Here is a 72,089-nt window from a genome sequence, read left to right as displayed (position 1 = left end):
ACCAGTTGTGTGGCCACACCAGCAATTAAATTAAAGCCAGCTGCCCTCCCAAAGTTTTCTGGCATCCGCCGAGAGTTTCATCGGTGGAAAAAAGATTGGGAAGCGCTTCAGATGCAGGGAGAACCTACTGGATCCAAAGAGGTTAAAAAGTTCCAACTTCTCGATAGTGTGGATGAGAAGACAATACGAGACCTCCGCCTTACAACTTACACAACTGCTGAGGAGGTTTTCCGGGTCTTGGAGAACCGCTTTGGAAATAAGACAACTATAGCCCTTGAGATAGTAGAAGAGCTCCAAGGACTCCAAGCAGTTAAAAGTAACCAGCCCAGGAGGATTGTTGAGCTCATCCAATCTGTAGGGAAAGCCCTGGTCGATCTGAACGAGCTTGGCAAGACTGGTGCTATAAAGAACCCTCTTGTAACAAAAACAATAGAGAGTAAACTTCCTGATGGCCTGAAGAAGGAATGGCTTCTTCATGTAGCTGGCAAAGGTGATGAAGCTGAAGAAGACAAGCGATTTGACTACCTCCTCAAGTTTCTTCAAGGTCAAGAAGCCATCTATGAGAAGCTGGACCAACTGAGAGAGGAGGAACCAAAACCAAAATCTGAACCTCGGCAAGCTCGAACCAGAACCTCTACCCAACTAAGCAACCAGGCTCAAGGATGTGTGGTCTGCGGGGATGGCAAGCATAAGAAAAGGCTATACTTCTGCCAAAAGTTTCGCACGCTTAAGCTAGCAGAGAAAAGAGATGCTGTCAGGAAGCTGGGAGCCTGCAAGAAATGCCTGGAGATTCACAATGAAGGTGACTACTGTAAATCAGAGTTTCTGTGCAGGAGGCCAGACTGCATAGAACAGCGTGCTGCAGAACACCACTATTACCTTTGCCCGAGAGCTGATACGTCCAAAGGGAATGTCGTCCAGAGGTCCAACAACAACAGCAAAGTGGGAGGTGATGCAAGAGAGCGTTACACCCAAGCCCAAGAAGAGTTCATTAAAAGCCTCTCACCTGAACTTGCAGAGAAGTGTCGCAATGCCTTTTGCAACACTATAGCCAGAACCTCTCTTGTGTCCAACCAACCCAGTCTTTTAGCAGAGAATAGAATAGTGGAGTGGCCAGTCATCATGATGCTCTTAGAGGTCACGGCCAATGCAGGACAAAAAGTTGGGACATTGATCGACCTAGCATCGGATACAAACTACATAACTCATGATGCAGCTGATCATTTGAACCTTAGAAGTGAAGCCATAACCCTTGTTGTCCATGGTGTGGGAGGAATGAAAGTTCAAGTTACCACAAAACGGTACCTCCTAAAGATCCGGGTCCGCACAGAGCAAGGCAACTTCAGATCCCACCAACTTCTCTGCTATGGTTTGGACAGCATTGCAAGGATCCACAAACATGTGACGGCCAAAAGACTCCAAAAGTTCTTTCCAGATGTCCCCCAAAATGAACTTGTGAGACCAAGACAGATACAGCTTTTGATAAGCCATAAGGAAGGGCGACTGGTCCCACAGAAAATACGCACTGTTGGGGACCTTGTACTATGGGATGGGCCATTGGGAAAGACAATTGCAGGGACACACCCTGGTCTGTTTGAAGAGGCTACAGTTACAGCACACCAGTCCAGAGCGCACTTCGCCAGATCCATGAGAACAGCAGCATTGATGTATGAAGAACATATCTGCACCAAACCTACCATCAAGTCTTCTTATTCTGCTATTACCACTCGGGATTTTATTGAGTGGTGGAGATGGGATAGCATTGGTGCCCCCTGCACTCCAAAATGTGGAGGATGTCGCTGCGGCAGGTGTCAACCTGGTGGCAAAGAAATGACTCTGGCTGAAGAAAGGGAGCTGGAAGTTGTAAAGGGTGGCTTGACTTATGTTGGTGCTGATGACCACAGTGATAGTCCACACTGGCATGCAAGATATCCATGGCTCATGGACCCATCTACATTGCCAAATAATAGAAAAGCAGTGGAGGCAACCTTCCTCAGAACAGAGAGACAGCTCGCAAAAGAACCGCAGTGGGGAAAAGCCTATGGTGCTCAAGTCCATGAAATGGTTGACCGCCGGGCTGCAAAAAAGCTGACCAAAGAGGATCTGACCAACTGGAATGGACCTGTCTGGTATGTAAGTCATCTTATCGCACCCAACCCCCACTCTGTTACAACTCCGGTAAGACTTGTCTGGAACAGCAGTCAGAAGTACAGAGGCCAAAGTCTCAATGATCTTCTGATGAAAGGCCCTGACGTTCTAAACCCGATTCGAGCTGTCCTCCTCAAGTTCCGGCAAGGCTCCTTCGCCGCTCTAGGAGACATTAGAAAAATGTACAATTCTGTGTGGCTCGAGGAGAGGGAAGTCCATCTACACCGGTTCTTGTGGCGTGATTCAGAGGGCGATGAACTAGAACAATACGCCATAACCAGAGTGAATATCGGGGACAAGCCAGCAGGTTGCATAGCACAACTTGCCATGAGGGAAACGGCCAACCTGCCTCAATTCAGCCACCTCACAGATGAATGCCAAGTATTACATGAGCACAGCTACGTCGATGACATCTTGACATCCCACAACTGTCGTGAAAGACTCGAAGTCATCACAAAGAATGTGGAGCTGATTTTAAAAGCAGGAGGGTTTGCACTGAAGCCTTGGGTCTTCTCAGGCCAAGGGAGAGGAGAAAGAGAAAAGGCATCACCAAATATTGTTGTCCTGCCGAACCAGCTTAAGGAGGAAGACAACAAGGCGCTCGGTCTCGGCTACATTGTGGATGAAGACATGTTGCATGTCATGGTGAGGGTCAACTTCTCCAGGCGGAAGAAAAAGATGAGGCTTGGGCAAGACTTGCTGCTAGAAGAAGTACGAGCACAGACACCAGACCCGCTGACAAGACGTGAACTGCTGAGTCAAGTTGCTGGTTTATACGACCCAGTTGGCCTGACAACGCCATCAAAGCAAAAAGGGGCTATCTTGGTCCGAAAGGCATTCCAAGAGGCAAAACCAAAGTGCAGCATGGTCAAGGACACATGGGACCTTCCTCTGTCGGATGAGCTCCGCAAAGATGCAATTGGAATTTTTGAGGAGTACGTCCAGCTAAGCAAAGTAAGGTTCCCAAGAGCCCTTACTCCACCAAAGGCAACAACTGAACCAGTCGCTGTCACTTTTTCAGATGGCAGTGAAAGCTCCTATGGTGCTGTCCTCTACCTGCGGTGGAACTGCAACAAACAATTAACAATTCGACTAGTGGAGTCAAAAGCAAAGCTGACACCTCTAGACCAGAAGGGGGATGCAGTCAAAGCAGAACTTTGCGGTGCAGTCTTTGCAAGCCGCCTGAAAAAGTACTTTGAACAGCATACCCAGATCCAGATAAAAAGGTGGTACCATTTGTTAGACAGTCAGACTGTTCTTGGAGCTATCCAGCGTGAAAGCTATGGATTTCAGACTTTCTTCGCTAATAGAATTGGAGAGATCCAAGAGAGTACACGGCTACAGGACTGGTGGTGGATCCCTGGACCACTCAACATAGCCGACATTATCACTCGAGGAGCTGGGCCAAAGGAACTTGACGCCCATTCAGAGTGGCAGCAAGGGCCAGAGTTTCTACATCTTCCAGAAAGTGAGTGGCCAATTATGTCGTCAAAAGATGTGTCTGTGACAGCTCAAGAAAGCATTAACAATATGCAGAAGAAGTCATTCGTGGCAGCACTCACCAGAGCCCAAGCGAAAAGAATTCTTCCAAGTCTTGTGGGACGACTTCCTGCTGGTGCAGCTGTCCTAAACTTGGTGGATGAGAGGCGCTTTAGTAGCCTAAAGTGTCTAATCAAGACTGTTGCTTTCATCTGGAGAGCCGCCAAAAAGTTTACATCTGCAACAAAGTCCATCGAGACCCCAAAGTGGGAGGCGATTCCCACAAAAGGAGTTATTACTGCCACAGAACGTCAAGAGGCAATAAGAGACATCTATCTTGCTGCTCAAGAAGGGGTGACGTTCCCAGCTACCACTACGGACCGCTTGGTTGTGTACAGAGAGCCAGAATCTGGGTTACTAGTTTGCGGTGGGAGAATCCATGGCTTTAGGGAGGATGGCGCTGCAGTTCCCCTTCTGCCTTTCAACGCATGGGTCTCTACTTTATTGGCACGGGAGGCGCACGATGAGGGTCATGAAGGTGTGGCTGCAACCCTGCTGAAAATGAGGAGGAAAGCCTGGGTCATCCAAGGGAGGAAAATTGCCCAAAAAGTAGTGGAGAACTGCTTTTTCTGCAAAAAGTCAAGAGCAAGAAGGTGCAAACAGGTAATGGCTGACCTACCTCCTGAAAGAACCACACCTGCAGCTCCGTTCGAGTTCACTACAGTCGACCTCTTCGGACCGTACCTTGTCAAAGATGACATCAAGAAACGGGTCTCAATGAAAGTGTGGGGTATCGTCTTCAGCTGTATGGCCAGCAGAGCAATTCATGCAGACCTGGTCAACACAATGTCGACAGAGAGTTTCTTGATGGCTTACCAACGTTTTACTGCAATTAGGGGGCATCCAAGAAAGATCTGGTCCGACCCGGGGACAAACTTTATCGGCGCCAAACCTGTCCTAAGAGAGCTGTACCAGTTCCTGGATTCTCAAAATAGAACTTCAATAGAAGAGATGTCGGCTCAAAAAGGTACCAAATGGGAGTGGACAATTCACCCTGCTGACTCACCTCACCGCAATGGGGCTGCTGAAGCCGCTGTCCGCATTCTCAAGAAGGCACTGCAGAGCCTGGGCAACAACACTGGCCTCAGCTACAGCGAGTTTCAGACAACACTACAACTTGCTGCAAATCTTGCCAACGAATGCCCAATAGATGCCAGGGTGCAGAGCCATGATGAATGCGTGCAGTATGTGTCACCCAACACACTTCTCCTGGGCCGAGCCTCTCCAAGCGGTGAGATCAGAACATTTGACTTTGCGAACTACCCTTACAAGAGACTCAGAGAGATGCAGAACCAGGTCAACAAGTTCTGGAGGTCTTGGAGCCAGCTTGCCGGCCCAAACTTATTTCTGAGAAGTAAATGGCACACTTTGCATCGCAACGTTGCTGTCGGAGATATTGTCTGGTTGTGCGACCAAAATGCAGTGAGGGGCCAATTTAAGCTAGGACGGGTGGTGAGCGTCAATCCAGATGCTAAGGGCATTGTTCGAGACGTGAACGTCGAAGTGGTCCAAAGCTCCTGCCTTCCTGTTACAAAACCCGCACTAAACCGGCCATCGGCCAAAGTCCTGAAAGACGCTACCCAAACCACGGTCCTGCACAGAGATGTTCGACGCCTGGTTGTGTTGCTACCAGTTGAGGATCAAACTCGGAGCTGACCGGCAGTAAGAAGGTGCTGATTTGCGATCTTTCCATCGGTTCCCGTGGGAAGATCGAGTGGGAGGTGACAAACCGCCTGGGAGCTCCTCAGTGGTGAAACTCCTCCTCCTTCAATTAGTGGAGAACCAGGTGGAACAAATCTGAGGCAATCTGAGCGTGCCAGTACCTGGCTCTGTTGTTGTCTTTAGACCACAGTGAAAGGAGCATTTATAGCACCACTAGACCAAGGAAACTTCATCTTTGTCATCAAGGTGACTGTGCAAAACCAAGCCCTCCACAAAACAGTGAAGGACAGCCGGTAAGTGCCATATTGGCCATGTTTGGCTAGACTGAATTAAGCAGTGCAGTGCTAATGATACTCTGGAAAACACAGACTCTGAACTCCTTTTGACTTTGGGAGGACTTTTGCAGTGGTGTTTGTAACTTCAAATGTTGTTTGTAGGGTAAAAAGGGAAAGTAAGAAAAGCCAAATTTATTGTTTGACAAAGAATGTGTTTGAGATGGTTAAAAGTAATTTAAACTTTGTAGAAATCTCAATAAACCAAGTTCTTAACTCAGTTAAAATTGTAAGATCTACTAACTTGGCTAAAAAGTATGGAAACGCAGTTTGGCTAAAAATATAATGAGACCTATTAATTAACCTAAATATTAAACCAATGGAAGGTAAAACTATTGATTAGAATAAAAAATGGAACCCTTGTAATAGCAGTAATGTGTTTATCTGAGGTGAATGTGAATAATTTTGTTTATTTGATTTGGCTGTCAACTCAAATAATGATCTTGTATTTGTCATCTCTCTTTTGAGGTTTTTCACCTGTTTACTGCCCATCAAAGAATGGTAAATAAAAGACAAACAACTGGTCCCATGGCTGTTTATTGAGTGAAATCCAGTTAAGATCTTCACGTGGAGGGACTGTCCTTTTCAAGTGGGGAATTGCACAAGAAATAAATCACAACTTGACACACATACACCAGAGACTTAAAAAAAATCCTTTCCGATTTATACCATTGATTCATTACATAAGGTATTTATGTATTTGTAAAGCTGGCTGTCATTTACATTTAACATTTCTGCATTCAAAATATTATTTTTAAAGCATTAATTCTCGTTTAATTTGTAAATTTACATTTACATTTAGTCATTTGGCAGACGCTTTTATCCAAAGCGACTTACAATTGGGGAATACAGAAAGCGATTAATCTTGAAGAGGCAATCAGACAGAGGAAGTGCTCATAACACCAAGTCTCAGTCATTGTTCAAATAAGTACAAGCTAGTAAGGGAAGGAGAGAAAGATAGAGGGAAAGATTAAGTTTTTTTTTTTTTCACATGCGTGTCCATGTATAACGCTTCTCATAGCTATGTGAAAATAAGTGTATAAATGGAACAGTTTGAGCTGAGCTAATCTGAATGAGAGAGAGAGAGAGAGAGAGAGATGCAGAGCAGAGCATGTGGAGAGCAGGGAGACACGAGGAACAGGAGTAGAACATTGATTTTGAAACTTGTGACTCCATTAGAATCGTTAGAAGACAGAATCATGGTTCAAACAGTATATGAATAGATTTTTACATGCACCCCTAGTTTGCTTCCTCTTCTCTAAAGCAGCACAGCATGGCAGTATTTTGCTGTAGTCCTTTACCAGCCGTTCTCTGTAGACGATGCTATGCTCAAGATTCAAGATTCAAGAGTTTTTATTTGTCACATACACAATTATACAGGGTATAACCAGCAGTGAAATGTAGGTCAGGTCCGCTCCAAGGACAGTGCAATTATAAAGTATACAAATATTAAGAAAGAGAAAAGTAGAACAAATAAAATAAAAGGATAAAATAAAATAAAAGATAAGATAAAAAATATAAATATAAATGTGCAGGTCCGTATGTTGTTGACTTAAATAGTACTAAGAGGAATGTGCAAAAAATAATGTGCAAAAGTTGTACAGGGTATTTAAATAGCAGCAATATGAGGTAGAGAAAAATTATGAATAGCTTATGATATGGTGATATTTACATGGAGTCAAGTGATGTTATGACACAGAGTTAGAGTTTAGGAGCCTGATGGCCTGGGGAAGAAGCTCCTCCTAAGTCTCTCAGTTTTTCCTATCAGGCTACGGAAGCGCTTACCAGATGGAAGCAAAGTGAATAGACGGTTAGCAGGGTGATTTGAGTCCTTGAAGATTTTAACAGCTCTATTTTTGCGTGTAGAGAGAGTAGAGCAGGGGACTTAGGACACAGCCCTGTGGGGCTCCTATGTTCAGAGTGATGGAGTTTGAGGTGAACTGGCCAACTTTCACCACTTGAGGTCTGCCGGTGAGGAAGTCTTGAATCCAGTCACAGAGTGAGGAGTTTAGGCCGAGGTTTGTGAGTTTAGATGCCAGCTTGATGGGGACTATAGTGTTGAAAGCTGAGCTATAGTCAATGAATAGCAGCCTTACATAATTCCCATTGTTGCTGTCCATGTGTGTGAGGGAAGAGTGGAGAACGTGAGAAATGGCATCGTCCGTGGATCTGTTTGGGCGAAAGGCAAACTGAAGAGGGTCCAGAGTATCAGGGATGGAGGAGCAGATGTGGCTCTTTACAAGTCTCTCAAAAACCTTCATGACTATAGATGTGAGGGCAACTGGGCGATAGTCATTCAGGCAAGAGGGTTTATTGTTCTTTGGCACAGGGATAATAATGGATTTTTTGAATGAAGTGGGAACCACGGAGGTAGCAAGGGACTCATTAAAGATAGACGTGAACAAACCAGCGAGTTGATCAGCGCAGGACCTCAGAACACGGCCGGTTATTCCATCAGGTCCGGCTGCTTTCCTGACGTTCACTCTCTTTAGCGCCCTCCGAACCTCATCCTCCGACACGGTGATTACAGGATCATCGCTGCTCTGCCTGCTGCTTCCTGACACGCTGGTCGGCAGAAACGCGCCGCCGCCGTTGCCATCGAAGCGGCCGTAGAAGATGTTTAACTCGTCGGCCAGCAACGGATCTGCTCTCACCTCCGCGGAGGATTTGTTTCCGAAGTCACAGATCGTCCTCAGTCCCTGCCACATCCGTCGAGAGTCGTTGAGCTGGAAATGAGACTCAATTCTCTCTCTGTATCTGTGTTTGGTGGCTCTTACTGCGCGTCGGAGAGCATAGCACGATGCTTTGTACTCGCTCGTATTCCCAGACAGAAGAGCCTCATTGTAAGCGGCAGTGCGTGTGTTAACCGCGGCACGGATTGTTCTGTCCACCCACGGTTTCTGATTGGAGAATGTCCTTATCGTTATTGTTTCTGTAGCTTGCTCAGTTAGCGTGTTTACAAAGCTTAATGCTACATCTGTGAACTCGTTGACGTCAGAAGAACTCGCCCGGAACATGTCCCAGTCGACGTCATCAAGCGCCGCCTGCAGCATAGTCTCTGAGTGGGAGGACCAGCGCGTCACTACTCTCTGCACCGGAGGTTCCTGAACGAGCCTTTGTTTGTATCCCGGTGTTAGAAAAATGGTGGCATGGTCCGATTTGCCAAAAGCAGGTAGTGAGCGGGCTTTGTAGGCATCCTTGAACTGAATGTAGCAATGATCCAGTGTGTTTGGTCCTCTAGTTGGACAGGATACATGTTGATAAAAGTTCGGCATGACCTGCTTGAGGTTGGCTTTGTTAAAGTCCCCCGCGATGATGAAGGCAGCGTCAGGATGTTTGTTAATGTAGCCGCTGAGCACATCGTGAAGCTTAGACAAAGCCAAGCCGGTGTCCGCCTGTGGTGGAATGTACACAGCAGTAACAATGATCGATGAAAACTCCTGGGGCAGATAAAATGGGCGGCAAGTAATGGAAAGATGTTCCAGATGAGGCGAGCAGGAACGTGACAGAATGGAGATATTACTGGGATCACACCATTTCTTGTTGATCATGAAACATACTCCTCCACCCCTGGATTTACCGGCCTCTGCTGTTCTGTCCGTCCGAAAGACAGAGAAGTTATCACTCGGCATTACAGCAGTGTCCAGGACCGATGACAAAAGCCACGTTTCTGACAAACAAAGGATGATACAGTCCCTTATGTCCCGTTGGAAACTAATCCTGGCTCTAAGATCATCCATCTTATTCTCCAAGGATTGGACATTAGCGAGGAGAATGCTTGGAAGAGGAGGACTGTGAGCCCTTTTCCTGAGTCTGACTCGAATTCCAGTGCGCTTCCCGCTGTGTTTCTTGATCCGTCGCCTCGGGGGGGTATTGTTCGTCTCCGCGTTCCGAAGTATCTCCAGAGGCCATGCTGGGTTCGTGGATAAAGTGTCCTGAAGCAGGTTGGTGTAGCGGTTTCCAATGTCCAAAAGTGTTTCTAGGTTGTAAGTAAAAGTAAGTAAAAAAGAAAGTTAAAGCAAAATCTCAGCGGAGCGACCCGAACGGCGTCCGAACACATCGGCGCCATCTTGAAAGACCAAGTTCTGTGAAATTCTGTAAAAGACAATTTCTCCCTTTGCATTGAACTTTGAGCTTCGTAACTTTGCAGATATTGTTTATGCTCACACAGCTACATTACACACTAACAAAAGTTAAAAAGGTGAAATTGTATTATATGACCCCTTTAAACACAAACATGCCCCTTTTTAGGTGATTTCACGCTGGCTGAGAATCTCCCAGAGTTCACGCAGAAGACATGATACACATATGCGTAGCCCAATTCACATGCACAAAACAAGAATTCTATTCTATTCTTACAGACGCAAAACACAATTCACAGATGTATAACTGTGTACTTTTTTTGTTAATGTTTTACATTACTGTTTTCCAATTTCACCTCATAATACAAAACACACACAAATGCATTACACAATGATTTAGGGGTTGTTTTCTTAGTTAATTATACAGATTTAGTCTGAAGAACACTCTCTTGCTTTACAGAGAATTCTCTCCAAATGCTAAACATATATTTACTCCTCAGGCCTGTTTTTAACGTGATAAACTCATCGTTATAACATTTACTTTGTTCTCTATCCCTGCATATCAAAGAATAAAGTGAAGAATTGTCTTGATTTCTCTCTGGATGTTTTGGGAAGTACCTGATAAGACTACGAGCCTGAGCACTCAAGCATGAAGAATATTCTGTATGTGGGTATCTGTGTTCACAGAACTAGGCTTCTCTCCCAACTCTCCCCAGAAGGAATGGACATCTTCAGACGACCTGCCGCTACATGGGCTGATATACGTCCTTGGTGGGCCACTTCACGCGTGAAACCCAATCCCTGTTGTCATCTTATAACCTTCAGAGAAATGCTTTGATGTCCATATGGGTTTCAACCAACCAGAATCATCCAATCTAAAGTGATGGCATAGGTAGTGTTTTCAGCCTACAAACTCTGGATCAGCTGCAGGCTGACATCGACCCTCAGCACTGGGAAAATACAGTAAAACAGTAATATTGTGAAAACTATTTAACATATCCGTTTTCTGAATATCTGTTCAAATATAATCTGTTCATCATTACTCCAGTCTTCATGTGATCCTTCAGAAATCATTCTAGTATGCTGATTTACTGCTGAAGAAACGTTTCTAACTATAATCGCTTTGAGTATCCAAAAAAGCGCTATATAAATGTAACAAATTTGTCACAAATCTGGTCCATGCTCTCCCGATTAACCACCACTAGAGGTCACCCGTTCACCACTATGACTTTTTCACTCACAACACATTGGACTCCATTTCCCACAATCCATTGCACTGACGACATGCACAGCTGTTCACTATCTCGCCCACACCTGATTATCATTTCACAATCACCATCACTCACTATTTAAGCCTGGGACTTGCTCTTGCTCACGGCCGAGTATTATTTGCATTTATCACTCTCCTAGCGATAGCAAATTTACAGAGCCATTGTCTTAGTCTTAAGTCATAGTCTTAGTCTTGCCTTGTTTTCCTGCCGTGTTTGACCCTGCCCGTGTTTCCTGGATTTACCCTTCGCCTCTGCCGTTTGGACTCTGTTCGCTCCCCGTTTGGACTATTGCTCTCGCTACTGGATTATCTCTCTGCCTTGCCCCTTTGGAAACTGTTCGCTGATCGTCGACCCACGCTTGCTCCACGGATTGCTGTGTCTTGCCTCCACCACACCTGTCTGCTGTTGTTTGACCCTGCCTGCCTTAACTATGTTTTATAATAAAGCTCTCCATATGGATTCGCACGTCTCATGTCTCGTCAGCCCTGTTACAAAATTATTATTATTATTATTAATTATTAGCAATGCTGCAAGAAAACAGTTGTGCTGATCGTTTATTTTTTAAGATCTGCTGCTTAATAGACTCCAGACCTTTAAATGGTCATGTACACTACTGTTCAAAGGTCTGCAGTCAGTGAGATTTTTTAAATAATTCATATTTTTATTTAGCAAGGATGCATTATATTGATCAAAAGTGAGAGTAAAGATTTGTTTCAAATAAATGCTGTTCGTTTGAACTTTCTATTCATCTTGTGAATCCTGAAATATAAAATGTGTCATGGTATCATATTATTATGATTTCTGAAGATCATGTGATACTGAAGACTGGAGTAATGATGCTGAAAATACAGCTGCAGATCACAGAAATAAATTACAGTTTAACACATATTCACCCAGAAATTTTAAATTGTAATAATATTTCACAATATTACTGTTTTTATTTTAGTCAAATAAGTGCAGAAAAGGTGACTAGAAGAGACTTCTTTCCAAAACATAAAAAAAAATCATAACCTAAACTTGTCACGTGACGCTGCGAGAGCACCCTGGAAATACGAGGTCTGGGTCCAAGTGCAGGTAAGGACTACTTTAATAAACAAAAAGGCAAAAAGCAAAGCAGTAAAAGAATGGGATACACGTCGGCACACAGTGCATGTATCCCCAGAGATGAACATAACACTACACACAAATACATTTAATCTAACCAGACAGAGTAGCGGGAGTGTGGTGCATAAATAGTCCATGCCAATGGGAACAGCTGGGAGTGTAATATGTTACAGGTGTGTGTAATGTGACAGGTGTGTGGAGTTAGGGGAATGGAGTCCGGGAGGAAGGGAGATGGTGACCTCTGGTGGAGAAAGGAAGAACTGCCGGGCCCGGACTCATGACAAAATTTAGTAGTGCATGTCTGAGATTTGACTAACTAGTCCAATGGTTCATAGCATCTTGGGGATGTTGTCTGACAGGAGGTTCACTCCAACACATGGAAGAATCTAGGAACATAAGCCACCTGTCACAGACAAATTATTCCTACTTCTGTCAGCAGCTCCTTTCAGAAATATTGAAAGCTTGGAGCTTCTCCTCTGTTGAAGAGGGGTCTCTGTTGCTTCTTAAATCACAGAATAATTTTTAGCAATATTTGTTTACCATGAAAGATCTAAACACCTTTGAACTTATTTCAGCCAACTTTTGTGCACAGACACTAAACCATTTCTATAAAGTAAATAATCACCAGAAGCAAGTCAAACACAAGAGAAGCGTCACAAACAGTTGTATGTAATATTTATGTGATTTTCGGGACTAAACTTACCTGAAAGCAGTGAGAGACTGAGATGCTTGTCAGTTGTTCCTGCCTTCCTGTGGCTCGAATGTTCAACGCACACTCGTTAAAACAGGCCAACCCAGACAGCAAGCAGTGTCAGCCCAGATCCGGCCCACATCTGGCCTGCATGGATTTCACACGGGCCAGATGTAGGCCGGATCTGGGCCAAAGCTATGTTGCTGTCTGGGAAAGTCACGCAGCATTACTTAACACATTACATTAATAACTTAACATTTCTACAGCACAAATTTAAAACACATTTTGTAGTTTTGTTGCGTTTATGAACACTCATCCTTTCTGTGTAATTTAAAAGCATGATTGCTTGCTGTATTTTTATACTTTGCTTTTAGTCTCAATATTTTAATTTTTAAATTTAGTGTTTTCAGATTCATTTAAAAAATAAATTCAGAAATAGCCTATATATAGAAACACTGTCGGCCTGCTGGTGTCCTCCAAAACTGAATACCAGCAGCAAACTGAATATCAGATCTGGCAGACCCGCACACATCAAAGCCACAACTCAACCTAAAACTGTTTTGTCACATACGGGCCATACACACACACAAACAAGGCAGAACACACACTAAAACCAGCTTGATGTGTGTGGGCCAGATCTGGCCCATATATGTCCTCTGCCATTGCTGGAACTGAGCTTGGCACACAGTTGGCCCAGATGGGGACTGATCTGGGTAAGCTGATTACGAATTGCTTTGACAATATAAACCTGTTAGACATAAAAACAGTTAACGGTCAAACTCTATCACATTTCATACCTGGATCAGATCCTTTCTTTGAGCTGAATGACACTCCTCACCACACCGTACATTTTAGATACGATATTGCTCAATTTTGCCAACAAAAATAGTTCCAAACAAAGATCGCAGCAGTGTTTTGCATCTCTGAGCAATGGACGGTGTTTACTTATTGAATGAATCAGCTTTTCGAACAAATCAACAAATGTTTAATTTTAATTTCACTCAGGTCACTTGCTGCCACCTACTGGCGGTTTTCATTTCACTTTTCGACTTTTTAAAAAATATTTAAAAACATTTCAAATATCAGTATTAAGGCTGGGCGGTATATCGAGTTTGTATGATATATCAATATATTTTTTATAAGCGATATTGTATGAAGCAATACCGTTAATATCCATATACAGTAGTTTGATAGGAGCATATCTGAAAAAATATCTAGGGAGGACAGACTGAACTGCTGCGGAGAAAGTGCATAATACAATTTGTTCTAAACATGTGCCAAGCTTTACATGAAGGGCTTTAAAAACATGGTAAGATATAGCAGCCTATAGTTTATAGTTTCAGTTTAAAGCGACTCTGACAGAAAGGCTGCGTGCAGGGATCGATTGGGACAAAAGAATCGGGCCTGGCATATTTTGGTCCAGGCATCCCACCACCACCATCTCTCTCTCTTTCTCTCTCTCTCTCTCTCTATGATATACACGACCAGTCAAAAGTTGTTTTTTTTATTTTTAACAGTAAGATTTTTTTATGTTTTTTGAAGAAGTCTCTTCTGCTCACTGAGCCTTCGTTTATTTGATCCAAAATACAGCAAAAGCATTAATTGTGAAATATTTTTAATATTTAACATAACTGTTTTCTATATGAATATATTTTAAAATGTAATTTATTCCTGTGATTTCAAAGCTGAATTGTCAGCATCATTACACCAGTCACATGATCCCTCAGAAATCATTCAAATATTCTGATTTGCTGCTAAAAAAACATCATACATCATAAACATGCATCTTTTGTAACATTATAAATGTCTTCATCATCATTTTTGATCTATTTAAAGCATCCTTGCTTTAAAAAATAAATAAATTATACAGACTCCAAGCTTTTGAATGGTATAGTGTATAATGTTACAAAAGCTTTTTATTTCAGATTTAATTGTGATTAATCATTTGACAGCACTAATTTAATTGAATCCTCTAGGGCAGCGGTTCCCAGTCCCAGTCCTCGTTTGTGTGTGTGGCACTGAAAGCACACAGTCATGCTGAAATACTTGGGTAAAGGTGGTTTTATATTGGCACATTCGGACTTCTGCATTCAATGACTTTGTTAATCACACTACATTGGACATTCAGCGGACATTCGCAAGTAAATATGACATTAAAACAATACTTGCCCAATTTGATCGATTGTGAATTTTTTTTTTTAGTAGGTTGACAATGATGTAACTGATTAGAATTTGCAAAAAATTACTTTATTGCACATATAATTAGAAATTTATTAAACGCAGAAATGTGTGAATGTTGTGAATGTGCGAATATAAAACCAACTTTACCCAAATTGCTGAAATCAGCACCTTCTGGCGAGGAAACGGCCATCACACTGGCGCTTTTACTTGTTCATGACAAACGAGACATTCAGCTCAATAAATCAAGAATCAAAATTAACCGCATGAGCTGAAAACACAACACACACATGAGAAACACAAATACAAAGAAGCGTTTGAATAAACATCATACTGTCATAATAATCTTCACTGATTCTGCACAGCTTTATTCCAGTAATATTCACATGAACAGATTGATAAATCGTCTCATCGCTCCCTACATAGGTAGCTCAGCTCTGACTCCTATATTAATATGAGAGACAGCATCTGTGATCCACTCACACATACAACCTTCATTCACTAAATACAACTCAACAAATCAGACTGAATGAACCGCTCAGTTTTATCTGGAAGCAAGGGACAGTGTGGGTAAGTCAAGTCAGCTTTATTTATATAGAAGCTTCACAGTAATTAACAACAAAAATAAGTAAAGTAACAATGCATAGCTTTTCCTTTAAAGAGAAAATATGATAAATACCTTTACGTCATGCAGAGTTGTATATAAATATATAACTCTTAAATATATATTTAAGAATGATGCACTGATATTTCAAACAGCAGTGAAAACACCATGAGGAAGAAAGAGAAAATAGACAGCAGGTTTCTTTTTTTAATGTATCAGTGCAGAAAAGATACTTTAGGGTTGAATATTTATCCTGTAATGCGTGTAGCATGTGCAAATAGCTAATGCATACAGAAGCGTAACAATCACCGCTCTCTGACCCTGAGTTTGAGTCCATAACAAAATGTCCTGAGATATTGATTCAATCCATCAGATGAAGATCATCCTCTAAACATGGAGCCGTTTATCTGCTCAGATTCAGATTCATTCACTGAACGAGGATCATCTGATTTGAGCCTCATCTGGACACCAGATTCAGGATCCCTGAGAGAATCAGATTCATTTGAACATGAAGAATCATAGAGCTTGTGTCTAGTCTGTATGTTCAAACATCATCCATCCGTCTGTTTCAGCTCTTAATCATGATTCAGTGAAACTCAGTTCAAGTCTTTCTTTCTCTCAGTTTGATTCACTCACCTGTTTCCTGAATCAGTTCGCTGACAGATGGAGGACACTACCCTCCTAAAACAACTGAGCACAGATCGACACTTAGTTAGTATTATATTCATCAGCATATTTATTTGTATACAGAGAGATTTTATAGTTTAGGTCAGGGGTTCTTAAAGTGGGGTGCCCAAAATAATTTACTATACCAGTAAATCATAAAATAGTGATGTATAAACAAACAGTGTATATTTACAGATGGGGACCATATTTGTGCAAATAAAGCAAGCATATTGTGTTCATTACTTTCACCACATTAACTTCAGATTTAATCATATTTTAGTTTTTTACGAATCTTTCTGACAAAATTAAACCTTCATGACTCACCAGAAGATCCTTTTACGCAGCAAGAAACAGATCAAGATGATGATGATGATGATGATGATGAGGAGGAGAGCAAACAGCCACCACAACTGATCTATACAAGTGATCAAATATCAGATCAGCTGATCTATAACAATTAATCAATAAAGAAGTTTAAAGCTGTGAATGTTGTACCCATCGTCTTTAAAAACACACGGTGATGATAAATATGAGAGAATATGAGAGAAGAGAGTGAAAGTGGATTGAGTGTGAATCAGATCTGCAGTGTTTTATCAGATGTTTATCAGCTGAAACTCACCTGGGTTTGGAGTCGCTGCAGTTTGATTCCTCGCTGAAAAACACATTCACAATCATCATGATTCACTTGAAGATTCACAGAAGATTCAGTTCAACACAGAGTTTGATCTCAATCAGGACACACTGATGAGTTTCACTGTTTCTCTCACCTCTGAATGCGGTCTCCAGTCTGAAATGAGACTGAAATGAAGGAAAGCGGCATTAGAGCAACATTTATAATAATAAATTAATAAAACATAAATAATGCGAGAGTCTGAGATTATTTACTCCTGGAGCATCACAGATGATCTCATGATTCAGATTCACACAGCGAGACGTGACGAGACGATCAGAGTTTACAGTCATCGCAGGATCTATCAGTGTTTGAGGATCTGATGGATCTGCTATCATAACTCCGTCCTGATCAAATGAAACAGACTAGAATCATATAATGTGAGTGAATAATGGTGTAGTTTGAGGACAGAAACACACTCACCTGTAGATACCAGCTCTGCTCACAGTCTCCTCTGAGTGTTTGATTCAGTGAATCAGAGGGAAGTTTGAACTCAAACCCTCCGTCAGTCTGAATCTATCCACACGTCACACTTATATTATACATCCTACAAGGCTGACAAAAAATAAGCATATTTTAAACCACAGAACAAATGATTGCATGAACTTACTATGACAAATTTCATAGAAACAAACATGCATACAATATTGATGAGCATTTAAAGCAGTGAAAATGTCAATAGCCTGTTCTTTAATTTAGAATTTCATAATCAAAAGAATTGTGATGTTATAAGTCTGAGTTTTCAACAAATAGTGACTTCAATTTCAGCCAACACTCAGCTCTAGTGCTTCAGGAGCTGTTATTAAATATACCAGCAGAGGGCGCTACTGTCGATACAATACAGTAGATATAATACTGACTTGTGCTGGCAAATCTGCTCAAATTAAAATAAAATATTAAATAAAAATGCATTTACAAATTACTATTTGTGTTACAAGAAAGCCAAGCTTTATAAATTATTATAAACAATACATTCCTAAAAAAAAGAAAATATAAAATAGTTCAACATAAATGTTTCTTTCGAATGCAGCGTTTTAATTGGACAACACATAAAGTAAAATACAACAAACATAGACCAAATATTAATTTTCCTCATTTTGTAACATCTAATCAGTATATATGTGTGTGTGTGTGTGTGTGTGTGTGTGTGTGTGTGTGTCCCTGTTACACTTAATGTTGTCACATTTTCCTGGGTAAATAAATATTACTTAAGAGAACAAATATAATTATATTTTGTATTTTATTAATATTATTATATATTTTTTATTATTTAATACCAATTAGACATGTCATAGTGTTTTATGCATTTTTATATTTATTCCAAAATAATAAACAATTTGAACAATATTCTGGAAACAATAAGGTTTCATTAGTTAACTACTTTAGTTAACATGAACTAATAATAAACAATAGCCTACTTAGAGCATTTATTAATCTTAGTTAATACGAATTTCAGCATTTACTAATGCATTATTAAAATCAAAAGTTGTGTTTGTTAACATTAGTTTATGCACTGTGAACTAACAATGAACTGTATTTGTATTAACTAACGTATACAAAGAATAATAGACTAAATACTGTAATACATGTTCATTGTTTGTTCATGTTATATTACATCACACCTTGTTGTAAAATGTTACCAATATTTTTTATTTGTGAACTGATGTTCAGCTGTTCTTTTTATTATTATTTTCGGGTCATCATCCTCATAAAAGCAATGTAAACACTGCTAAAGACACAAATATATATCTTTCATTTCATCACACTGAATGCTCACTCAAAACTGACTCAGTCAACGCCTTTTCAGACCATTTCATGTTTCATTTTGGCGTGACACAAAGCAGTGGTATCTAAGAAGGAGAGTTGTTTACTTACTTTATAATAAGTCAACAACTCCATCATTTTCTTCATTCAGGCCTTCAAGAGGCAGGATTTATTAAAAAACGAGTGACTTTTATACTTTTAATGCCATATTTACTCATATTTGCCATTTATGTAATATGGATTATTTTCTCATCCGGTTTTTTGAGGAGAAGCACTGCCTCCCTCGCCTCCTCCCCTGCATCTAATAACTATAGCCTATATCTTAAAAGCGCAGCGGCACAGACTGAGTCACAGACCAGGTGAATACAGCTGGAGACGCGACGGGAGTTAAACAATATCACCGAAGACATGAATCAAGATTTACCAGCAAGAAAGGATACAGTCCTGTGTAACTGTAACAGCACGCGCTCCTTAAGCAGATCCTTGAGCTGAATGAAACTCGTCTGGATCGAGTCCGCCGCTGCTGCACGCTTTGACTCTGTTGTGTAGAGCACGAGCACTGCAGTGTGATTGGTGGAGGAGACGGTGGGCGGAGCCACGACGAGGAAAGTACCTGTTTGCTCTTCTACACTTTTTACAGATAATTGACATTGTTCTCTCCATTTTCACAGCCGCGATCCACCTCGTGATCATAGTTTGACTGTAACAGATTTGACAACAAAACAAAAAAACATTAGTGAAATAGTAAAATCAATGACTGAAATACATTTCTGTTTGCACCCCATTTCCAATAATGCTCACAAATCTGTGTTTTATAACAGTAAAGTTTATTTAGTGTAATCGCACTGTTATCTTGAGTCATTTTTGTTTATCAAAAACCCTGATAAAAGCATATATACCCACACCTTATTGGTATTTAGCCTATATGTTTATGCTGAACTTTATTCTTGAACAGATTGCGCTGTATTAAGCAGTATGTAAAAAGTGTTTCTGTTGATACGTTTCTGTGTATTTCTCATATATTGCTCCTGCAGTCGCTCTGGAGAAACTGCACCAGCTGAGTGAACCGGCTGCTCTCGAAACGCGCTCGCGGTACTTTGATGCCACACGTGACAGCGTCGGCGCCGGTTCAAGTCGGACACATTTTCTAACCTGCATGCACTGCTTGAAGTCAGCCGTCGATCGGTCTGCGAAGTGCTGCATGAAGTCGAACGCACCTATTGCTTCCACTTTTAAGACATGTGCTCCCCATTTTCTCCAATGAAAAGTGCATTTATCATCAATTTTCATCCATATAATTGCCTACATAAAACCTGAACCACCTTCATTGGTAAGGACGTATTTTCAAAAACTTTGCATTAGGCTATATATCATCGAACATATATAAGGAAAGTACAAAAAAACAAACAAAAAAAAAACAAAAAAAACTGCATGTTGCCTCAAGGCAATATTGTACCGTAATGAAATCACATGAGGCCATGCAGGCCTACTTGGTTATAATACAAGTATATGATTGTAAGGACAAGAAGTAGAATTGTCTAAATGTATTTGCATTTTTGCATAATTTTGTAATACATTAGTAAGAATAGTGATTCAGATTCTATATCGGCACATGTGATTTTTCTGTTGAGAGGAATTGCTTTCTCAGCTTTCACAAGCAGGTGTCATTAGTGAGGAAGGAGATTTTACATGCATGTTACATGGTACAATGCTGCCTGAGAGCAACAGCTGGATATGAAATGGTACATTTTATTAAATATGAGATATGCTATACAGTAAAAAAAAAAAAAACTAGATTAAACGGTCTGTTCAAGTGATTGGTTTAAGAAATTGATGTTAACAATATATATTTGTTTTTTCTGCATGAAAATTTAAAATGTTTAAGTTTGTCCAATGGTACAAACAGTGTTACAATGTTGCCTTGAGGCAGCAAACTTTAATATATATATATATATATATATATATATATATATATATATATATATATATATAATTTAAAAAAATTAATAAGCAAAATTATGAACATGTTTATTGATATTGTTATAGTGTCCAATTATAAGCAGGAAAAACATCACAAATATATATATTTTTTCCTCATTGATATATTGCGTAGAGGGTTAAAAACAAAAAAAAGAGGAAGAATCTGGCCGACTTTCAGTATGACTGGGATTCACCTCTTGCTTATCTTGCCACACAAAAGAAGTCACAAGACCAACTCTTTTGATCAGTGCCATGGCAACAGGAGCTGCTGAAAGTGAATGAATCATCACCTGTGCTCTGATTGGTCGCGTACCGCTCGTCCTTGAACTCTCTATATCCACTGGATGGCTTTAACCTGAACTGTGGATGCTATTTAGAAAACTGCCTTTTCATTTGCAATTGACAAGAAGAAACACTTTTTTTTTTTTTTTTCTCAGATTTAAGAATTTAGATCTAAATCTACAGCAGATTTAGAGACCTTTTGGACATTTCTCATTATTTCTAGTTCACCACTGTGCCAATGAGAGGAAATGCAGTATTAACTAAGCTTTCATGCACTCAATGGCATGACAGGCTGTGTGAATATGAGGAATGATTACCCTAAAATGTACGTCGGTATGCAGTTTTCCCTATTTCCAATGTTGGCGGTGTGCTATATGTTGCCGACCCCTGACCTACAGCTACTATCTTGAGCGTTTCACTCACACACACACACATACAAATATAGTCATTAAATTGAGCAAACATGACAGTTTGCGCGAACCAAAAAATAAAAATACACATCGTACACTTCCTGTAGAGTTTAGCAGAACTGTGTACTTCTGAAAAATCCCAAGCATTTAGCTTCATTAGTCATTTTCATCTCGTGTCATGAACATGTTGATTAAGAACAGAATAGCTTATGAATCTCCAATTACTCGAAAGCTGATCAGTCATAAGATCATGTCTTCCGTAGATGCAAGCCAAACAATATATCTGTACAAACACATTATTCTGAACCCAACACAGATTTGAAATCTAAACCCATTACGTGTTCATCCTGAAATCCTCAGCACACTTTAGTTATCTTGTTCTACTAATAAATAAATAAACAACATTCCTCAAACAGGAAAGTGCAATTTACACACGTTCAATTGCAGGGCTTTGTTATGCATTTGTTTCTAACAGTTCATGATGGAGCGTGTAAACGTGTTAAACTGAATAAACTGTTTTAAAATCTCACGTGTGTGTTATATCATAATCCATTAGAGCAGTGGTCTCAAACTCAATTCCTGGAGGGCCACAGCTCTGCGGAGTTTAGCTCCAGATCACACCTAGTGACCAATGCATTAGAACAGGGGTGCCCAATCCTGCTCCTGATCGACTGTCCTGCAAAGTTCAGCTCCAACTCTAATCAAACACACCTGCCTTTCATTTTCAAGCGATCCTGAAGACCTTAATTAGTTGCTTCAGGTGTGTTTGATTAGAGTTTGAGCTGAACTTTGCAGGACAGTCGATTAGACACCCCTGCATTAGAGTGTGTACAAAACTTTTGTTCAAGCAAACAACACAGGAATGAATTATGGACAAGGCTAAAAAAACTAATATGTTATATTTTTATTCAGAATAAACTCATTCACACTTCATCAAGATGTGTGTTTCCACTGTCTGTGTGTGTGTACGTGTGTACTTGGATGTACTTGGGTTAAATGCAAAGCACAAATTCTGAGTATGGGTCACTTCATTTTCACTTTTTTTCACTTTCACCATACATACTGTTTCAACAGAAATCTATGTCTCAATATCAGCAGCTTAGCAGAAACAATGCATTAATGTTTTTGAGCTTATATAAAACTCCATGAAGTGTCTGAGAGGAATCAGACTCATCAAACTGATGTCCATTTGACAATGATAATAATACAAAGTATAGCCTAATGCATTCGGTGGAAGCTGAAGCAGGAATTCACCATTTTAACCTCAGGTTATGCTGAGTGATCTGGGTTCGATTCAGGAGACGGATCAGAAACACAAAAGGGTCTTTAAGATTCAACTAAAACAGACAAATGCAGATGAATGAGAATGAATGGAATAAATAAGAGTTAAGAAGCTCAGAATGAAGCAAAAAATCTCCCGAGGAGCCGGAGTCTGAGTAAATCAGCCATAATGATGATGATGAAGATGAAGATCATCCTCTGGACACGGAGCCGTAGATCTGCTCAGATTCAGATTGATTGAGTGAATCAGATTCATCAGATCTGAGCTGCATTTGAGCAGATTCAGGATCCCTGAGAGAATCAGATTCAGCAGAAGATTCATAACCCCGTTTCACAGACAAGGCTTAAAATGTAAATCTGAGCTGATTCAACTAAAAGAAACTTGCACTTACTGATCTTAAAACATATCAGTGCCTTTGATTTGTCTTAAGATGCACACCAATAATGTTTTTTTTTTTTCTAAGGCATGTTTATAAAAATGATTTATATGTCCTAATTGAACTATGGCCTAATCCTGGCTTAGGCTAGGCCCTGTCTGTGAAACCAGGGGCTTGTACCATGAAGCCGGTTCAGCTGGCTAGCCAGGCACGTTTCAGTTTAGTTTGCACCAATCCTGGGTTTTAGGTACCATGAAGGTGGCTTGGCTTTTGCATTCATTGCCATAGTATCTTACACTCCATGGCTAACCTGCTCTGGGGCAGCTGATGTTCTGGGTTAGAGATCTCAGACTGAAATTGGACCAATCAGATGTGAGCAAAGTGACACGTCTGACACAAAGAAGTCACTCCCCCAGTTTCTCTTCCTACAAATTAAAGCTCATTTTTTAAGTACCTTAAAAAAAATGTCTGGCTTTAATGATAATTACAATTTACATATGATTTATATAATTATACTATGAATTATATTATTATTACTCCATTACACACACGCACTTTTAGTTTAACAATTATTTAAAGCATTTATTTTAAACAAATATTAATATATACAGATCAAATGTAATATAAATAAGTGGTAGAATCGATAGATAACTCTTTAAAAATGGCTACATGTGACCTTACATGTTTGAGTCTCTATCACTATATATGATCAACTATATAAACTAACTTCACAAGTTTCACTTGTGACTGCACTGATAGAGCAAGATAATTTCCTTTATTTGTCCTCTTTCATGGACAAGTACTTCAGTGGAAATGCGTTTAAATTCATCATATTCTTTAATCTCTTAACCTTTAACAAAACAGTTTTGAATCTCGCTGGCTGTCTCGCGAGAAGTGAATCACACTTGCTCTGTGTTGTGATTGGCTGTTCGCCGCTGATGTCACATTCATGTGCACGTGCTCCATTACCTCAGGATCAAGCCTTAGTTGACAGAGAAAGATGATGATCAGCTTCATGGTACCAACAAAGCCAGATTGGAGTGGTTTGGTTTTGTCAACTCAAAACTTATCCTATAACTCTGAATTTGTTCATCTACCATCATGGTACAGGCCCCAGGTCATAGAGTATCAACTCAAACATGAATGCTGATGTGATTCAGTCAAACTCAGTTCAAGTCTTTCTTTCCCTAGCTTTGATTCACTCACCTGTTTTCTGAATCATTGCGCTGAAAGACACTCGGAAAACATCTGACAATAGATTGAAGTAATTATTAAATGTTATTATACTCATAGAAGTATTTATTTAGATACATTTTATAGCTTTCCAAATGATTTCATCATTAAATATGACTTTATGACATATGTCACCGTCTGTTAAATGAGTCAAATCCTAAACGATTTTTTCACTTATATCGTACCATCATGTACAGGTGCTGGTCATAAAATTAGAATATCATGAAAAAGTTTATTTATTTCAGTAATACCAAAGTGAAACTTGTATATTAGAATCATTCATTACACACAGACTGATATATTTCAAAGTTTATTTCCTTTAATTTTGATGATTATAACTGACAACTAATGAAAGTCCCAAATTCAGTATCTCAGAAAATTAGAATATTAATTAAGACCAATGCAAAAAAAAAACATTTTTAGAAATGTTGGCCAACTGAAAAGTATGAACATGAAAAGTATGAGCATGTACAGCACTCAATATTTAGTTGGGGCTCCTTTGGCCTGGATTACTGCAGCAATGCGGCGTGGCATGGAGTCGATCAGTCTGTGGCACTGCTCAGGTGTTATGAGAGCCCATGTTGCTCTGATAGTGGCCTTCAGCTCTTCTGAATTGTTGGGTCTGGCGTATTGCATCTTCCTCTTCACAATGCCCCATAGGTTTTCTATGAGGTTAAGGTCAGGCGAGTTTGCTGGCCAATCAAGAACAGGGATACCATGGTCCTTAAACCAGGTACTGGTAGCTTTGGCAGTGTGTGCAGGTGCCAAGTCCTGTTGGAAAATGAAATCTGCATCTCCATAAAGTTGGTCAGCAGCAGGAAGCATGAAGTGCTCTAAAACTTCCTGGTAGATGGCTGCGTTGACCTTGGACCTCAGAAAACACAATGGACCAACACCAGCAGATGACATGGCACCCCAAACCATCAATGACTGTGGAAACTTTACACTGGACCTCAAGCAACGTGGATTATGTGCCTCTACTCTCTTCCTCCAGACTCTGGGACCTTGATTTCCAAAGGAAATGCAGAATTTACTTTCATCAGAGAACATAACTTTGGACCACTCAGCAGCAGTCCAGTCCAGACGCTTCTGACGCCTGCTTCTGAATGCAACAGCTGAAGCCCATGTCTTGCATACGTCTGTGCTGGTGGTTCTTGAAGCACCGACTCCAGCTGCAGTCCACTCTTTCTGAATCTCCCCCACATTTTTGAATGGGTTTTGTTTCACAATCCTCTCCAGGGTGCGGTTATCCCTATTGCTTGTACACTTTTTTTCTACCACATCTTGTCCTTCCCTTCGCCTCTCTATTAATGTGCTTGGACACAGAGCTGTGTGAACAGCCAGCCTCTTTAGCAATGACCTTTTGTGTCTTGCCCTCCTTGTGCAAGGTGTCAATGCTCGTCTTTTGGACAACTGTCAAGTCAGCAGTCTTCCCCATGATTGTGTAGCCTACAGAACTAGACTGAGAGACCATTTAAAGGCTTTTGCAGGTGTTTTGAGTTAATTAGCTGATTAGAGTGTGGCACCAGGGGTCTTCAATATTGAACATTTTCACAATATTCTAATTTTCTGAGATACTGAATTTGGGACTTTCATTAGTTGTCAGTTATAATCGTCAAAATTAAAGGAAATAAACATTTGAAATATATCAGTCTGTGTGTAATGAATGAATCTAATATACAAGTTTCACTTTTTGAATGGTATTACTGAAATAAATCAACTTTTTCATGATATTCTAATTTTATGACCAGCACCTGTAGTTTCTATGACCATTTTAAACTCTCTCTGACACAATTAAAGACTTGTGACTCACCTGAAGATCCTTTTCCGCAGCAAGAAACAGATCAAAACCAGAAGAACAATGAAGATCAGAACAGAAATCCACCACAACCGATCTATACGAGCAACAGCAGAATAAAATCATCTGCTGGACTGAATTAATGAACTATATATGCTGTCAATCATCAGCTGAACTCACGTGATTCTGGAGACTGAGTCGATCCGCTGACGGAGTCATTAAACGCTGAAAAACACATTCACAATCATCAGGATTCACTTCAGACAAAAACACATTTCAGATGAATCAGGACAGATGTGTGTCTCTTTTAATGAACGTTTGCAGTTAATTCTCATATTTTTGATGTGTATGATCTGAACACAGACAGAAATGAAGCTCAGTCATCATGTACTCTCCTTCATGTCACTCCAAACCTCTAAGAATTTAATCAGATAGACCAAAAATACTGAGGTTTCCTTCAAATAATCTGCTTTTCTGTTTCACAAAGGACAGAAATTGCTATTTGGAACGACATGAGGGAGATTTTTGTGTGAACCGTCTCTTTAAGGATCATCTGTCCATCAGAAACATGAAGAGCTGAAGTGTTTCTCTCACCTCTGAACATAGTCTCGTGTTTTAACTGAAATGAAGGAAAGAAGTGTTAGAGCATCATTTATAATGTTCATGAGTGTAGTTTATGGCTTTTATGTTGAATATCCTGATGAACACGATAATAATAATTTCTGTTTAAATATGAAAACAGATGAATGTTGAGAGAGATTGAGTGTATTTACTCCATCAGAATGACAGATGATCTCATGATTCAGATTCACACAGAGAGACGTGACGAGACGATCAGACGAGACAGAAATAACAGGAGCCATCAGTTTCTGAGGATCTGATGGATCTGCTAACAGACGCTTGTCCTGCTCCATATCAAACAAAAGATGATGAAGTAATGTATCTGAGAGAATACTGGTGTAGTTTGAGGACAGAAACACACTGACCTGTGAATACCAGCTCTGATCACAGTCAGGATTATCAGCTTGATTCAGTAAAACAGGCAGAATCACAAACACAAACCCCACTGGAGTATAAATCTGTGCACACGACACTGTGATGTTGTACATGATTGCACTCAAATGAAGAACCTGTTTTAACCACAGAACAAATTACTATATTATTGCATGACAAGTGTTTTCTTGGAATAAACATTAAACATTTCTGGAAAATTTAATTTAACAGTGAAAATGTTCAGAGGATCATCTTCTATAATTTAACTTCTAAAAGTGCATATGGACGCATTTCAAAGAATATTCTGCATTTACGTGAGATTCCCTTCACTAAAGGTTGCAGAGACTGTAGCATGTGTTTTATTTAGTGAATTTTGTATAGAATTGTTTTTAAATATGCTCTATGCAAATATCTAGATTTTAGATAATTTGTTAAAACAATATATACAAAGTTTAATACAGACATTTTCATTGGTAGCTTTTATCTAATAGAACAAAACATACTGTACATACGTTTATACTCACATTATAAACTTATTAACATTGCAGGAGGCAAAGAAAAACAATCTTACATAAATTGCAGCTCCATGTGTATGTTTTAAATGCTTCCTCTATTTTATTTTATTTAATTATTTGTTTATTTTTTTAAGCAGCTGTTGGTAAGATATCGTTGAATGGCCACTTTCTGTTGAGATGCCTATAGGTGAATAACTAAACATTTCATAACAGACTGAATGAACACGAAGGTGACAGAAGGTGTAATAAACAATAGCTTCTGCAGACTTCATTTTAGCCCTTTTTGTATTGTTAAATTATTGAGTTCATAGCCTGTTTTATTTTTAACTTATTTCGTTGTATTTTAGTTTATGTACCAATATAGACTAAATAAATATGACTGGAAGTCATAGGCTATACCCAATGATATATAAACTATAACTAGTATACAGTTAGACCATATCTGACGCTGTTCTTGTAATCAACCCAGAGAATGGCGCGCATGCGCAGTACATGTTTGCTCAACCTCTCGCGGGCGCTTTAAGCCTCGGGCTCCTTTCTACCTGCAGGCTATTCTAGAAAAATGGCATGTGTGGATTTTTTTTTTTTTTTAACCCGATAGATATCTGACAGGGGTCGTATAGCACTGCTCAACTCAACTTAAGTGATGTTCTTGGGTTCTTAAATAAAAATAAGCTCACACAATGCTTCTTTGGGATTTAAACACATTTCACTTAAATGATCAGCATTCAAACTGTACTCAAACTGTACGGACAGCCATCATTTAGCGTTCTGTGCTCGAGTCCCTCCCTCTTCTGCTGCAGGTGCTGAATGAAGGAAGAATGCATCTTTACTCGAGAAGAGGAATAATGATCGACTAGCGCTGTACGAAAGTTACGATAATCAAGGCGCTCTCGCACCTAATACATCCATACACTCCACACTTTAATTATATTACAGTAAACATAACATATAGGGCCTACATCTTAAAAACTTGTCATTGTTCTCTTTAATTATATCAGCATTCATTCATTCTGTATTGATAAACTGTTTATTTTTTTATCCTCGTTAGCTCTGTTTCTCCGTTTTGTTATATTCCAGGTAAATAATTGGAGAACTTTCTGTTTTACAGCTATGCATGTGCGTGAAGTTATGAATCGTCTTTAAAACAGCGACCATAATACATAAACACGCAGTTACACGTTTATTAGATTAAAACGACAACTTTTGAATTTCTGTTATTTTGTCCTCTCTGAAATTCATTCTGTGACTCATTCTGGTGCTATTCTCTCCATATTTAGAAAGTACAGCGACCGTAATAATCTATCCTAATAATACAATCCTTAATCTACAAAAACCGCCTCATGATCAGCCGTAATTAAACATATTTAGAAAATGTAGTCCATACCTTAAACCGCCTCCTCTGGTCAGTGTATCTGCAGGAGTCCTGTCTCAGCTCTGTTGTTGCACGAGCCATATTTATACCAGCGGTGAGTAGAAATGCCGTGACGTAATCGTTAATGTCAGCGTCTGCGCGTAACGCACAGATTTGAAACCAAACTGTGAAATGCAGCACATTACGGTCTTTAAAGACTTAACGCGCATGCGCCATCAGCAGCCCGTGCTACGAGACCATTATTTAGAATCTCCCGGTCCAGTTCACTCTTGTGCTGCTCCTCCGCCACTCAATGCTGGAGATCAGCAGGGCTTCAGAGTGGGAGGCGCGCTTCCTCTTCTTCTGTCCTGGAGACGGGTAGCCTATATTACGCACATTTGGAAGAATCAATCACGTTCACCTATTTGTCATCAACCTACATTTTCTCCTCACAAACTTCAGATTCATTATAAATTCATCTTCTCCCAGTAAAGTAATTCCTGACGGGGTTTTCCCAGAGGCGTTTCTGCCCATCAGGAGAATCCGGATCACTGGATCCTCTGGAGTGGAGCTGATCGCCGACATCTCTGAAAGAATCAGGAAATATGGAGGATTAAGGTAAAATAGACCAAGGATCAAGGGTCATTCCACACGATAAAGAGTACAATAAACCATGAATCTGTTGAATAGTTTCACCAGGCGCCGAGCTGTTGTCCAGCTTTACTTTCACTTTCGGTTTCAAGTGATTTAGCCTTGCAGTGACGTCATCATCGTCGTCGTCATCATCATCATCACGTGACAAGAAGCGAGTGACTCCTTTTTTTGGTGATATTGCGTAACTGTTTTAAAGCTGAGAGCAAGACTTTGCAGCAGTTCTTCAAATAAGCTCCCAGCCTGAGAAACATGAGCTGAACTGAACAAAGAAGAGGACTGAGAATAAACTGTGTTTACAGCGACAGCTCACTGAACACGAGAAACACACGATATAGAGCACAAGAACAGCAGATAGGAGCAAAGAAAAAATACCAGAGTTTGGTCAATAAACTATTCATTCTATTACTAATAATAATCCAATAATGGATATTTGGCGCCACCTGCTGGACACGCAGCGAACATCAACATCCTTCAAACTGTCGGAGACTGTCAGAAACAGATCAAATGCTGTATTATTGTCAGACATGTGCTTCAGTAAAACCAGTATCATTACAGTTACTGGCACAGTGTTCCTCTGTCTATGATTCCATAATGCTTTCTAAAATAAAACAGTTATACCAATAAAGTACTATAAAATGTATCGTTTATAGACTTATCTCAGATTTGACTGATTATTTACCTCGCAGGAATCACTAGCTGTGCTCACTCGCTACACAGATAGCTCCTTTCTACAATGCTGACTATGACCACTGGGCTTTAGATCAGCAGATCAACATCTGAGATCCTGCTGAAAACACATTAAACATCCTTCTCCTTTCAACCTTACACCATTTCAGGAGATTTAAGAATAATAATGGTTTAAAATCACATCTATAGCACAGATTTCCCTTATATTGATTTGAGTTGATTGTTGTGATGTATTTTCATTAGACTCCTGAGAGGAAAGACCAGATCTTCTGCTGGAAAAAACTGGATCTGGGAAAAGTGCCTCTGGAAACACCAGCATCGGCAGAAACATGCTTGAATCCTCCATCAGCTCAGACTCTCAAATAAAACTCTCTTAGAATCCAATGAGAGGATTGTTAAAAAAAACATCTCAGTGATCGTCACATGATACTGAATTCAGTGAAAAGAGTTTACAACTGAAAGTTGAATGTAATCAGTTTCTGTAACTTGTCAACTTGTGATTTGATCCAGGATCAGTCGGTTTGTTCAGTGAGAATCACCATCACATCTACATTTATTCATTTAGCAGACGCTTTATCCAAAGCAAATCAAATATAGAATCTAAAAAAAATAAATAAATACAAATAAATTAACAAGCTAACGTTTTGAGAAAAAGGTACAAATGGTTGCAAATGTCCTCATTTATATTTTTATTGGCATTGAGGGCTTTTATATAAAAGCATGTTTTACAGTTACACGCTCCATGTGCGTAAATGCCTCCAATACATACAGTACATACAGTTAGTATGTGTTTAGTCACAAACTCTTTTCTCAATAGTCTTATTTTAACTGGGAAGTGTGATTTACATTTCTGCATTTGGCAGATGCATTTATCCAAAATAACTTATTTTCAAGGTATAGTCTATGTTTGTTTGTATGTTGGTTTGCAATTTCATGTCCTCCCTGACTGTGAATTATTGCAAACCTGTTAACTGCCGGTTCCACTTTTTGAGTAGAGACCTAAAAATAACATTTCCCCTTTAAATTACTTTAAATTATGAATGCTTTGCAGAGACTTAAGAATGGTCTCTTTTTAAAGACACTTAGCAGATTATGGTAGAGGTGAAAAAAGTTATGTAAATTTAAGTTCATGACAATATAAAATGCAAAAATTTAAATATGTACATTTTACAAAACTCATTTTACTCTAAAACCGCTAAAAAATCAAAAACAAAAATCTGAACAAGTTGTGTTGAGCTTTCAATGAGAATTTGTTTGGGCGTAGTACCAAGCTTTTCCACTAGATGACCATCAAACGCCATTAGTAACCATATAAAGGTGCCTTTTTAAAAAATATTTACTTTTCGCAATATTTATGAAGTAGACATCACATTCACAAGTATTTAGGGCAGTATGGCCTAAAAGTTGTTATTAGCAGTTGCACACAATAGCTTAAAAACAGCATTCAAACTTCACACTAATACTGGCCCGCAAGGAAGAATGTAACTGCTCATTCAGTGTAAACTGAAAGTTGTAGAGCAGTGTGATGATTCAGTCACAGCCCATGAAGCTGAAAATGATTGGGAGATGAACTGCTCCTGCTCCGGTGGGGAAGAATCACAAAGAAGTGTCTCACAAACATATCAGTTTCAGTCCGTTCCTGTTTTCAGTGTCTGCACAAAAGTTTTGGCCCCACATAAAAACACAGTTATGCTTTAATGGCAATTTTGATATACTACATGCAATAAGAATTACTTTAAAACTTATTCTGGAGTATTTTGAAAGCAAAATCTAGCTTTACTTAAACCCAAAAAAGCAGAAACATCATATTAAACGGTGTATTATTGTAAGGAAGGTTTAGGAATAACTCTTTTAGCTGGTAATATGATGTATTCGCTACAGGATGTCAGTCACGACTCAGGGAGACAGAATCAGGTTGATATAGGTTTACTTGAATGATTAGTATTCAGATTCAGCAATCAGCACGGTATGGCATACAGGACTTCTTTCTGTGGTTCCAATCTACACAATAAGCAATTCGCTATATATGGATGTGGTTCTAAAATGAACAAAAAGGAAGGAATAATTACTACCTGCAATATTATCGTCCCAAATAAACCAGTATTATGCTCACACGCCAATGTATTACAACAATATTAAACATATATTAGTTTACACATTAACCACAGAACAGCAATTCACTTTATAAAGTAATCAACCACAGGCACTGATTACAAATGATTACAGCATGGATAGTCACCGTGTATGATCGCTTAATGCTAGACAAACGACGTCTTTCATTATCAGTCATGATTACCTCAGCACTAAGCTGCATCGTCACATATCACAACATTAAACAGTGAATAGAAACGATCTCAACTTAACATTAATAACAAACAGTGCACTTACATATCGTCATTGACGCACACCAACTAAAACCACTCAGGAAGTATCAAACAGGAGAAATTTAGCAGGAACCATGAGCTAACAGTCCACCTGACCGGAGCTTATGATAATTTCTTATAACGCCCTCGCCGCTATGGCACCGCGGTCAAGCCAGCCGCAGTTCAGAAAACACGGTCAAGCCAGCCGCGATTGAAATGATGGTGCGCGCGTATTACCATGCTTACGGTAATTGCAGGACCAACACAGAGGGAACGCGCATTCAAGCGCTTTTCATTCTAGACGCCCAGAATTGAGATATAATGACATTTTCCGTTATTTTTTCTGCTTGTTTTATGTACATCTGCTTAATATTCGTGTTATTTATTGCTGTCTTTGTATCTGTATTAGGCCTACTATATTCTTCTGTTATAGCTGCATTTCATTGCAAGATTCGTAGAAAAGGAGATATGGGACATTAATCGATTTAGAGGGGTATTACGACCCCATTTCTAATAAGTACCAGAAATGAATGGTCAGTTCTTATAGAGGACATCCCATACTATATGTACATCTCTTATGAAACCATTTTACTGCAGCATTTTCGAGATATGGGACATTATTACATTTTGAGGGGGATAAAGACCCCATTTCTAATAAGTACCAGAAATGAATGGTCAGTTCTTATAGAGGACATCCCATACTATATGCACACCTCATATGAAACCATTTTACTGCATCATTTTTGAGATATGGGACATTATTATATTTTGAGGGGGATAAAGACCCCATTTCTAATAAGTACAGGAAATAAATGGTCAGTTCTTATAGAGGACATCCCATACTATATGTACACCTCATATGAAACCATTTTACTGCATCATTTTTGAGATATGGGACATTATTACATTTTGAGGGGGATAAAGACCCCATTTCTAATAAGTACCAGAAATGAATGGTCAGTTCTTATAGAGGACATCCCATACTATATGTACACCTCATATGAAACCATTTTACTGCATCATTTTTGAGATATGGGACATTATTACATTTAGAGGGGTATAAAGACCCCATTTCTAATAAGTAACAGAAATGAATGGTCAGTTCTTATAGAGGACATCCCATACTATATGTACACCTCATATGAAACCATTTTACTGCATCATTTTTGAGATATGGGACATTATTACATTTTGAGGGGGATAAAGACCCCATTTCTAATAAGTAACAGAAATGAATGGTCAGTTCTTATAGAGGACATCCCATACTATATGCACACCTCATATGAAACCATTTTACTGCATCAATTTTTAGATATGGGACATTATTAAATTTTGAGGGGGATAAAGACCCCATTTCTAATAAGTACCAGAAATGAATGGTCAGTTCTCATATGGGACATCCCATACTATATGCACACCTCATATGAAACCATTTTACTGCAGCGATTTCAAGATATGGGACATTATTACATTTTGAGGGGGATAAAGACCCCATTTCTAATAAGTACCAGAAACGAATGGTCAGTTCTCATATGGGACATCCCATACTATATGCACACCTCATATGAAACCATTTTACTGCATCATTTTTGAGATATTTATTTATTTATTTATTTAGTCATTTAGCAGACGCTTTTATCCAAAGCGACTTACAAATGAGGACATAAGAAGCAATCAAAACCAACAAAAGAGCAACAACGTGCAAGTGCTATTACAAGTCTTGGTTAGCCTAACGCAGTACAGATAATTATTATTATTATTGTTGTTATTTTTTAATAAAAAGACATAGATAAAATACAATTAGAATAGATAGTGCTAGAGTTAGAGGGTCAAGTAAAGATGGAACAGATGAGTTTTTAGCCGTTTCTTGAAGATGGGTAAGGATTCGGCTGCTCGGATCGAGTTGGGCAGGTCATTCCACCAGATGGGAACAGTTAATGAAAAAGTCCTTGAAAGTGTTTTTCTGTGTTTTTGGGATGGTACAATAATTCGTTGTTCACTTGAAGAACGCAAGCTTCTAGAGGGCACATAAGTCTGAAGTAAAGAATTTAGGTAAAGGGGTGCAGAGCCAGTGGTGGTTCTGTAGGCAAACATTAATGCCTTGAATTTAATGCGAGCAGCTATTGGTAGCCAGTGCAAATTGATGAACAGAGGCGTGACGTGCGTTCTTTTCGGCTCATTAAAGATTAATCTTGCAGCGGCATTTTGGATTAATTGTAGAGGTCTAATAGAATTGGCTGGAAGACCTGCCAAGAGAGCATTGCAATAGTCAAGTCTGGACAGAACAAGAGCCTGAACAAGGAGTTGCGTTGCATGTTCCGAGAGAAAGGGCCTGATCTTCTTAATATTATATAATGCAAATCTGCAGGACCGGGCAGTTTTAACAATGTGGTCTGAGAAATTCAGCTTATCATCAATCACAACTCCAAGGTTTCTGGCTGTTTTTGAAGGAGTTATGGTAGATGAGCCTAACTGGAAGCTGAGATTGTGATGAAGCGATGGGTTAGCTGAAATTACAAGCAGTTCTGTCTTAGCTAGGTTGAGTTGAAGGTGATGGTCCATCATCCAGCAAGAAATGTCTGATAGACACGCTGAGATGCGAGCAGCTATCGTCGGATCATCAGGATGGAATGAGAGGTAGAGTTGAGTGTCATCAGCATAGCAGTGATATGAAAAGCCATGTTTCTGAATGACAGAACCTAGTGATGCCATGTAGACAGAAAAGAGAAGTGGTCCAAGAACTGAGCCCTGAGATATGGGACATTATTACATTTTGAGGGGGATAAAGACCCCATTTCTAATAAGTAACAGAAATGAATGGTCAGTTCTTATAGAGGACATCCCATACTATATGCACACCTCATATGAAACCATTTTACTGCATCATTTTTGAGATATGGGACATTATTACATTTTGAGGGGGATAAAGACCCCATTTCTAATAAGTACCAGAAATGAATGGTCAGTTCTTATAGAGGACATCCCATACTATATGCACACCTCATATGAAACCATTTTACTGCATCATTTTTGAGATATGGGACATTATTACATTTTGAGGGGGATAAAGACCCCATTTCTAATAAGTAACAGAAATGAATGGTCAGTTCTTATAGAGGACATCCCATACTATATGCACACCTCATATGAAACCATTTTACTGCATCATTTTTGAGATATGGGACATTATTACATTTTGAGGGGGATAAAGACCCCATTTCTAATAAGTACCAGAAATGAATGGTCAGTTCTCATATGGGACATCCCATACTATATGCACACCTCATATGAAACCATTTTACTGCATCAATTTTTAGATATGGGACATTATTAAATTTTGAGGGGGATAAAGACCCCATTTCTAATAAGTACCAGAAATGAATGGTCAGTTCTCATATGGGACATCCCATACTATATGCACACCTCATATGAAACCATTTTACTGCAGCGATTTCAAGATATGGGACATTATTACATTTTGAGGGGGATAAAGACCCCATTTCTAATAAGTACCAGAAACGAATGGTCAGTTCTCATATGGGACATCCCATACTATATGCACACCTCACACCACACCTCCAGCTGCCGCTAATCACAGCGTGAGTATAAGTAGGCAGCAGGTGCAGCGCATATTTAGGTTTTCGCCGAGGAGCCGAGCCGGTGACCCGGCCGCTCAGCGGTGGTACAGCAGCCGTGGCGACGGGACGTGACGTCTCCGTTCCCTCTTTCAGGGAACGAGGGTTACATACGTAACCGAGACGTTCCCTATCAGTCGGTCACTCCGAGTCACGTCGGTGACCGACGAATTGGGATCCCTACCAAAGGGCCACGGATACTGCCCCTTCCAGTGTCCTGTGGAAGCCTCCTGTGCCCCTATTTTTTGGCACAGGTCAGGGCTAGCACAGAAGACCAGCTACTGTTGCCACGGCACTACCCACTCAGTAAGACTGGATAACACTGGGAAAAAGCGTACCCGTTCCAGTTGGAACCGGACGCTGCGGAATCTCGCCCTTCCCGAAGGAGGTCCCGAGCAATTACGCATATGATCAACCTTTAGGCGCATATGGAAAATTAGAGGAATTTGTACCTCATGGAATTTGGCAGAAGACCTGCCGGGGAAACACGGGCTCTCAGGCTATACCGTGGACTATACACATATGGGGTCCAATAAGGCCTTTCAAATGGAATCCAGCCCTCTACCGGTTCTCATGGATTCAACCAGTGAGGGCCTAGCGTCAGGTGCTCCGCCACATCTCACTGCCGAGGGGATGGAGGAACTCGACAGGGTCTACAGTACGGACTCTCTGGAGCAATTTTAGCAAGCCAACCCGAAAACGGAGCCTCTCAGTGCTTCTACCCATTTGAGGTGAGAACACAGGAGCAAACCGGTTCCACACGAAGGCTATAGAACCTAGCGAACGTGTTAGGGGTCGCCCAGCCCGCAGCTCTACAAATATCTGCCAGCGAGGCGCCACGAGCCAACGCCCAGGAGGATGCAACAGCTCTAGTAGAGTGAGCTCTCAACCTGAACGGGCAGGGCACACCCTGTACCTGATAAGCCAGGGTGATGGCGTCCACTATCCAGTGGGCCATCCTCTGCTTGGAGACGGCCTTCCCCTTCTGCCGGGCCTCCGTGACAGACAAAGAGCTGGTCTGAGGTCCTGAAGCTTTGTGTCCTGTCAACGTAGCATCTCAGTGCTCGGACGGGACAAAGCAAAGCAAGGGCTGGGTCTGCCTCCTCCGAGGGCAGCGCTTTCAGGCTCACCACCTGGTCCCTGAAGGGAGTAGTGGGAACCTTGGGCACATAGCCAGGCCGGGGCCTCAGGATTACCTGGGAGTCAGCCGGCCCAAACTATAGGCACGAATCATCGACCGAAAATGCGTGCATTTCCCCTACCCTCTTGATGGAGGGCAATGCAAGCAGGAGCAGAGTCTTCACTGAAGAAACTGCAGCTCAACTGACTGCAAAGGCTCAAATGGGGCCCGCTGTAGTGCTTCGAGCACTAGAGACAGGTCCCAAGAGGGTATAGAGGGGGGCCGTGGAGGATTTAACCTTCTTGCCCCCCTAAGGAACCTGATGACCAAGTCATGCTTACCCACCGACTTCCCTTCCACGGGGTCATGGTTGGCAGCAATTGCAGCCATATAGACTTTAAGGGTGGAGTGAGACAGCCTTCGCTCCAACCCCTGCTGCAAAAAGGAAAGCACGACTCTGATCGGGCACTTTCAGGGGTCTTCTCGGTGAGAAGAACACCACTCGACGAACAGGTTCCATTTCAAGGCGTAGGCCTGTCTCGTGGACGGCGCTCTAGCCGAAGTGATGGTGTCAACTACCCCTTGGGGTAGGTCACCTAGAACCTCCGCGTCCCGTCCAGGGACCAGACATGAAGTTTCCAGCTTCCTAGGTCTGGACGCGGGTGCCATAAGGTGCCCTGTCTCTGAGTCAGTAGATCCTTCCTCAGAGGAATCTGCCAAGGAGGGGCTGTCACGAGGAGCATCAGTTCTGAGAACCAAGTCCGAGTGGGCCAGTACGGCACCACGAGCAGGACCTGCTGCTTGTCCTCCCTGATCTTGCATAGTATCTGTTTTTGCGAAAAGGCTCACTGGGGGAGACGCATACTTGCGAAGGCCCTGCGGCCAGCTGAGCTGGACCGTCTGGGGATGGAGTCTCCATTCTCCGGGGAGCGCAGCTCGTGACAGCTCGACGGCTGCCCGGTTGAGCAAGCCCGGAATATGAATGGCACGAAGTGACCTCAGATGCTTCTGACTCCAGAGGAGGAGATGGCGGGCGAGTTGCTACATGCGACGGGAGCGTAGACCACCTTGTCGATTGATGTACACAACGGTCGCAGTGTTGTCCGTGTGGACGAGTACGTGCTTGCCTCGTAAGCACCTTCTGAGACGGATCAAGGCCAGACGTACTGCTAGCAACTCTAGGCAATTGATGTGCCAGTGCAGTAGGAGGCCCGTCCAAACCCCCGACACTGCAAGCCCGTTGAACGTGGCGCCCCAGCCGGTGGTGGAGGCATCTGTGTAAATCACAGCAAGCCTGGAGACCTGTTCCAGGGCCACTCCTGCCCGCAGAAACGAGAGGTCTGACCACGGGGTGAGGGTTCGGCGGCAGGCCGGTGTAACTTGGACCCGGTGCGTGCCGCGCTGCCACGCCCACCTCGGGACTCGGCCATGGAGCCAGTGTTGAAGCAGTCTCATATGAAGCAGCCCCAGCGGCGTGACTGCCGCTGCAGCTGCCATATGCCCCAGGAGCCTCTGAAATTGTTTCAGTGGGACCGCTGTCCTGCTCTTGAACGTATTCAAGCAGTTCAACACCGACTGAGCACGTTCCTGCGTGAGGTGTGCTGCCTGACTGACCGAATCCAACTCCATACTGAGAAAAGAGATCCTCTGCGTCGGGGAGAGTTTGCTCTTTTCCCAGTTGACCCGAAGGCCCAACTGGCTGAGGTGTGACACCAAATCCCTGTGTTCACACAACTGGTCCTGAGACTGAGCCAGTATGGGCCAGTCGTTGAGGTAGTTGAAAATGCGAACGCCCTGTTCTCTCATGGGAACAAGGGCTGCCTCCGCAACTTTCGTGAAGACACGGGGTAACAGGGACAGCCCGAAGGGCAGGACCTTGTACTGATATGCCTGTCCTTCGACGCAAACCGCAGGAATGGCCAAGATTCAAGATTGGTCGTAACCCACCGCTTTCTTGGGCACAATGAAGTAAGGGTTGCAAGCCCTGTCTTCATATCGGCTGGAGGGACCGGCTCCATCGCATCCTCCGCCAGTAGGACAGCGATCTCTCCACACAAGACATGAGCATCAGCTGCCTTCACTGCTGTGAGGTGGATGCCCCTGAACTTGGGAGGAAACTGAACCGCATAGCCGAGTCAGATGGTCCACTGGAGCCAGCAAGACGGGCTGGGTAGACAGGCACCCAGACACCGTACAAGTGGAGCAGCGGGACCACCGACGTACCCGCGGTGGGGCAGTGAGGTGGAACACAGGAACACGGCCCGTGGCGGACCAAGGGGTCTGAGTGTGCGGTGCGCGCTTACCTGGTTCCGAGGTTTGGCAGAGGGTGCGTGAGTAGGGCCTTTGATGACGCTCTCGAACCGCCCACTGCTGCCAGCTGGCGAAGAGGAGGATGAGCGCGGTCCGGAGTTGGTCCGTCCGCGACTCTCCATGCCCTCTTGGGACCCAGAGGCAGAGACAACCGCTTCTTGTCGAGATTTTTGAAATAGGAGAATCTCCACCCGGCCCTCCTCCGGGGGAGGCACATCCGCCACCTCCCAAAGCAGTCCTCTCTCTCTCTCTGGGTCGCCCGTCCTGTGCCTCTTGCTCTTCCGCTTACCGCCAGGTTTGACGGGGGCCAGGACGGGGGCCAGGAGCTGCTGCGGATGTGGTGCGGGAGCAGGGACGGACGCAGGGGCCGCCCTCGGCGACAAGCAGGCTGGGGCGCTGCAGCCGGCGGACGGGTGGAGGCAGCAGCTGCCCGCCGGGGCAGGAGGTGTTGATCGCCTCAGCCTGCTCGTGAGCAGCTGAGAACTGCTGGGCCATGTTCTTGACTGCGTTGCCGAAGAGGCCAGTCTGGGACACAGGGCCCTTGAGGAACCGATACTTTGTCGGCGTCCCCATGTCGACCAGACACAGCCAGGGGTGAACGTCCTGGACCACAAGTGTGGACATCGCACGACCCAGAGACCGCGTTACCTTCGTCGCTCGTAGTGCGAGGCCCGAGGTACAAGCTCTCAGAGCTTCCGGATCGTAACCACCCCCGTGCATGTCCTCAGTGCTTTTAGCCTGAGGACCCTGCAGTAACGCCGTAGCGTAAGGTGGAGGCAGCTTCCCCACAGGCCATATAAGCACCGCCGGACAAACCAGACGAGTACCTACAGGCCCGGAAGGGGAGGCACGGTTCGCCCCGCCGAGTGGAGACGGTATTAGGACACAACTGCATCGCAACCGACCGCTCCACCGGGGGGACCCCCGTATGCCCCCTAGCTGCGCCACCACCGAGGGTGGTGAGGGGGAGGAGCTAGCAGGGCGGTTACTGGCAGTAAAAGGTGCCGTCCACGACCTGGTAAGCTCCCCATGCACCTCCGGGAAGAGAGGCACTGGGGCAGGGCGCTGAGAAACAGCGCAAGCTACCCCGAGAAACCAGTCGTCCAACCTCGAGGACTCGGGACACGGTGGGATCTCCACTCGAGCCCTACCCTCTCAGTGGCCCGGGAAAGCATAGCCGTGATTTCTGGATCCGACTCAGGCACTGCTACTGCCGGAGCAGCAGCACAGCCGAATCTTCTTCCCCAGAAAGCTCCGGCTCCCCTCCGATGCAGCGGTTGACATCCGGTCATCGGGAGGAGCGCCGGGGTAACTGCTGGTGCTCCCCTTGTAGAGGGCCCAGCACGCTCCACTGACAGCTCAACTGGTTTTGGAGCGCAAGAGGGGCGATGGTCCCTCGAGGGTTGGTTCCCTGGAGGGTGTTCCACCATGCCACCGCCTGAAATGGCCCCCGTCTGTCTGCAGCCAGAACGAGAGCCAAATCAAGTCAGAGGCAACAGAGCTCCGTCCCTTTGTCGAGGTATCGGAGACTGGCCCGCAACTCCAAGATGATCATCTTCCCACCATGAGAAGATGCCTCATCCACGAACGCCACCTCAGCATGCTTACTGCCCAGGCATGTGAGGCAGTGATCATGACCATCACCCGGCACCAGGTAACGACCGCATCCAGAAACGCACGGGTGACACGTTGTCTGAAGCAAGACCCAACTCGTCTTTACAAAGACGCAACGTCGAGTTTGCCAGATGCAACGTTGTCTTTAAAAAGACGCACCCGTGAATGCTCTTTTAGAGAAATCACTCTTTCAGTGTGCTGAAGCGCACAGGGGAGATGGCCACTTGCAACACAATCAGGGGGTAGTGCAGCCTGATGTGTGCAATCCACTCGACACAGGAAGAACCACCGCCGCTGAAGCGCCGTACCGCCAGCACGAGAGTCTACCAAAGAGCGTGCTTAACTCGTTGAACAATGTAACCGCTCGGCTCCGAAGCGAAAAGCTGAATATGCGCTGCACCTGCTGCCTACTTATACTCACGCTGTGATTAGCGGCAGCTGGATGCAATAATTGCATGCCAATGTGCATTGGCTCGTTTAGTTACACTCAAAGTGGATTGGTCTCTCTAAGCGAGATCCCAATTCGTCGGTCACCGACGTGACTCGGAGTGACCGACTGATAGGGAACGCCCTTCACAACAGTTGGCCAGATCAAGAACACTCTCCAGGAGGTAGGTGTATGTGTGTCAAAGTCAACAATCAAGAGAAGACTTCACCAGAGTGAATACAGAGGGTTCACCACAAGATGTAAACCATTGGTGAGCCTCAAAAAAAGGAAGGCCAGATTAGAGTTTGCCAAGCGACATCTAAAAAAGCCTTCACAGTTCTGGAACAACATCCTATGGACAGATGAGACCAAGATCAACTTGTACCAGAGTGATGGGAAGAGAAGAGTATGGAGAAGGAAAGGAACTGCTCATGATCCTAAGCATACCCCCTCATCAGTGAAGCATGGTGGTGGTAGTGTCATGGCGTGGGCATGTATGGCTGCCAGTGGAACTGGTTCTCTTGTATTTATTGATGATGTGACTGCTGACAAAAGCAGCAGGATGAATTCTGAAGTGTTTCGGGCAATATTATCTGCTCATATTCAGCCAAATGCTTCAGAACTCACAGTGCAGATGGACAATGACCCAAAGCATACTGCAAAAGCAACCAAAGAGTTTTTGAAGGGAAAGAAGTGGATTGTTATGCAATGGCCAAGTCAATCACCTGACCTGAATCCGATTGGGAAGGGAAAATGCCCCAAGAACAAGCAGGAACTGAAGACGGTTGCAGTAGAGGCCTGGCAGAGCATCACCAGGGATGAAACCCAGCGTCTGGTGATGTCTATGCATTCCAGACTTCAGTCTGTAATTGACTGCAAAGGATTTGCAACCAAGTATTAAAAGGTGAAAGTTTGATTTATGATTATTATTCTGTCCCATTACTTTTGGTCCCTTAACAAGTGGGAGGCACATATGCAAATAAGAACTGACCATTCATTTCTGGTACTTATTAGAAATGGGGTCTTTATCCCCCTCAAAATGTAAAAATGTCCCATATCTTGAAATCGCTGCAGTAAAATGGTTTCATATGAGGTGTACATATAGTATGGGATGTCCTCTATAAGAAGTGACCATTCATTTCTGATACTTATTAGAAATGGGGTCTTTATCCCCCTCAAAATGTAATAATGTCCCATATCTCAAAAATGATGCAGTAAAATGGTTTCATATGAGGTGTACATAGAGTATGGGATGTCCTCTATAAGAACTGACCATTCATTTCTGGTACTTATTAGAAATGGGGTCTTTATCCCCCTCAAAATATAATAATGTCCCATATCTCAAAAATGATGCAGTAAAATGGTTTCATATGAGGTGTACATATAGTATGGGATGTCCTCTATAAGAACTGACCATTTATTTCTTGTACTTATTAGAAATGGGGTCTTTATCCCCCTCAAAATGTAATAATGTCCTTATATCTCAAAAATGCTGCAGTAAAATGGTTTCATATGAGGTGTACATATAGTATGGGATGTCCCATATGAGAACTGACCATTCATTTCTGGTACTTATTAGAAATGGGGTCTTTATACCCCTCTAAATTGAGTAATGTCCCATATCTTGAAAATGATGCAGTAAAATGGTTTCATATGAGGTGTGCATATAGTATGGGATGTCCCATATGAGAACTGACCATTCATTTCTGGTACTTATTAGAAATGGGGTCTTTATCCCCCTCAAAATATAATAATGTCCCATATCTCAAAAATGCTGCAGTAAAATGGTTTCATATGAGGTGTACATATAGTATGGGATGTCCCATATGAGAACTGACCATTCGTTTCTGGTACTTATTAGAAATGGGGTCTTTATCCCCCTCAAAATGTAATATTGTCCCATATCTCAAAAATGCTGCAGTAAAATGGTTTCATATGAGGTGCACATATAGTATGGGATGTCCCATATGAGAACTGACCATTCATTTCTGGTACTTATTAGAAATGGGGTCTTTATACCCCTCTAAATTGAATAATGTCCCATATCTTGAAAATGATGCAGTAAAATGGTTTCATATGAGGTGTGCATATAGTATGGGATGTCCCATATGAGAACTGACCATTCGTTTCTGGTACTTATTAGAAATGGGGTCTTTATCCCCCTCAAAATGTAATATTGTCCCATATCTAAAAAATGCTGCAGTAAAATGGTTTCATATGAGGTGTACATATAGTATGGGATGTCCCATATGAGAACTGACCATTCATTTCTGGTACTTATTAGAAATGGGGTCTTTATCCCCCTCAAAATATAATAATGTCCCATATCTCAAAAATGCTGCAGTAAAATGGTTTCATATGAGGTGTAAATATCGTATGGGATGTCCTCTATAAGAACTGACCATTTATTTCTTGTACTTATTAGAAATGTGGTCTTTATCCCCCTCAAAATGTAATAATGTCCCATATCTCAAAAATGATGCAGTAAAATGGTTTCATATGAGATGTACATATAGTATGGGATGTCCCATATGAGAACTGACCATTCGTGTCTGGTACTTATTAGAAATGGGGTCTTTATCCCCCTCAAAATGTAATAATGTCCCATATCTTGAAATCGCTGCAGTAAAATGGTTTCATATGAGGTGTGCATATAGTATGGGATGTCCTCTATAAGAACTGACCATTCATTTTTGGTACTTATTAGAAATGGGGTCTTTATCCCCCTCAAAATATAATAATGTCCCATATCTCAAAAATGATGCAGTAAAATGGTTTCATATGAGGTGTACATATAGTATGGGATGTCCTCTATAAGAACTGACCATTCATTTCTGGTACTTATTAGAAATGGGGTCGTAATACCCCTCTAAATGGATTAATGTCCCATATCTCCTTTTCTACGAATCTTGCAATGAAATGCAGCTATAACAGAAGAATATAGTAGGCCTAATACAGATACAAAGACAGCAATAAATAACACGAATATTAAGCAGATGTACATAAAACAAGCAGAAAAAATAACGGAAAATGTCATTATATCTCAATTCTGGGCGTCTAGAATGAAAAGCGCTTGAATGCGCGTTCCCTCTGTGTTGGTCCTGCAATTACCGTAAGCATGGTAATACGCGCGCACCATCATTTCAATCGCGGCTGGCTTGACCGTGTTTTTCTGAACTGCGGCTGGCTTGACCGCGGTGCTATGGCTGATGCAACACCTGCGACCAAATTAAGTGCGCATACACTGCCACACACTGGACAAAGTAGGTAATGCTACTACACCAACTATATACATACTGGATTAATGGAGGGCCTTCTGTACAGCCGCCCCCAAATTTAGGCATTAAATTTGTCCCTGATGAATGGCCCGTAATTATGTGGTATCCGTGTCATCAGGAATGGCAGGAAGTACAATCATTCTTGAAACTGGTCTGGTATAGGTCCGTCCTCTGATTAGCACTTCCGCAGCTCTGATATGCCCATCTGCACTTGGCATGACATTGATGACTTTTCCGATCAACCACATGGCTCTAGGCAACTGGGGGTCTACCAGCATAACAATGTTTCCAACGGCAATGTCGTCGACATCCCTCTGCCATTTAGATCGAGTCTGCAGATTGGGTAGATAATACTTGATGAACGCGGACCAGAATAAGTCAGTGAGGATTTGACTGTGGCGCCATCGTTTCCGACTGATCAGTTCGCTTTGAGGATATCAACATCTGAGACATCAGAGGAGATGTATCCAAGAGGCTTGGAGTTCAGTATTCCCTCTACCTCAGTTAACACTGTCCTGAGAACTTCCTCTGTAACAGACTGAGCACCAACAGTAGCATACAGGGCTGATTTCACAGATCGTATCTCCCGTTCCCATGCTCCTCCAAAGTGAGGAGCTCCAGGTGGGTTAAAGCGGAAGTGAACTTTCTGCTTCGCTAACTGTAGCTGTAACTCAGGCGACATACCCTTGAAGGCTTCATGCAATTCTTTCTCCCCTCCTTTAAAATTAGTCCCTTGATCAGACCAAAGTTCAAAGGGTGTTCCTCGACGTGCCACAAACCTCCTGAATGCCATAAGGAAGGAATCAGAGTCAATACTTGACAGTATGTCGAGGTGGACACATCGAGTTGTCAAGCACTTCCAAATTATTCCCCATCTTTTCTCCACTCTCCGTCCAATCTTTATCGATAAGGGCCCGAAGCAATCCATCCCAGTGGAGTAAAATGCAGGCTTAAGTAGCTGAAGGCGGGCCACAGGTAAGTCTGCCATTTGTGGGATTTCGGGTTTGGCTCTCCATCTCCGACAGTCAGTACATCGAAACTGGTGATTGCGAATGGCCTCTCTGCCACGCAGAATCCAAAATTTCCTTCTGCTTTCCGCCAGGACTCTCTCTGGGCCTGGATGTTTCAACTGGTGATCATAATCTTGAATTATGAGCTTGGTAAGGGCATGACTAGGGTCAAGGACAATTGGGTGCTTAGTCGCCATGTCGAGTGCCTCAGCTCGTCGAAGTCTTCCCCCTACTCGAATAACATCCATCTCCTTGTCCAGCTCTGGACTCAAGGTGAGCAGTTTACTGTTAGGAGGGAGAGGTTTACCTTGTTTCAGGCATTGGAAGTCATCAACGAAACTAACCCGCTGAGATGCTCTCCACTGAAGTGTCTCTGCTTGTAGGAAGTCTTCAGCTGTTAGTGGTTCTCCATCCACCACCCCATGAACACATCGTGCAGTAGCTTCCAGTAATTCCTAGTAAATTGTAAACTGGTTGGCATCTGGAATTTCTGCGTGGGAGGTCACTACATTTAAGGCGCAGAATGTTGACTTACGTAACTCTGAGTCATCCTTCAGCGAGCTGCCAGCAGGACTCGTTGGCCAATGGTCAGGGTACATTAATAGAAACGGGGGTCCATTGGTCCATCTGTTTGGAGTGGCTAGGTCTGCAAGAGATTTTCCCTTCGTTAAATCATCCGCAGGATTCAGAGCAGAGTCCACATACCTCCAGTCCTGTGGACTTGTGGTTTCTTGTATCTCTGCAATCCTGGTACCAACAAAAACTGTGAACCGGCAGGACTCTGACTGCAACCAATTAAGTACTGTTGTTGAATCTGACCACAAGGTAATCCTACGATATTCAAGCCTAAGTTCTTTCCTTAGCACCTCTGCTAACTGAGCTCCACAGAGCATGGCACAGAGTTCCAGTCTGGGAACTGACAGCTGTTTTTTGGGTGCAACCCGGGAGCGTGCAATTAGGAATGCTAACTGTACCTTGCCTTGACCGCTCTCTGTTCTCAGGTACGAGACTGCACCATAGGCCCTTTCTGATGCATCACAGAACACATGTATCCCTCTATCTACAGAGTCATTATCCATTTCTGGAGTCACGTAGCATCTAGGAAAGGTGATGCAGGAAAGATATTGGAGTTCATCCTCCCACTGCTGCCAGCTCTGCAGAAGTTCGTCGGGGAACAGAGGATCGTCCCATTCTCTTGGCTTAGCCCACAGTTTCTGGATCAGTATTTTCGCCCTGGTCGTGTAGGGGAGAATGAAGCCCAATGGGTCATACTGACTGGCAAGGACTCGATATAAGTTGCGCATTGTGGGCGGTCCGTACTCTAAGGGACGGTGCTTGTACCTAAGAGTGTCGGTGGGGCAGTGCCAGTGCAGACCCAGAGTGGATTCAGGAACTTCCATTTCCTTTTTTGACAACCACAGTTCGGTACTGATAGACTGAGCTTCTTTAGGTAAATGGCTTACTACTTCAGGTTGGTTTGAGGCCCACTGTCTAATGTTAAATCCTCCGCTTGCCAGCAGCTCTCTGAGACGGTCAATCAGCCCTCTGGCCTCATCAGCTGTGTTCAGGCTCTGAAGACAGTTGTCAACATAGAAGCTCCTTTGAATAGTGAATTGTAGGTCATCACTCGATTCTGTGTTGTCAAGGACATGTTTGTGCAGGGCATAAGAGGCACAGCAAGGGCTGCAAGTAGTGCCAAATGGGAGCACCTGCCATTCGTAGATGTCTGGCTCTCTGTCCCGTTCCATATCTCTCCACACAAATCGCAGAATAGGTCTGTCCTGTTCCAGAAGTCGAACTTGATGGAACATTCCTTTCACGTCCCCACTCACCGCTACAGAATGCTCTCTGAATCTTATTAGGACTCCAAGGAGAGACGGACCTAGTACTGGCCCAGGTAGTAGGGATTCGTTTAGGTTCATTCCCTTATACTGGAAGGAGCAGTTGAAGACCAGTCTGGTTTTGTCATTGTGAGTGACCATATGATGGGGTATGAACCACCTCTCAGGGCTCTGCGATGGTTTGTCTGGATCAAGTTTGGCCACATAACCTTCCTCTACCAGTTTCTTGATCTCCACAGAATAGGTCGCTGCTCGTTTTGGGTCTTTCAGGAGATGCCTTTCAGTTCTACGAAGGAGTGGCATTACTGCTTCTTCAGAGGCGTTAAGACAAGCCATGCTGGGTTTACGTAGCAAGGGGGTAGCGTACCTATGGATGCCATTTACCTCAACTCTCACGGTTCTTTTGTTCAGGATTTCAATGGCCGCTTGATCCTCTCTGGAGCGGGTAACCTGTTTCTCATTACGATAGGGGAGAATGTCCAGCTCCCATAGCTTTGCCACATTTCTCATCAGCTCTGTTTGCTTGGATGACCAAGAGGTAAAGAGAACCTGCTGAGGATGAAGAGGATTCAGAAGGAGCTTTGCTGGGCCCTGTAGTGTCCAACCCAGTCTTGTTTTGATGGCGGCTGGCCCGCCAGGGGGTCCCAGGTTAACTGGCTCGATTGGGGTGATTAGATGAGGCTGATCGGCTCCAATCAGTAGGAGTGGGTGAATCTTTTCAAAGGACTGGATAGGGAGGCCCTGTAAGTGTTTGTACTTACTTACAAGAGCTTCCATCGGATAGGATTGCTGAGCCAATCCCAGGTGGTCAGCTGTAAAGGCTTGCTTGATCTGGTATGTCTTATGTGGCTGGGCTACTGGGGAAATGCTGAATGAGACCTTCGAGCCTTGCAATCGTGACACCTTCTGATAGATGGTTCTAATGGATAGCTCTTCCTCTTCACCTTTCATATTCAGTTTCTGGGCTGCAGCAAACAACAAGATGGTGCGTTCAGATCCATCGTCTAGGATAGCATAAGTGTCCAATGTGCGATTCTTATATCTCAGCAGAACTCTGACAACCTTGAGAAGGACCCGGCCATCTGTTCCAGGTTTGTCCAGGTATAAAGTTTCCGCCGTGGAACTTGAAGCTGGAGAAGTGTCTTTGACTAACTTTTAATTAATGTCATGGAGTATCAGCAAATGTTTCCCTTTACACTTGTTACAGGGTTTCTTCAGGTTGCACTGTGCAGATAAATGTGACCTACCACACTTCCAACAGCGTTTGTTAGTCTGAATCCACTGCTTCACTTGTTCAGTCGTGAGCTGCTGAAAGTTGATGCATTGACTAAGGAAATGGTCTGCATTCTCACAGTAAGGACAGTAGGCTTTACCTTTTACCTTATTCTCTGGCGAAGTAGCAGGTTTGATTGAGGAAGTTACATTTGTAACAGGGCTGCCTGGACCATGCAGTACAGTAGCTGGTCTTGACCTTCGCTCTTTGTATTGGTCAGGCTTTTGCTTTGGCCATCCCTTTGTCTGGATGTTCCCCACCACATCGCCACTTTGACACCATGTTTCAGCTTGCAACCATTTGGAGAACTCTGGAAGTGTGAAGCTTGAGGCTTGACTATGTAACATTTGTCTCCTAAAAGCAGCTCTCAAATCAGGTGGTAGCTTGGTCAGCAGGCGAACTACATGAGAACCGCACCTTAATTCGGCATCCCCATCTGGTCCAAGGGATTTCAGCAGTCCTACCAGGGCTTGAACTTGTAATGCAAACCTTTCAAAGGCTTCAGGGTCTCCTGAACGGACATCTGGTGCATCCATTACTCGTGCAATCTTACTCAATGCAAGCTGATGAGGCTTACCAAATTTCTCTGTCAAAGCAGCCATTGTCGCTGTGTAAGGATATGGAGAGTTGAGGAAGGAATCTGCAATCAGTTTGGCCTCCTCCAATTGAAGATGATCCACCAAGATTTGGAACTTGAACAACTCTGACGCGTCCTCAGGTAGCAGATTGTGGAGCGCAAGCTTCAGGCGAGCAAACTCGCTGGGATCTTTATGTACCAGGTAGGGTATACTAGGCTTAGGACCACGATATTCAGCAGCTGACTCCTTTAGCTGAAGGGAAGGCTGCTCTGAAGAGGAAGGCTTGAGTTTCTGAGCAGGTAGGGGCATTGAGTGGTGGTACATATCGATCTTTGATCTTGCTGCAGGCTCATAACTGCTCTGGAATCTGCCAGATGGCCCATAAGCTCGGTCATCCGCATACTGAGGGGCAGGTACATACCACTGTTGGTCGGGGTATTCATAATGCGCAGGAGGTGACTCTTTATAAGACTGAGGCATCTGGGTGGTGATTTGCTAGGGGTGCCATGCCGTGACACAACGTCGTCCCTCATAAGCTGCAACTGACCCATCATTCTGTCAATCAGAACCATCATACCATACGGCTCAGTCGGGTAGGCTCTCTGCTGCTGAGGTGGGTAACTTGGGTTATTAGCACCATGACTCACAGCACTGACAGAATAAGTCCTAGCTGGCAGTGAATAAGGATCAGGGGAAACCACATACGAAGGAGAAGCATGCGATTCGAGCGAGGCACTTCCTCCATAGAAGGTAGGTGGAGCACTGGAACTTATTTGACCCTTAAGACCACTGTGGAGGGCAGGGATAATGTTAGCTATCTGCTCATGGAAGGGAGTAGAAGATTCAGGTAGCTTTCTAGTAGCAGTCTGATACTGAGAGGCTCCGAAGGACTGGGCACTTGGAACTGGAAGGCAGGGATATGATGTCGACTCTGATGACGGGTTTGAGTCTCTAGGTGGGGTACGATGTGCCATCTGTCGTGCACCTCCTCTGCTCTCACTGGATTCCTGTTATTTCCTGTGCTCATACCGTGCTGTGCTTAAAGGAGGAGGATGTTCAACCCGTGGCTGATAATCTCCATAGTCGACTTCAAAATCATCAAAGTAGGCAGGGTGACGTGTCTGGCGTTTTGGCCTTACAGACTCTGAAACAGTTCCTCTTTGATGCTCATCAACCATACTGTCACTGTAGCAAATCACATCCGGCTCGAAGGACCACAATGTAAGGAAGGTTTAGGAATAACTCTTTTAGCTGGTAATATGATATATTCGCTACAGGATGTCAGTCACGACTCAGGGAGACAGAATCAGGTTGATATAGGTTTACTTGAATGATTAGTATTCAGATTCAGCAATCAGCACGGTATGGCATACAGGACTTCTTTCTGTGGTTCCAATCTACACAATAAGCAATTCGCTATATATGGATGTGGTTCTAAAATGAACAAAAAGGAAGGAATAATTACTACCTGCAATATTATCGTCCCAAATAAACCAGTATTATGCTCACACGCCAATGTATTACAACAATATTAAACATATATTAGTTTACACATTAACCACAGAACAGCAATTCACTTTATAAAGTAATCAACCACAGGCACTGATTACAAATGATTACAGCATGGATAGTCACCGTGTATGATCGCTTAATGCTAGACAAACGACGTCTTTCATTATCAGTCATGATTACCTCAGCACTAAGCTGCATCGTCACATATCACAACATTAAACAGTGAATAGAAACGATCTCAACTTAACATTAATAACAAACAGTGCACTTACATATCGTCATTGACGCACACCAACTAAAACCACTCAGGAAGTATCAAACAGGAGAAATTTAGCAGGAACCAAGAGCTAACAGTCCACCTGACCGGAGCTTATGATAATTTCTTATAACGCCCTCGCCGCTATGGCTGATGCAACACCTGCGACCAAATTAAGTGCGCATACACTGCCACACACTGGACAAAGTAGGTAATGCTACTACACCAACTATATACATACTGGATTAATGGAGGGCCTTCTGTACAATTATGTTTTTAATTTCATATTTTACAGTTAATTTAATGATCAAATTGTCTTTTTTTTTCTTCAGAAGTAGTTAAATAGTTTTATTATGTTTATTATGTTATGAAGCTTGGATCTGGTTTCTTTGTTAGGATTTTGATCCTTTGATCCCCTTTGACGTTTTCTCTTGTTTGGTGGGTGTGTCAAAATGTCAACTCAATCAGCAGCAACATGTAAGTCAAGTCAAGTCGAGCTTTATTGTCATTCTGCTACATGTGGGGACATACAGTGGAACGAAATGTCGTGTCTCGCAGGACCACGGTGCTACATAAATACAGACATACAACAATGACGTAAAAAACACTATAAACCTATACACTACTAACCTACTGACAGATTTAACTAGAAGTATACTATATATAAGTATTTACCCTATACAAACTAAAAAAATACAAACTATACGAATGCTTCACATAAATACTGTACATGTGCAAAGAGAGAGATTTTGAGTCAAGCAGCTGGTTGGGGAACAGAGCAGGATGATTTGTAGTGCATGAGCATGTAATCAATTACAACCTCAGTGGGATAGCCGTAACAGAAAAAGAACGTGGAATTCACACCAGAAAGAATATTTACAAAGTTATAAGCGTACACAAAGTAGAATCAGGATCCAAGTCATAGTCAACACAGGCAATGTTCAGATAAACGGGAGATATAAAATTTGATCTCAGAACAACAAACATTCAACAGATTTACTACACTCAGAATATCTCTTTCTTGTACTACAACCCACAGAACAACAGTCAATCAAAATTCTAGCAACACAGAACGGCATGAAGTCAACGAGGCTCAAAAGCACCATACGGGTGTTTAGGGAGGTCCTTATATCTGGAAAAGGTGCATAGAGGGACCAATCACCACCTCCAGCTGGTTAGCAGAAACCACACCCACCTGAAACACAAACATGACTGCACACCAGAGCAAAGAGATCAAATACAAAAACAATTCAGATACATAGAATATCTCAAGAACGAAATGTCGTTTTTTATTGTGTTGAATGCTGAGCTGAAGTCAATGAACAGCATTCTAACATAACACATTCTAGGTGGGTAAGAGCCAGGTGGAGGGTGGAGGAAATTGCATCGTCCGTAGAGCGGTTTGGACGGTATGCAAACTGGAGCGGGTCGAGTGTGTTGGGGAGGCTGGTTTTGATGTTGTCGTTTGCACACGGGGGGATGTAAACTGCAACAATAACACTGACTGTGAACTCCCGCGGCAGATAGAACGGTCGACACTTCACAAACATAAACTCCACCAGTGATGAACAGTGTTTTGATAATACCGCAGCATTGTTACACCAGTCTGTGTTGATATACACACACAAGCCACCTCCGCGTGTCTTACCAGACAGTGATGAATCTCTATCCGCTCGGAAGGTGGTTAGCCCGTGCTGCTGAATGGCGGAGTCCGGGATGTTGTCGTTTAGCCATGTTTCGGTGAGAATAAACACACAACAATCCCTTCCCTCATGCTGTGTAGACCGACTGAGTTTAATTAAGTCCAGTTTGTTTTCCAGAGAGCAAACGTTTGAGAGCATGAGTGTTGGAAGAGCCGGTCTTGAGGGGTTAGCTCTTAGTCTAGCTCGTATACCTCTGCACTTACCGCGCTTCTGTCCTCTCTCACACCGCTTGCGACGCTGCCTTGTGCGGGTAGCATCAGTAGGCGAGACCGCGGTCTCGAGGTCCGGCTCCAGCAGTAAACAAAGGCCTCGTAGCTTCTCAGTAGCCGCCGGGAGAGTTGGTATTTGTATGCGTTGCCGATATCCAAAAGACTTTGGCGATCATAGATGAGTTTTGGGGTGATTTCCTTATGAGTTAGCGGTAAACTGACACTATTTGGAGATGAACAGACGACATTAAAAGACATAAAAGCACCGTCTTTGGGACCCGGAGCAGCCGTTGCATCTGATCGCGCCGCCATCTTGGATCTTTATGTATATAAAGATCTTTATGTATATAAACCACTTGGTATTAAAGAGACAGCTCGCACAATGGGTCCAAGTGAAGTCGTTTAAAGGAACACTCCACTTTTTTGGAAATAGGCTCATTTTACAACTCCCCTAGAGTTAAACAGTTGAGTTTTACTGTTTTCGAATCCATTCAGCCGATCTCCAGGTCTGGAGGTAGCACTTTTAGCTTAGCTTAGCATAGATCATTGAATCGGATTAGACCATTAGCATCGCGCTCAAAAATTACCAAAGAGTTTTGATAATTTTCCTATTTAAAAAACTTGACTCTTCTGTAGTTACATCGTGTACTAAGACCGACAGAAAATGAAAAGTTGCAATTTTCTAGGCCGATATGGCTAGGAACTATACTCTCATTCCGGCGTAATAATCAAGGGACTTTGCTGCCGTACCATGGGTGTAGTAGACGCAATGATATTATGCACCGCCTGAAAGTAGTCCCCACCATTTCCATTTAAAAAAATGTTTTGCACTGTTTTGAACACAGCCCAGCTTGACACCAAATGTGGGAAAGTTAAATAGGGGAGCGTGAGACACAACATTGGTTAACCAACTGGAAGTTACAGATTATAGAAATACAGTACAAGGTCCCACTTTATTTTAGGTGGCCTTAACTACTACCTCAAAACATAAGCAATGTACGTATTGTGTTCATATTGTATTGCAAAACACTTTTGCTGCTATTAAGGTAGGATACGGGTGGGGTTAGGGACAGGTTTGGTGGTGTGGGTTGGTTTAAGTGTGGTTATGGTGTGTTACTTTGTTCCGAACATCAAGTCCTTTGTTTTTTCATCAAATGTATTCTAACTAGTTGAATAAAAATATTTGGATTTTATATTTAAAAATTAGCTCAAGTTAGCATTAGGTAGCTAGTTAGTAACTAACAAACTGTTTCAAATAGGCTATTTTAATTTTGTAATTCATAATTATTGATTATTTTATTTTTAATTTTAAGCTAAATCTGCCTGTACTCTGATTTTGCTGTAAATGTTTAACAGCTTTGTCAGACTGAGGGGCGTTTTACCCCACCCATGAGGCAAAATGCAAATTTACAAATTGGTACAAATAACATTTTTGTTAAAAATCTAATAACATGACAACTCTGGACAATTGTCATACGTTGTTTATAATTTATGGCATTGTCTCTAAAACAATGATAACTTTTCTGAACACATTTAACTTCTGTTTTGCAAATGTTTAAATATTTCAAGAAAATTAAAATATGAAATGTAAAGTTTTCAGTATTTAATAATACTACTAATAATAAGAAGACTATTTTGGTTAAAAGTTTTAATAAATATATCTAATAGATAATAGACATATCTAAATACTCACAAGAAATATTTTCTTTTTTCATCCTTTTTTAAATTTTATTTTCAACTGAACAAAACGCAATATGACAAATTAGCTAATTCAAAGCAAAGAATAAATAAATAGAGGATCAAAATATATGTATAGCATATAGATATAATAATATGTATAGGTACAATGATACATTTAAGCAATAATTTAAAGTAGCATAGTATAATAGTAATTATTAATATTATTTACATATTTATTTGAACATTTCCTTCACACCTCAAAAGGAAATACTCCTTTGATGACACATCGTTTGTTTTTTTAAGGGCGATGTCAGTCATTACATTAATTCATTGAAAACATGAATTTGATGACAGTTCAAGATGTTTCCTGCAACAGTCAACAGTCAATACAGAGAATTTGTATCTCTGTCACCCAAATGCAGAATCTCCTCCTTGCCTGACTCATTCTCTAATTCCATCTGTAATTTGTAAACCTGTAATTTGCTCTGGTTTCCATGTCTTCACATGCTAAGTAAAACCTGTTAAAGCAACAACTGAAGGCACGTTTCTGCAGTTCTGCACACAGGAGATCAGCTAAATTTCTCTCTGTTCCTCACACAAAACTAGTGTTCACATGCACTATTTTCATAATAGTTCTACAGTGCTTATACATTGTTTTAAAGCTTGAAAGTCATTCGTCTATTCTAAATGATTACTCATTCATCTGATAATAAAGAATGACAACAGCTGACATAACCTGCAGATCTTACATAACACCTGAAGCACACCTCACTCTCTCTGCACACACTGTACACACAGCTTTGTTTCCTAAATTGGGGCTTTCCCTTTTATTTATACGGGATTACTTTACATTGTTATGCTGATGATACTCAACTATATCACAACAGACCAGATGCAACTTCTCAACTATCTAAGCTAATAGATTGTGTTAAAAATGTAAAAGATTGGATGACCAATAATTTCCTCCTATTAAATTCAGATAAGACAGATATTACTTATTGGACCAAAAAAACAGTACACAGAATCTCTTGGATTACAATTTGCAACTACACGGATGCACTGTTACGTCCTCTAAAGTAAAAAATCTGGGTGTTATTTTAGACAGCAACTTGTCCTTTGAAAATCATATTTCCCATGTTACAAAAACAGCATTCTTCCATCTTAGAAACATTGCCAAGCTTCGAAGCATGCTCCCTGTTTCTGATTCAGAAAAGCTAGTTCATGCATTCGTGACCTCTAGACTGGACTATTGTAATGCACTGCTAGCTGGTTGTCCTGCATCTTCAATAAACAAGCTACAGATAGTCCAAAATGCAGCGGCTAGAGTTCTTACCAGATCAAGAAAATATGATCATATTACCCCAATTTTACAGTCTCTGCACTGGCTACCTATTCAGTTCTGTATCAGCTATAAAATACAATCCACACTACAATCCAACCCGCTCTCTAAGGTCTCAAAACTCTGGACTTTTGGTAGTACCTAGGATAGCAAAGTCCACTAAAGGAGGTAGAGCTTTTTCACATTTGGCTCCCAAACTCTGGAATAGCCTTCCTGATAACGTTCGGGGTTCAGACACACTCTCTCTGTTTAAATCTAGATTAAAGACACATCTCTTTAGCCAAGCATTCACATAATGCATCTTATAATCTTGTACTGCAGTTATATCTGATCAAATGTACATTATTATTATTCTTTAGCTTTGGTTGAACAATTAATTTTTGCTTGGATGAAACAGCAGCTACGCTAATTATGTCTCTATTTGTTTCTCTGTTGATTAACATCCCGTGGTAACTAGGAATGACAGAAGCTTCAGTCTGGATCCAACCCTTAAATGATCTGAGATGACTGAACACCTGAGAAATGACGAATGATGATCCTCAGAGGATGCCAACCCTCAGACAACATACAGAATTGCCAAATTTTGCCATAACTATAAATATATTAAGTTTCTACATTATATAAATATATTGTAGAAACTTATTTTCCTGTAAAGTTGCTTTACAATGATTTGTATAGTAAAAATAGCTATACAAATAAACTTGAATTGAATTGAACTTATTTTGTTCTGAAATAAAGCAAATAGCCATTAGTACAAACAAACGCTAACTAGAGAATAAAATGAATCAGCTACCTTATATATGCTGCAACTGGGTATTCTTAACAAGAAAACATGTTTATATTTAAGGCAAAACATTGTTAAAACAATGCTTTCATAAGTAAAAAGTATATGTAAATAAATTACGTAAGTATAATTGTGACAGAATTAAAACATACAAAACAGACTTGTTGAAAAAGCCAGATTGTTTAGCATTTTTTTCTCAGCAAATATTGTTATGTAATAAATTAATAAATGAGCAAAAGATGTAATATCAATTTACCATTAATTGTCCACTTCCTTCCAAGAGCATTACTAAACATGATTTATGACTAATTTAACATATAATGTTCATTCAAAATGGACAAAATAATAAGGAATCTTTGCTGTCTCAGTATTCCTCCTCAGATTTGATTGCTACTTTGAAGCTAGTTTGTTTTTATAAAACATAGAAACGCAAAAAAAATTAAAATGTTGCTGGAAGAGAATTAATATTAATATCTGGGCGAGGAGGAAGAGGCTGTGTCAAGTTGAAAATCCTGTAATTACTGTCTTGTCTGTCCGTTTGGTTTGATGGTTTAATTTCAGCTGTTGCTCAATACCTCACAGTTTTAAGAGTATAAAAGTCGCCATCAGACACTAATTAATCAGAAGCGAAGCACACGAGCAGAAGCAGCAACTCTGATCATGGGGATTCACTGCCAGCTGGGTTTTCTTGCAAGCCTGTTGTTTGTTATTCACGCTAGACCCGATTTAAAGCCTGCTGATGATTATGGCATTGCAAAGGTTTGTTTTATATGCAATAGTCAACATTAGAAATGGATCACGAAAGTTCATCAAAGTTGTCCTAAAAGACAAGAAAGGGTGTTGATTTGGTTTTAGGTCAACTTTGATGAAAGGTTTTGATCCACTTCAAATGTTGACTAATATATATATATATAGTTGTTTACTGATTTGGTCCTATTCCTAATTCTTCCAATAATTCCTTGTTTTGTTTTGTTTTTTAGAACTACTTGAAGAGCTTCTACAATCTGGCAAATAAGTCTCCTTCTCCTAGTTTCGCAGCCCGGGAGACAGATATACTGTCTGAAAAACTAAAAGAGATGCAGAAGTTTTTTGGCCTTGAGGTGACTGGATCGCTGGACAAAGCAACAATAGAGGTGATGAAGAAGCCCCGCTGTGGCGTTCCAGATGTTGCTGCGTACTCCACATTCGGAGGCAAACCCAAATGGAAGACCAACAAGCTCACCTACAGGTGCGTATGATAACAGTTCTCCTCACTGGAAAAAGGCAGAGTGAAAAAAGCAGATACAGAGAATGATCCTTTTCCACAGAATCATGAACTACACCCCTGACATGTCAAAAGCTAAAGTGGATGAAACCATGAAGAAAGCCCTGCAGGTTTGGGCTAATGTCACTCCTCTGAAATTCAAGCGCATCTCCAGTGGCAAAGCTGACATCATGATCTCCTTCGCTACAAGGGGTACATTTAATCTATTACTTTATCTATAAATTTTGTTTAATAACCATTGCTCTATTCATTTTGATGAATTATTTTGAACTAAATTCATACTTAAATTTAATCACTGAGTTCTGATTTGATTCAAAAGAGTTTTTTTTGTTTTGTTTTTTTAATTCAGGACAGTTTAATTCAATTCAATGCACAGTAATTGAATATTTTCAAAATGGCAGCAGATGTTTGCACTAAGTGCTAATAGGGATAGATACTATTTACACTAAGTGAAAATAGCAGTATTTTTAAACAATATGCTATTCACACTAAGTGCACAAATAACTATAAATTATATTTACACTATATTAAAATAGCAGGATTTTCTGCTATTTATACTACTTATTGCAAAAAGTGGCAATTATGGGCACCTCAGTATTGTAGTACATTATAAAACAGTACGCAACAATAACGTTTGAGTGTAGATTATAATTTAAATTGAAATTATTAAATGAATGCCACCTTATTGGGACAATAAGTTCCCGAGTTCGATCCCTCTTGCCAAATTTTTTTCCTTCTGCTTTCTCAAATCTCATATCGCATCGGAAAAGGCATTTATTTTCAACAAAAATGACGGAAATAATCAAAAAGTCAAAAATAAAGTATCAGGTAGGGTATAGGTGTAGGGAGGGCTTTATTGTCCCAATAAGCTGGCATGCATTTAATAATTTCAATTAATATTACAATGTACACTCATACGTTATTATTGCATACTGTTTTATAATATACTACAAGACTGAGGTGCAGATAATTACCCCTATTTGCAATGAGTAGTATCAAAGTCTCTTTAAGACAGTCCTGTCACTCGGCGGCCATCTTTGAAACGCCTCTCGGGCATCCAAGTGCAGCTCCTATCTCTTTGAATGGGGAAACATCAAATTCTTCAAAACTGTTCACTACGCTTACGATTAAATTTCATATTTGAAATCAACAACAACTGTGTTATAAATGTTGTTTGCCTAATATGACATATGGTTAAAAAATACTGCTATTTTCACCTAGTGTTAGAATCCATTGCTATTTGGACTTAGTGTAAATAGCATCTATCGCTATTTGTATGTTTGTAAGCAGAGAAAAAGACAAATAAACTGTTTCCTACAGATCACGGTGATGGTCAGCCGTTTGATGGACCAAGTGGTGTTTTGGCTCATGCTTTTCCTCCTGGTCCTGGAATCGGTGGAGATGCACATTTCGATGATGATGAGTCTTTCACCTTCCGCTCAAAAGGTTTTTTTTTTATTAATTTAAAATTTTTTCAAAGATTGAACTTTGGTACCACTTTGATTTCAAGTAAAAATCTAAAGCGGCAATTAATCTTTTTCATTTGTACCCAAAATTGTTCTCCACAGGTCATGCCTTGTTCTTGGTGGCTGCCCATGAGTTCGGTCACTCTTTGGGTCTTTCTCATTCGGATGTTCCTGGTGCTCTGATGTTCCCCACATACAGCTTTACTAATCCAGATAGTTTCTCTTTGTCCGGTGATGACATTGAAGGGATTCAGTCACTCTATGGTAATATGATCATCAAGAGAATATCTATGATTTCTGAGTCAAAAATATTGAGTTGTTTGTTTACTGTGCGGTAATCCCATCAGGTTCCATCAGTGCTGCATTGGCTCCAGAACCGTTAATCACTACTAGATCTTGTCCTAACCTGGTCTGGGATGCAGTGACGACTTTTAAGGGAGAAACAGTGTTCTTCAAGGACAGGTTATACAGAAAAACAGATACCCATCTTGTGTATTTTTATATACAGTATAAACATAAAATATTCAAATCAAATCTCTCTCTGCAGCTCTTTCTGGAATAATTCTTCAAGCAGAAATAATTCGATCAACCGTTTCTGGTCCAACGCTCCTGATAAAATAAATGCTGCTTATGAGGATCCAGTGCAAAAAAAAGTTTTCTTTTTCAAAGGTATCTTCTCAAACAATCTGGGAATGCTGAAACCACTATCACACTTACAAATCTCTATATCCGTGCTCAGAAAAAACTCTTATCATGGCCTGTCTTTATTCATAGGTAAACAGGTCTGGGCTTTTAATGGCAAAAATCTTCAGTCCGGCTCTCCTAAACCTCTCAGAAGCTTTGGTCTGCCAGCATCTGTGACAAAAGTGGATGCTGCTGTCCATGACAAGAACTCAGGAAAAACACTGCTGTTCTTCGACAAATATTACTACAGGTGGGTCAAACCTAGTAAAACAAGTAACATTTAAAATGCATTTTTTTTCATACCAAGTATTGTTCAAATAACATATTTACTAACATATTGCTTGAGACTTACTGATATATTAATTATAATTAAACTTTTGAAATACGAATAGTTCACAACATACATTTCTTAATATTAAGTTTGAAATGTGTTTAATGTCAATATTGATGAGGATTGTATGATCTTTTAATATCTGTCTTTAATTGCAAGATATTTAAAGTGTACCTGAAGTAGACTTGCAATATTTCCACTTTAGCACAATCAAATGTACTTCAGTATATCTTTATTTGGACTTCAGCTCTACGTAAAGTGCATTACGTACAAAAATTAGTTGTTCCAATTTAGCAGACTTTAAGTATACCAGTTTAGTTTATTAAAAGTACAATTGTAGGGTAGTTTTATTAAGTGCATAAATACGTAAATGTATTTGTGTGACGGGTCCCACTCACCTGCTCCGAGCGGGTCTCGAACCCGGGCGCACTAACCAGGAGGCTAGAGGCTGCAGCCACTAGTTTCAGTCGCTAGTCTCTTGAGATCAGGGGAGTGAGGTTTACCTGCACAGCACCTACTCGCTGGCCTCTGTTACATTTGTAATATACTTAGTACAAATTAAATGTATTTCAAATACATTTCAGTATATTTATGTTTTTTACTAGGGAAGTACTGCATCATAATCAAAAGCCCTTAAAATTTGCCTGAAAATGCATCATTTTAAAATTTCCCCTTTTTTGGTAGCTATGACGAGAGGGAGAAGAAGATGGACCAAGGGTATCCCAAAAAAGTTGAAAATGGATTTCCAGGATTGACTGGACAGGTCACAGCAGCCCACTTTTCCAACAGTAGGTGTTTGTGACTTCATTTTCTACAGATATGCAACAATACAAAGACATTATTCGAGCATTAATGTACAATTTCATGAAGTTCACTTACTTTTTTCTTTCAGATAAGATTTATCTCTTCAGTGGGGAAAATTTGTTTGAGTTCAGCTCCAGCAACAGAACTCTCCTTCGTTTGCTGAAGAGCAATTACTTCCTGCAATGTTAGTCAGCTTCCCTCAAACATGGATGGAGATGGAGCATAACAGGATATTTTAAAAATCAATTGTTCATTAATTGTTCAAAATTGTCACTGGGCTTCTAATTTACTACTGTTGTAAGGCTGAAAATAATCAAAGACTAATGCTTTCCTGTCCCAAACCAATCTTGCCGTTTGGCATTCCTGAAGGCACAGAAAGAGTTGATATCAATCAAGACCTGTAGGCCAACATGTGTATACATCGGGGGGCTGCTAATTGTCTCACCTTGTGCACAGTGGGTGAAACTGTAATCTGCTGATTGGTCAGTTTGAATGTCTCACATTTGGGTTTTAGTCACATGGTCAAGGAAGGGATAAAAGAAGATTGTAACTGATGCTCTGTCTCTTTTCTTGGGGCTCTGTCCACCCCCCCCCCCCCCCCCCCCCCCCCCCCCACCCCATCTCTTTCTCTCAGGTGATTTTTTGCATACATGTTGGGTACCTTTAACTGTATATGTTTTACCATCCTTCATCTATTTTGTAACCAATTCAAGTGTAATCATGACAAAATACCCTTATTAAACCATTTCAATTATAAATGATGTGCTAACTAGTCTTGATTCAAGGTTAATATTGAAGTGCTAGCTATTGCAATACAATATAGTCACTCAATAGCAACGCTCTCCCACATATTTAGCTATTCTAACTGTGATTATAACAACACAAGTCATCCGTTCCCAAATCCGTACCCCAACCTTTGACTGCAGACTTCCTCAGGTGTGAGGAAAAAGAAGAAAAAAAGCTCCTCAAGTGTTTGTCAGGACAGTTTAAGCAGTTTTATCATTTCCATAGATCGATAGATCGATAGATAGATGCGCAGTTTTCTATTTGTGATAAACCAATGAGTTTTGACCATCTCCTCGGTCCGGTATATTCCAGTCCACCTGCTCCAGTCTGGTTCATTCGGTGTGTGAAGCGCTCTTTCTTCACTGAATCCCATTAGAGAGTTGAAGAGTTTTCAACGTGTGATGCACGATTCTTTGAGCTTCTCCGTTTTTTAACCTCAGTGAAGCCACATTCACCTGCTTGACATCCACCTATGTTTTCTCCTCACAAACTTCATCTTCATGCTTCTCATTATGAATCCCTTTTCTCCCAGTATAGTGTTTCCAGATGAGCCTCATCAGAAGAATCCGGATCAGTGGATCATCTGGACTGGTGCTAATCGCTGACATCTCTGAAAGGATCAGGAAATGGAGTATGTCAAAGTCAAGTGTCCTTGCACAAGATTACGAGCAGAATAAAACATTTATCTGCTTCAACAGAACTAAACGTCATTTAACACCGTCAGTAAAAATAGTGATGGATCTGGCATCTGAGTCGTTTATAATGTTTTCCAGAGAGACCAAATGACACTTGAAGAACATTATCTCAGACTAGATAAACTCTTCACACTATGACAATCCAAATGAACTGAAATGATTCTTATTAAACGTGTAAACGGAGAGTCGCCATTTTCACTGAATATAATATGGTTTCTAGAAAAACAAATACAGCCAAAACATAATCTCATAAAGCCTATATTTGTAATTATTTATAATATATAAATATAAACATATTTGCATAAAACGCAGAGGTGCAAGGAATATAATCTCACCTGGGGCCGAGCTGCTGTTTACTTTCATTTTCCGTTTTATCTAATCATCATCATCAACATCATCATCACGTGATCTTTTTTCCTGACAAACGCCATCAGTAATATTACATTTTTCAGTTTTTTGTTGTTGTTGTTGTTGTTGAGAGCAGGAATGAGCAGCAGTTCAAACAGACATAATATGAAGAGAACAGAACTGAGAACAATCTCGTTTCAGTTTTCAGAGCCACATACTATATACATATTATATTAATAAACTGTATATTGAATTTGATATTTTAATAGCACTATATTAAAAACTTAAGCCATATTAAGTGTTTATGGTTTTCTACAATTAGTTTTAATAGTTTAACCACCACAGCGTCTCCATTGTCAACACACACAATTCATGTCGGATGCAAGTGGCGTCGCAGGTAGCGGAGAGTGCAAGTGACATTGTAATTTAGTTTCTTTTTTCTTGTCTTCACCACCTGGCTACTGTTGTAAAATGTTGAGAGATTCAAACAAAAAAATAATCAATTAATAGAAAAAAAAGAGTGCAATGTGCATGTGTCTGCGAGTGCAAGTACTGAGAGTGCAAGTACTGAGATTGCAAGTCTGAAAGTGCAAGTACTGAGAGTGCAAGTCTGAGAGTGCAAGTACTGAGAGTGCAAGTACTGAGAGTGCAAGTCCGAGAGTGCAAGTACTGAGAGTGCAAGTACTGAGAGTGCAAGTCTGAGAGTGCAAGTCTGAGAGTGCAAGTACTGAGAGTGCAAGTCTGAGAGTGCAAGTACTGAGAGTGCAAGTCTGAGAGTGCAAGTACGAGAGTGCAAGTACTGAGAGTGCAAGTACTGAGAGTGCAAGTCTGAGAGTGCAAGTCTGAGAGTGCAAGTACTGAGAGTGCAAGTCTGAGAATGCAAGTACTGAGAGTGCAAGTACTGAGAGTGCAAGTCTGAGAGTGCAAGTACTGAGAGTGCAAGTCTGAGAGTCTGGGGGTGCAAGTACTGAGAGTGCAAGTCTGACAGTCTGAGAGTGCAAGTCCTGAGAGTGCAAGTCTGAGAGTGCAAGTACTGAGAGTGCAAGTACTGAGAGTGCACGTCTGAGAGTCTGAGAGTGCAAGTACTGAGAGTGCAAGTCTGAGTGCGCAATTCTGAGAGTGCCAGTCTGAGAGTGCAAGTCTGAGAGTGCCAGTCTGAGAGTGCAAGTCTGAGAGTGCAAGTCTGAGAGTGCAAGTACTGAGAGTGCAAGTCTGAGAGTGCAAGTCTGAGAGTGCAAGTACTGAGAGTGCAAGTCTGAGAGTGCAAGTACTGAGAGTGCAAGTCTGAGAGTCTGGGGGTGCAAGTACTGAGAGTGCAAGTCTGACAGTCTGAGAGTGCAAGTCCTGAGAGTGCAAGTCTGAGAGTGCAAGTACTGAGAGTGCACGTCTGAGAGTCTGAGAGTGCAAGTACTGAGAGTGCAAGTCTGAGTGCGCAATTCTGAGAGTGCCAGTCTGAGTGTGCAAGTCTGAGAGTGCCAGTCTGAGAGTGCAAGTCTGAGAGTGCAAGTACTGAGAGTGCAAGTCTGAGAGTGCAAGTCTGAGAGTGCAAGTACTGAGAGTGCAAGTCTGAGAGTGCAAGTACTGAGAGTGCAAGTACTGAGAGTGCAAGTACTGAGAGTGCAAGTCTGAGAGTGCAAGTACTGAGAGTGCAAGTCTGCAGCCAGACCCTTCTCAACACAGCAGACACAAGCAGAGAAACATTACCAGAGTTTGGTCAATAAACTATTCACTGTGTCATTAAAAATCTCCATTTGGCGCCACCTGCCGGACACTCAGCGAACATCAACATCCATTAAGAGACCCTAAAATAAAGTGTTACCCTTAAATTTCATGAAATGATGTAAAGCTGAAAGGTTGAGAAGGATGTTTAATGTGTTTTCAGCAGGAGCACAGATGTTGTTTCTCAGATCTGCTGATCTAAAACCCAGTGATCTGCTTGTATAGTCAGCACTGCAGAAAGGAGCTGTCTGTGTAGGTGTGTATGTAGAAGGAATAATTAGTCAAATAAATAAAAAAGGTTAAATTATAAAGTAGTTTATTGGTATAACTGTTTTATTTCAGAGGAACACTGCAAGTAGCTGTAATGACACTGGCTTTACCGCAGCACTATGATAATAACAACAGCATTTGATCTGTTTCTGCAGTTTCTGACACTGTAATGTGGTTTAACTAGTTGCTTATTAGCATGTGTTACAGAAGCAGACGGAACATACGGAATATTATAAAAGGTAAGGTTTATTGTACAGATGAGCGAAGGCAGGGGATATCAACGGTGAGTATTAGATGCAGAGATGTAGAATGATGGGGATGAGACTCTCACTGAACCATGGTGTTCTTTGACAGTGCAAGTACTGAGAGTGCAAGTCTGAGAGTGCAAGTCTGAGAGTGCAAGTACTGAGAGTGCAAGTCTGAGAGTGCAAGTACTGAGAGTGCAAGTACTGAGAGTGCAAGTACTGAGAGTGCAAGTCTGAGAGTGCAAGTACTGAGAGTGCAAGTACTGAGAGTGCAAGTCTGCAGCCAGACCCTTCTCAACACAGCAGACACAAGCAGAGAAACATTACCAGAGTTTGGTCAATAAACTATTCACTGTGTCATTAAAAATCTCCATTTGGCGCCACCTGCCGGACACTCAGCGAACATCAACATCCATTAAGAGACCCTAAAATAAAGTGTTACCCTTAAATTTCATGAAATGATGTAAAGCTGAAAGGTTGAGAAGGATGTTTAATGTGTTTTCAGCAGGAGCACAGATGTTGTTTCTCAGATCTGCTGATCTAAAACCCAGTGATCTGCTTGTATAGTCAGCACTGCAGAAAGGAGCTGTCTGTGTAGGTGTGTATGTAGAAGGAATAATTAGTCAAATAAATAAAAAAGGTTAAATTATAAAGTAGTTTATTGGTATAACTGTTTTATTTCAGAGGAACACTGCAAGTAGCTGTAATGACACTGGCTTTACCGCAGCACTATGATAATAACAACAGCATTTGATCTGTTTCTGCAGTTTCTGACACTGTAATGTGGTTTAACTAGTTGCTTATTAGCATGTGTTACAGAAGCAGACGGAACATACGGAATATTATAAAAGGTAAGGTTTATTGTACAGATGAGCGAAGGCAGGGGATATCAACGGTGAGTATTAGATGCAGAGATGTAGAATGATGGGGATGAGACTCTCACTGAACCATGGTGTTCTTTGACAGGAGCTCGTGGATAAATGGGAACAACACACCTCAACGCTTCGTCGTGAAGCTCCGGGAATGACAAACTGGGATCCAGGACACAGATGACAACACTCGGAGAAAGAACACGAGGTAAGTTCACAGGCAGGTAAGTATCAGCATATACTTGCAGGAGTCCACGTCGTACGAACAAGACCGGATGTTAGACTGAGGTGAGGTGTGTGGTTTTATGGAGAGCCTTGATGAGGTGATGATGATGGGCAGGTGTGTTAATTGGAACTCAGGTGAGGGTGCTCGCTGTGAATTCCTATAGAGTGAAACCATTGATAAATACTTTAAAACTGTGTGAATGAGCTGAAACAGGCTTGAGGAGGGCTGAGATGTTGCACTGATCTGAACACAAGATCAGCAGGATTCTTCTGATTCTTTGAGACCTGCTTGAAAACTGAAAATATAAATGGTTCCATGTCCAGATGACGATCAGGATCATCCCATCATGTTTCATATTTACTCAAACACTCAGTGCTGAACGTTCATTCTGAGCTTCTCAACACAGATTGATTTAGTGAATCAGATTAATCAGATCTGAGCTGCATTTGGACACCAGGGGCCGTATGTATAAAACTTCTCAGAAATGCGCTTAAGAATTGTCACGGTTCATGAATTCACTGGTTTCTTCATGTCTCGTGTATTGTTGTTCTCTGTGTGTGTGGGTGTGTGTGAGTGGGCGTGACCGCTCACTCCAGTCATCAGCACGCCAGCTGATCTCAATTCCTGCACCAGCTGCTGCCAATCTACTCACCTATAAAGTCTCACCGCACTTTCCTCTCCTTGTCAGATCGTTGTTGATGTCCTCTGTGTCGTTCCCCGTGTGCCGTCTGCTTCAGTGTTCCTGGTCATCGTCTGTCTGGAGTCTTCGTGGGTTTCGTCTCGTCTGGATGTTCACCGGCACTGGATTCACCGTCATCACTCGTTGGACATTCACCGGCACTGGATTCACCGTCGCCACTCTTCACCACCACGCTGTTCATCGTGTCCCTGCGCCACCATCCCATCCGAGAGACTGTGCTGTGTTCGTGTCATCTGACTATTAATAAATACTTACATTGTTTCACCTGCATCTCTGCTTCCTCCTTCCAGTGTCGTGACAGAACGATCTGACCTACTATGGAAGCAGCAGGTGGAACTATTTCTTCGCGGGAGGATTTTCTAAGATCCAGCGTCTCTCGGATGGATGCCCAGGAAAAGAGCATGAAGGAGTCGGGACAGGCGATTCGTGCTCTTGTGGCGCAGGTGTCTGAGCTCACCCAGCAAATGCAACATCTACAAAATCCCGCTGCGCCACCCACACCGCCAGCTCCCTTCATACCATCGGAGAGCGTCTCCCAGTCAGAGCCCCGCCTACCAACTCCGGAACTATACAGCGGTGAGCCGAACTTTTGTCGTGCCTTTCTGACTCGCTGTGCTATGCATTTCTCCCTGCAGCCCAAGACCTTTGCCAGCGAGCAGACCAAGGTGGCATTCGTGCTCACGCTGCTGACTGGGAGAGCAGCACTATGGGGAACAGCGGTGTGGGAGAACCAGGATCCATGCTGCGCCTCGTTTCAGACACTCTCCGCCGAGATGAAGAGAGTGTTTGACCGCGCGGTCGCTGGGAGAGAAGCCGCGCGGATTCTGGCGGATCTCAATCAGGGGGAGAGATCCGTCTCTGACTACTCCATCGAGTTCAGGACCTTGGCGGCAGAGTGTCAGTGGAACGAGGAGGCGCAGTGGGATATGTTCCTGCATGGGCTGGCTGATCGCGTCCAGAAGGAGATCTATGCCCTGGACCTACCCCCCACACTCAATGGGCTTGTCGATCTGGCGTTGCGTGTAGACTCCCGACTCTCTCGAGTCGAGCGGCGGAGGTTACCCGCTCGACTTCCTGGGGAGACGTCTACACCACGAGCCAGCGGCAGGGACGCGGTCAGTCCCGTCTACGATCACGAGCCCATGCAGGTCGGGCGAGCTCGGCTTTCCCGGGAGGAGAAGGAGAGGCGGAGATCCCAGGGCTTGTGCCTGTACTGTGGCACGGCAGGACATTTCGCCTACAACTGTCCAGTAAAAGGGGCAAGCCCGGCAGTAAGTCTGAGGCTACTGTCGGGTGGGATCTCCGCTGAGAAGACCTCATCGACATCTACACTCCTCCCGGTAAGACTACGATGGTCAGCCCACACTCAGGACTGTCACGCACTGCTGGATTCTGGGGCTGAGGGTAATTTCATGGACTCTGCTTTTGCACATAGGACTCAAGTTCCCCTTCGACCCCTCACACAGACCATCGCAGTTCACGCCCTCAATGGCCAAGCCCTTCCCATCATTTCCTTCACCACCGGACCCGTCACACTCATTGTATCTGGCAACCACTCTGAAACCATCTCCTTCTACATTCTGGACTCCCCCCTCGCACCCATTGTTTTAGGTCACCCCTGGCTCACCAAGCACAACCCCAGAATCGATTGGCAGCAGAGAACAGTATCGGAGTGGAGCAGTAAATGTTATGAGTCTTGTCTTATGTCTGCTTGTCCGTCTGTTTCTGTTTTTACGTTTCAGGAGGAGGCAGTGGATTGGTCAAACGTGCCCACGGAGTATCACGACCTGAAGGAGGTGTTCAGTAAGTCTCGTGCTGCTTCTCTCCCTCCGCATCGTCCCTATGACTGTGCTATAGAGTTACTGCCAGGTACGTCTCCGCCTAAGGGCAAGTTATATTCACTTTCTGTTCCAGAGAGAGAGGCTATGGAGAAATATATTTCTGATTCTCTAGCAGCGGGGTTCATCCGCCCCTCCTCTTCTCCAGCGGGGGCGGGGTTCTTTTTTGTGGGGAAGAAGGACGGATCCCTGCGACCTTGTATTGATTACCGGAGACTGAACAACATCACGGTAAAGAATACTTATCCTTTGCCGTTAATGTCTTCAGCCTTCGAGAGATTGCAGGGAGCGTCTATTTTCACAAAATTGGATTTACGTAATGCTTATCATTTGGTCCGCATTAGGAAGGGGGATGAGTGGAAGACTGCTTTTAACACCCCTAGGGGGCACTTTGAATACTTGGTCATGCCCTTCGGGCTGTCCAACTCCCCAGCGGTCTTCCAGGCACTCGTCAATGACGTGCTGCGAGATATGGTAGATCAGTTCATATATGTTTACCTGGATGACATACTGATTTTTTCTTCATCTCTCCAGGAACATGTGCAGCACGTCCGGCGAGTGCTTCAGAGGTTGCTAGAGAATGGGCTTTTTGTCAAGGCGGAGAAATGCGCTTTTCATGCACAGTCGGTTCCTTTTCTAGGGTACATTGTGTCGTCCGAGGGAGTGCGCATGGATCCTGACAAGGTTAAGGCTGTGGTGGAGTGGCCAAGTCCAGATTCCCGTAAGGCCCTACAGAGGTTTCTGGGCTTCGCCAACTTCTACCGGCGTTTTATTCGCAATTTCAGCCAACTAGCCGCGCCTCTGACCGCCTTGACCTCCCCCAGGACTACGTTCAGGTGGTCAGACGCAGCTGAGGCTGCGTTTGCCAAACTGAAGGGCCGCTTCGTTTCAGCCCCCATCTTAGTCACCCCTGATCCATCACGTCAGTTCGTGGTGGAGGTCGATGCGTCAGAGGTGGGGGTAGGTGCAGTGCTATCCCAGCGCTCTCCGGCGGACGACAGAATGCATCCATGCGCGTTTTTGTCCCATCGTTTGTCCCCTGCCGAGAGTAATTATGACATTGGTAACCGAGAGTTGTTGGCAGTCAAGTTAGCATTGGAGGAATGGCGTCACTGGTTAGAAGGGTCGGGGGTACCTTTTATCGTATGGACCGATCATAAGAACTTGGAATACATTAGAACTGCCAAAAGATTGAACTCCAGGCAGGCTCGGTGGGCACTTTTTTTCGGACGTTTTGATTTCACTCTCTCGTACCGCCCGGGTTCCAAGAACATCAAACCCGATTCCTTATCACGTATTTTTGACCGTTCCGATCGCCCGTCTACTCCCGAGTGCATTTTTCCAGAGACACTAATTGTTTCCACACTCACATGGGAGGTCGAATCGAAGGTCAAGACAGCCTTACAAGGGGTAACGCCTCCGGTCGGCTGCCCACCGAACCGGTTATTTGTGCCGGAGGGATTACGGTCCGACGTTATTCAGTGGGGTCATTGTTCCAATGTGGCTTGTCATCCAGGAGTCAGTCGCACTACATCTTTAGTCAAGCAACGATTTTGGTGGCCACTTATGGCTCGTGATGTTCACAGTTTTGTTTTGGCTTGCTCAGTTTGTGCCACTGGTAAGACTTCCAATAGACCCCCAGATGGGCTCCTTCAACCGCTGCCGGTCCCTTCGAGACCCTGGTCCCATATCGCTCTAGATTTTGTCACCGCCCTCCCCCCCTCTCAGGGTAACACGGTAGTTTTGACCGTGGTGGACCGATTCTCGAAGGCGGCCCACTTTATTCCCTTGCCCAAATTACCCTCAGCCAAGGAGACAGCGGTAACAGTCGTTGACCACGTCTTTCGGTTACATGGCCTCCCGACGGACGTGGTTTCCGACAGAGGACCCCAATTTGTGTCCAAATTTTGGCGAGAGTTTTGTAAATTGCTGGGTGCTACTGTTAGTCTGTCCTCAGGGTTTCATCCCCAGAGCAATGGTCAAACTGAGAGAGCCAACCAGGATTTGGAGAGAACGTTGCGATGTCTGGTCTCCAAGAATCCTTCCTCATGGAGCCAACAACTGTCAATGGTGGAGTACGCCCACAATTCGTTACCAGTGTCATCTACGGGCCTGTCTCCGTTTGAATGCAGTATAGGTTACCAGCCACCAATTTTTCCTAGTCTGGAATCCGAAGTCGCGGTTCCCTCCGCCCACGCCTTTGTCCAGAGGTGTCATCGCACTTGGACTAGAGCCCGCGAGACTCTACTCCAGGTGGGAGCGCGCACCAAGGCCAAGGCCGATCGCCACCGGTCTAGACCTCCCGTATACGTCGTCGGTTCCAAAGTGTGGCTTTCTACTAAGAACATTCCTCTCCGCTCCGTGTCTAATAAACTTGCTCCTAAATTCATTGGCCCGTTCGCTGTCACCAAGATCATTAGTCCGGTGACAGTCCGCCTCAATCTCCCTCCAGTGTACAGGAGGATTCATCCCGTTTTCCATGTGTCCAAAATTAAACCCGTGTTTTATGCACGCATAAATCCGCCAGCCCCGGTTCCCCCACCGCCGCGACTCGTAGAAGGGGAACCCGCTTATTCGGTCAATCGTATTCTGGACTCTAGGCGGAGGGGACGCGGATTTCAGTACTTGGTGGACTGG

General features: G+C 42.3%; 2 protein-coding genes across 5 annotated transcripts; one reads left to right on the top strand and one right to left on the bottom strand.

The window, feature by feature from the left end:
- Positions 1–22,264: 22,264 nt before the first annotated feature.
- On the bottom strand, positions 22,265–29,245 carry LOC306863895 (uncharacterized protein). Of its 4 annotated transcripts, none has more exons than XM_079407483.1 (9): positions 28,968–29,013; positions 28,335–28,386; positions 27,059–27,202; positions 26,846–26,977; positions 26,667–26,691; positions 26,253–26,297; positions 26,088–26,169; positions 24,248–24,289; positions 22,265–22,955 (listed from the first exon to the last, which is right to left on the bottom strand). In XM_079407483.1, exons 2-9 carry the CDS (start codon positions 28,341–28,343, stop codon positions 22,856–22,858), a joined length of 579 nt encoding a protein of 192 aa, XP_079263609.1. In that variant the 5' UTR covers positions 28,344–28,386; positions 28,968–29,013; the 3' UTR covers positions 22,265–22,855. The 4 variants fall into 4 exon arrangements, with proteins under 4 accessions (XP_079263609.1, XP_079263608.1, XP_079263611.1 ...); XM_079407485.1 differs by having other exon boundaries at positions 22,268–22,720; positions 28,968–29,046; XM_079407482.1 differs by lacking the exon at positions 28,335–28,386 and having other exon boundaries at positions 28,968–29,245.
- Positions 29,246–57,867: 28,622 nt separating this feature from the next.
- Positions 57,868–61,945, top strand: LOC306861402 (collagenase 3-like; the record flags this gene model as incomplete). The annotated part of the gene is made up of 8 exons (XM_079403628.1): positions 57,868–57,966; positions 58,188–58,435; positions 58,515–58,663; positions 59,792–59,917; positions 60,040–60,201; positions 60,712–60,871; positions 61,637–61,740; positions 61,845–61,945. The coding sequence occupies 8 exons, from the start codon at positions 57,868–57,870 to the stop codon at positions 61,943–61,945; spliced, it is 1,149 nt and encodes a 382-aa protein (XP_079259754.1).
- Between the last annotated feature and the right edge of the window lie 10,144 nt (positions 61,946–72,089).

Source organism: Barbus barbus (genome assembly GCF_936440315.1).
Source record: "Barbus barbus genome assembly, chromosome: 4".
NCBI classification, from domain to species: Eukaryota; Metazoa; Chordata; class Actinopteri; order Cypriniformes; family Cyprinidae; genus Barbus; species Barbus barbus.
The sequence above is the reverse complement of the archived record's forward strand: the minus strand, read 5'-3'. Positions and strand labels throughout refer to the sequence as shown.

What these genes read in the sequence shown, in the direction of transcription:
- LOC306863895 (XM_079407482.1), bottom strand. Translation starts at nt 29,036, where the DNA reads ATGGCTCGTGCAACAACAGAGCTGAGACAGGACTCCTGCAGATACACT. An exon ending in ACACGAGACTATGTTCAGAG is followed by an intron (nt 26,298 to 26,666) that starts GTGAGAGAAACA and finishes TGTGTTTTTCAG; the next exon opens with CGTTTAATGACTCCGTCAGC. An exon ending in CGCAATGATTCAGAAAACAG is followed by an intron (nt 22,956 to 24,247) that starts GTGAGTGAATCA and finishes TGATTCTCTCAG; the next exon opens with GGATCCTGAATCTGCTCAAA.